At 38.7% G+C, this 72,089-nt stretch overlaps 2 protein-coding genes across 2 annotated transcripts; both read left to right on the top strand.

Annotated features, from left to right (window-relative positions):
* The first annotated feature begins 21,035 nt into the window (after positions 1–21,035).
* Positions 21,036–31,958, top strand: CA3 (carbonic anhydrase 3). The gene is made up of 7 exons (XM_028110551.2): positions 21,036–21,107; positions 21,920–22,117; positions 24,479–24,597; positions 26,572–26,664; positions 27,698–27,760; positions 29,217–29,372; positions 30,991–31,958. The coding sequence occupies exons 1-7, from the start codon at positions 21,074–21,076 to the stop codon at positions 31,108–31,110; spliced, it is 783 nt and encodes a 260-aa protein (XP_027966352.1). The 5' UTR covers positions 21,036–21,073; the 3' UTR covers positions 31,111–31,958.
* A 13,446-nt stretch (positions 31,959–45,404) lies between these two features.
* CA2 (carbonic anhydrase 2) lies at positions 45,405–60,920 on the top strand. Its single transcript, XM_028110483.2, has 7 exons — positions 45,405–45,566; positions 46,692–46,889; positions 54,792–54,910; positions 55,413–55,505; positions 56,558–56,620; positions 58,758–58,913; positions 60,338–60,920. Exons 1-7 carry the CDS (start codon positions 45,533–45,535, stop codon positions 60,455–60,457), a joined length of 783 nt encoding a protein of 260 aa, XP_027966284.1. The 5' UTR covers positions 45,405–45,532; the 3' UTR covers positions 60,458–60,920.
* The last annotated feature ends 11,169 nt before the right edge of the window (positions 60,921–72,089 follow it).

Genomic DNA, 72,089 nt, shown 5'->3' with positions numbered 1-72,089 from the left:
GTGGGGTGTTTTCCATGGGATAGAAAGGTAGGGCTCCATGTCAAAGAGAGGCTTTGAAGGAAGACATATGTGATGATAGCAATTTGAACAGGGAAACTATATCATGAAAATATCTTCTAGTTGTTTGTGCACATCACCCTTGCAGGGAAGAAAATGAGCACCTGTTGTGAAATCATATTCTCACACCTCTGTATGGTTAGCCTCGCACCTTTGTCATTTTTCTCCAAAGTACTTATTGCATTTTAAAATGCTATACAATTTGAGTAATTTTGTGTATTATCTATCTCCCCTTGCTAAAAAGAATGAGGGCAGATATATCTGTCTATGTAAAGAACAACATATTAACTATTCTGCCTGACATATCAAATGCAATTATAATAAGCCATGTTTCTTTATGATTTTTACTAATCTAGGTATTTTGCAAAGACTTTGACAATTTCTTAGAGTAGATGTTAAAGTTTTAAGGGGATAAAAGGAAAATGATCAGCTTCTGTTTTCCAGCAAGGAGAGTAATCTTCAAAACATAGAGGGTAGAATAAAGAAAAGGATTATGAAGGAATACAATGAACAATAGAATGCCAACCAATTAAATAACCTAGATGAAATGGACACATTCTTAGAAAGAAAGAAACTACCAAAACTAACTAAAAAAGAAATATAAAATCTGAATAAATTCATAACAAATGAATAGATTAAATCAGTACTTGGTAAAATTCCAACAAAGAAAAGTTCAGGATCAGTTGGCTTCACTGGTGAATTCTACCATTTGAAGAATAATTAACACTAATCTTTTTCAAATTCTTCAAAAAGTGAAATCCTTTTCAAACTCTTCCAAGAACTTCCAAACTCATTCCATAAGACTGGCATTACCATGATACCAAAGCCACAAAAACAAATCGCAAGAAAACTTCAGACCAATATCCCTCGTGAATAAAGATGCACACCAGAACCAAAATGAGATACTGCTTCACACCCACTAGGGTGGTTATAATAATTTTAAAAGAGGGGAGGTGGTGTGGCTGTTCCTTAAAAAGTTAAAGATAGAATTACCATATGACCCAGCAATCCTACTTCTAGGTGTACACCCAAGAAAACTGAGAAGAGACTCAAACAGATAGTTGTACACCAAAGTTATTTATTTATTTATTTATTTATTTATTTATTTATTTATATAAAATTTCTTTACACCAATGTGGTTTTTTTTAAGTATTTTATTTATTTATTAGAGAGAGAGAGAGAGAGAACACAAGCAGGGAGAGAGGCAGAGGGAAAGGGAGAAGCAGACTCCCCTCTGAGCAGGAAGCCTGATGCAGGGTTCAGTCCCAGGACCCTGGGATCATGACCTGAGTTGAAGGCAGATGCTTAATTGACTGAGCCACCCAGGTGCCCCAACACCAATGTTTTTTAAAGCATTGTTCATGATAGTCAAAAATGGAAACAACCCAAATGTCAATCAACTAATAGACAATAATGGCTAAATGAAATGTCATATATTCATACAATGAAATATTATTCTGTCATAAAAAGGAATGGAGTACTGACACATGCTACAACATGGATGAACCTGAAAACATCATGTTAAGTGAAAGAAGCTGGACACAAAAGGCCACATACAATTGTAAAATTGTACAATTCTACTTATATGAAATATTCAGAATAAGCATATCCAGAGAAAGCAGATTAGTGATGACCAATGTTGGTAGGGAAGAAGAACAGGAAGTGACTTCTTAATAGGTATGGGGTTTCTTTTGGGGATGTTGAGAACGTTCTGGAATTAGATAGTAATTCTAATTACTATCTAACAATGGTTCCACATGTTGTGAATGTACTAAAAGCCACTAGATTGTGCACTTTGAAATGGTTACAATGGTGAATTTTATGTTAAGTGAACTTTACCTCAATAAAAAATCCCAAAAGGCTGATAGGGAAATTGAATTAGGGATACAACACTCATAAACTTCTCAGTGACACATAAAAACAAGTAGGGATATAATTTTAAAAAACAGAAAATAATCCAACAGAATTGGCTTTACAGCTTTACACATGTTAAATGATTAAGAAATGAATAAATACCATATGGTACTTTACCTTGATGAATATCTGAAGTTTGCTTGTAGGAATGAGTGCTTACACTCCCACTAGGCTTGCCTTCTTTGGCTCCATACCCATTACCATATATCTACCAGAGGAAGTAAACAAAAGAATAAGAGACAAAAAAGATGAAAAGAGAAAAGAAAAAGGATGAAAAAATACAAAACAAGCCGAGAGAAATGGTTATATTAAAGGAAGTTTAGGGCAGGAGTCCATCAGAAGGCCTATAGCTTGAGAGTTTTTGTGTATTGGTGACAGGGGAATCATTTGAAATAAAAAGAACCTTATGACACCAGATGTGGATGGATGGATGTGGTGGCCCAATATACTTATGAGTTGTGTGCCTGGATACATTTTACATATTCCTACACAGCTCCATTCAGCTGGGTGCGGTTTTCTGCATTCACCTAATGGTTCCAGTTGGAACAAATTTAGATTTTCAAAACATGCACTAAAGTAGAACTGACTACATTATAATAGCCTTTTCATATAATTATGAGGTTTTTAAAAATATTTTCCTAAAACTCAACAAATTCTTAAAGATTAGCCTCAGTGTAGAATCTTAAACTATATTAATAAGCTTTTCATACTCTGTTACATTAAAATTCAAGGCCTATCTTTGTATTTTGAATAGATTGTTTACCCATGCATGATTTTGTAATATCATCCTTTGGCCACTTGGAAAGTATTGGTTCATTGAGTTACTAGCAAACCAAATCCAACCACATTTTTTTTTAAAGGATTATATTCCATGACTAAGTGGAATTTATCCTAGGATGTAAGGTTGTTTCAACATAATGAAAATCAATCAATGTAACATACCATATTAAAAGAATAAAGGACAAAAACTACATGATCATTTCAATAGATGCAGAAAAGCATTTGACAAAATCTGATACCCTTTCATGATAAAATAACATTCAACAACAAATCAGAAATAGAAGGGTGCTTTTGCAACTTGATAGAGGACATCTACAAAAACCCACAGCTAATATTATACTCACTGGTAAAAAACTGAAAACTTTACCCCAAATCAGGAAAAAAGCAAATCTGTTTACTCTCACCACTTCAGCATTCAACATACAACTCAACATTATACTGGAGATTTAGCTACCATAATTAAGCAAGAAAGGGAAATAAAGGGTATCCAAAATGGAAGGCCACAGTAAAACTATCTGTATTTGTAGAGGACATCATTTTACATATGGAAATCCTAGGAAAATACAAAAGAAAAAAACTATTAGAGCTAATAAACAAGTTCAACAAGGTTCCAGGATACAAGATAATTATGCAAAAATTAGTTATATTTCTATACACTAGCAATGAACAATCTGAAATAAAATTTTTAAAAATTCCATTTACAATATTATCAAAAAGAATAAAATTGTTACAAAGAAAATCAACCAAAGGAGTTCAAGATTTGTACTCTGATAACTACAAAACATCATCAAAAGAATTAAAGATTTAATAAATGGAAAGACATCCTATGTTCATGTATTGAAAGACTTGATATTGTTAATTTAAAAGGCAATAGTCCCCAAATTGATCTTCATAGTCAATGCAATTTCAGCTACCTTTTTTTTTCATAAATGGACAAGCTGATTCAAAAATTTGCATAGAAATGGAAGAGACCCAGATAACCTAAACAACCTTAAAAAGAACAAAGATGGAGGACTTACCAAATTTCAAAACTTACTACAAAGCTATAATATGCAAAACAATGTAGTAGTGGTATAAGGACAGTATAGAGCACAGGAAGAGAATTGAAAGTGCAAGAATAAACCTCACATTTGCAGTCAATTGATTTTCAACAAGGGTTCCAAGAATATCCAATCCAGAGAAGAATAGCCTTTTTAACAAATCATGCTGGTACTATAAGCTATCCATATGCAAAAGAATGAAGTTGAAACCCTACCTCACACCATACACAAAAATTAACTCCAGATGGATAAAAGATTTAAGTTTAAGGGCAAAACTGTAAAACTCTTAAAAGAAAATATAGGCATAAGCCTTTGTAATCTTGGATTAGGCAACAGTTTCTTACATATGACACCAAAAGCATAAGAACAACAAAAATAAATAAATAGATAAATAAATAAATAGAAATTCATCCAGTGTAAAAATTTTGTGTTTCAGAAGAAACTATCAAAAAAGTTAAAAGACAATCCACAGAACAGGAGAAAATATTTGCAAATCATACATGTGATAAAGGACTAGTATCCAGAATATAAAAGACCTCTTGTGATTCAACAATAAAAACACCAATAATGCAATTGAAAAATGGGCAAATACTTTGGATAGTCGTTCTTCAAAGAGATATAAATGGCTAATAAGCACATGAAAAGAGGCTCAACAGCATTAGTCGTTACTGAAATGCAAATCAGAACCACAATGAGATACCACTACACACCAATAAAAGGGCTATAATCAAAAAGTTGAAAAATAACAAGTGTTGGCTAAAATGTGGAGAAATTGGAACCTTCTTCCACTGCTGGTGAGAATGTAAAATGGTGCTACAGCCTTTGAAAACAACTCTTCAAAATATTAAACAGAGTAACCCTGTGACCCATCAATTCTACTCATATATATACATCCAAGAAAAATGAAAACGTATGTCCATACAAAAACTTGCATGCAAATGCTCATAGCAGCATTATTTATAATGGCCAAAAAGTGGAAACAACCCAAATGTCTGTCAACTGATGAGTGGATAAACAATACATGGTACCTCTATACAATATTATTTGGCACTAGAAAAGAACGAAGTAATGATACATGCTACAACCTGGATGAGCATTGAAAAGATTATGCTAAGTAAAAGAATATAATCACAGAAGACAAACTATTATATGATTCTGTTTATACAAAATGTTCAGAATAGGCAAATCTGTAGAAATAGAAAGTAGATTAATAGTTGTCTAGAATTGAAGGTTTAAGAGGAAATGGGGAGTGAATGTTAATTGGTACAGGATTTCATTTCTGGGTGATGAAAATGTTCTGAAATTAGAGTCTGAGTTTTGCACAACTCTGTAAATATACTAAAAGCCACCAGATTGTACACTTTAAAAGAGTGAATTTTATAATACTTAAATCATATCTCAATAAACAATAAAGACTATAGCGATTTAGGAGTTAGCAATGGGTCACTTAAGAATAAATAGTACTTTACTAATCTCATTTATTATCACGTTTTCATAGGTGGACTAGACAAACAGATCAGAGAAATAACATAGACATAAACAATGTACCTTGATTTAAATATGTAATTTGACTTCATCATTGTTCATTTATTTATTCAGTAATTTATTTTTTGCTGCAAATTTACTAAGAATGTGCCTGAATTATGCTAGCTATTCAAGACCTGTTGATCAATATGACACAATTCATTGTGGAATGAGCCTATTACAAAAAAACCATTTTGTAAATTAGGAAAGAGAAGCACAGAGAGGTTAAATAACTGGCCCAATATTACACTGGTAGTAAGTAACAAAGCAAGGATTTGAACCCAGGTATATTGTTCCATACATTACACTTCCAACAGCAGAATGCTTATAGGTAAGAATAGTTAACACTGTAATTAGGGAGATTCACAAAGGGTTGAATTAACTGTATGCAAAGAATATTAATCCATAGACTGATCTCAACCTGGAGGAACATCCCCAGAGCGGTGAAAGGGTTCTTTCCATGGCCAAATTCCATTTGATAGCCTTATCAACAACATAAATGAAGACACAAAAGGCAAGCTGACTACAATTGCCTTTGACATAAAGCTGGAAGTGATAGTTGATATGCTCAAAGAAAGAATCAGGATTCAAAAAGGTTTCATCAGACTGGAACTGTGGGCTGATATTAATACAGGATGCAGAGAGAACTGGCTTAACAGGAATTCACATGAAAAAGACTTGGATATTTAATTGAGAGCAAGCTCACTATGATCCAAAGGGGTGAGCCAAAAAAGCTAAGGCATTCTTATGCTGCATTAAAAGAAATGTAGTGTCCGGGAAAAGGAATGGAATTGTACTTCTGGTCACTGCTCTTGTCAGATGAATTCTGAAGTATTTTCTTCAGCTGTTGTTAAGGAGAATATTGACAAAGTGGAGTATGTTCAGAGGAGAGAGATCAGGAGAGTGACACTGGGTCATGAGAAGAACTGGAGATGTTTAGCTTAATCTGAAGACTTGGACAGTGCAGTGGAGGTGAGAGAAGAAAAGTGAAATAGCTATTTTCAAAGATTTGAAGGGATATCTTCGGGCTGATGGTTTAATCTAATGCTCTTTACTCTAACAGAATTAGGACTCCATGAAGCAAGAAAATTTCATTAACTATTTGCAAATAATTGGAGTTGAGGAAAATAAAATAATCTACTTTGTAATTTAGTGAGCAGTTGCTCATGGGACTCATTCAAGAAGAGTCTGGATGACCACTTGTAAATTAGAGATTCTTGGAATTTCACTGAAGTTTGGACTCAAGGACCCATAAGATCCATTTGAACTCAAAAAGCCAATAATATGTATTAAGAAAGCTACTATAGTAAATATTCTACATGCATTATCATATTTAGCCCTAATAAGATCTTAATGAAATATTTTATTATTCCCATTTTATCACCAAGGAAACTGGGGCCTTAGACATGTAAAGTCATTTCACCAAAGATAAATGGCTTGTAAGTTCAAGAGCTTGCACTCAAACTAAGAGTGCAGTGATTTCAGAGCCTCAGATCTTAAATGCTCTCCTAAAAACTCTTAATCTCTATGTTATTTAATGAATTATAATCAATTGTGATTGTGAGATAGTTTGTTTCACATTCTATTCGTTCAGAGTGACTACATATTGAAGGGTGTTGTATTGTTAGACATTTGAATATTTCAAGGTCAATAGGAACTCTTACCTTTGTGGAGAGTAAATGCTTGTCCAGTGGAATTTCAGGATTGACACATTCAATGTTTAAAAAAGCAAACAGCTTAGCTCATATTTTCATTCTTGGATTATTTTAAATAACGCAGAGCCAGAGTACACAGAAGCAGATAGCTTGGTTTCAGATTTTCATTCCTGAATTGGGCCTCCAATATGCATGCCATGTTGGCAGATGCCTACCAAAGAATGGAAGGAGTAAGGGATGGAAATTACCGTATTTACTCTTGTGCAGATGACTTTCCTGCAACTTGCATAACAGGTGCTCTCTAACATGCTGTTTGGAAAAATATGTGCTTAACTTCAACTTATAGGTCCCACCACAAAGTTTAAGTTTTTAGAAGGGAGAAAGGTCAGTAGTGGTTTGCTTCAATAAATTATTGTCTAGTTCAGAGTAACTGTGGGACAGTCAAGTCAGAAATAAATTCATTCATTCATTCTTTTTTTAAAAAAGATTTTATTTATTTATTTGAGAGAGAGAAGGTGCACAAGTGGGGAGAGGGGCAGAAGGAGAGGGAGAAGCAGACTCCCCACTGAGCAGGGAGCCAGATGCTGGGCTCGATCCCAGGACCCTGAGATCATGACCTGAGCTGAAGGCAGCCACTTAACCAACTGGGTCCCATTCATTCATTCTTCATTCGTTTAGGAAACAGACAGATGAATGAAATTATTATAGATTTTGATAAGTAGAAGTAAGAACACACATCTGGTGCTCTCATAAAAATTAAGGGGAATCTGCTTAGATGGGGTGGCCCAAGAAAGGGCACTCTGAATTGGTGACCTTTCTGCTGAAGCCTGAATGATGAGAAAGAGCCCAGGGGAAGAGTACTCTCTCTAGAAGACACAGAAGCTGAAAGGCCCTGTGGCTGGAAGGAGTTTAGCATATTCCAGGTACACACAGAAGAGAGCAGTAGTTCAGATGAGAGATGTCTATGGTGGAAATGGATAAAGTGGAGGCATATTTTGGAAGTTGAAATCAAACACTAGAATGAACTCTATACGTATATGCAATATCCTCGGTGCATTACACACAGACACATATCACACACACACACATACACACACATCACACACACATACACACACAGCTCTAGTTCTATATAATCTCAAGAAATCTTCAACATGTTTCAGTCTTGTGTCAAATAGTTTTGAATAAAAGCAATTCCTTTTTCTTAATGGGAAAGACAGACAATTCACTTTCTATTAGAAACTCCCTCTCTCTCTCCTTCCTCCTTCCCTTTTTCCCTCCCTGAATTCCTTCCTTTTTGCCTGCCTGCCTTCCTTCAGTGGTATTTATTATATGGCTACTTGATGTTAAGCACTGAGCTTGGTATTGGGCCTATTATAAGCCCAATATATATGTAAAACAGTCCTGGTTTCCGCCTTCATGAAGTTTCAGTTAATTGGAAGCGAATTAACCTAGGACAAAATTTTAGCTACTTTAGGTTTCTATGTTTTTTAAGTTAGTTACTGAATGCTTATTAACACCAGCCAGTATTTCTAAGTACTCTACATGTGTAATCTTAATTAATCTGTAAAACAAACACATTCCCCTTCTACCAGTTCTGCTAACGAGGAAGCTGATGCTCAGGGAAGCTATTGGCTCTAAGGATGTGGCAGAGCTGGCGTTGGCGCCCAGGTCCGTGGAACTCTCATCTCCAGCTCTTAATTGCAATGCTTTGTGGTATCTTTCATTCTACTTCAAAGCTAATGAACCAAATATGTAAATAAAAGCAATCCAATGAACAAACAAACAAAAACTTGCATTAACTGTTTACTGCTACAGCTACGCTTGTGGTCTTCCTTTAGGTGAGAGCCGACTGGAGAACTTCTAGCTCCCTCCCTCAGGCTCCTCTGGGCTACTCGCATTTTAGGTATTTTTTAAGAGAAGTCATAAAATGGAGGTCACCAGGGCCAAGACTACTGATCTATTAGGTACCCTGAATCTCTAACTGGTGACCACTCCTTATCTCTTAATGTTGAGGAAAGCCCTCACTGTTCTGTATTTTCATGGTGATCCTGTTGAATTACAGAACGGAGTTTTGTGTCTTGTTTCTTCCTTCATGTGCAGCCGTACACATTTCACTAATGGTATTATGAACTCAATTTGAGATTCGTAGATTCATCACTTGAAGAAAATGTTTTACTAGAATCATAACAATGCAAATTAGTATCCCCGCTTGCTTTCTGCCTCCACTTCCACTTCAAGTCAGTGACATGCCAAGGCAAATCTGGTCATATCCCTCATCAGCATTACACTCTCCAATAACTTGCCATTGCACCAAAGGAAAAGATCCACTCTTCACTGTGTCTTCTGTGGCCTGGCCTCTACCAGCCTTTGCCACCCCACTTTGCAACATCCTCTCCTGGGTTTACTACCCTCCAGCTATCGTGTTCTTGGAGTTCCCTCCACCTGATGTGCAATTTCTTGAATTCTTCCAGTGGTTAATGCTCTTCCAGGCTTTAGTCCTTTAATTTCACCTCCTCAGGAAACTCTTCTATAATTATCATATCTACAGAAGATGCCTCTTGTCCAGTCTCTCTGGTAGATTATTCCTTAGAAGCCACGTGGTTATTGTCTCCTTGCTTTTTGCCAGGACCACCAACAAGATTGTAAATTCAATGAGGGCACTCTTTCTCTCTGATTCCTTAATATATCTCCAGTGCCTACACCACATAGAAGGCATTAAATATCTGTGTTGAATACATGAATAAGTGACATTTTTTTCAATTACATTCTTTTGATATATTTAAAAAACCTATTGGATTTTGATAAAATATTGTTCTATTTGGAATTTATTTGATTTGGTATCAAATGTACTAATAGGAACTTCAGAAGTAATATGATTAGTCACCTGTATCACAGGCTGGAGAAAGAGTTGGACCAGTCACTGAATGAAATAAATATACTTCTGCAGTGCAATGACTTAGAAATTATGGCGTGGAATGTAGTAACCTCAGAGTTTCTGTCTGGTGGTTGGCAAAGAAACCATTTCTGAGAGATAGGAGTTATGTTAAGATTTGTGACATGTCACTTATCTATACCTGTAGTAAAATCTAAATTGAAGATATACGCTCAAGTCAGAGTATATTAAATTTATGAAATACATTATTATAATTTGTATTTTCCATGCAGTTCTACACTTCTATTTAGTAACTTTTATTACTCTATCCTTGTTAAAAGAACAATAAAATTTTTTACAGGGCAAGTAATAATGGACAACTCTTTCTAGTTTACCACTGCCAAAGAGAGGTCTGTCTTTATTTCCTTAAATAATATACCTTTAAAAAGCCAACAGATTTTAGTAACACAACAATGCAAAAATGTGCAAGTGTGAAGAAATGATTTTTCCTGATTCAGAACTGAGGAATTCATTTTTTTTAAGTTCAGTTTTGAGCTCATGCCATTGTTTAATTATGGCAAGGGGAGAGCTTGTGTAATACCAGACATGTTAGGCTGCCATTTGTTTTTCTCATCACCCTGTACCAGACTAGGCAGTGTTGCTGGTTGCAATCTGAGTACCGATCCCAGGCAACAATGCACATTACTCATCCTCTCAATCAAATATCGATGTGGGAAGTTTGTGACTTAGGCCAAAGATGAAAAGATCTGACCAGCTGTTCCTCTCAGGCTCAGTTCTGATCCCTGTGTGAAAAAAGAATACCTTAGAAAAGTAATTGTGAGTCTGAATACAATGGTTGCCAAACAAAGACTCTAGCTCTGTTTATTTTGGAAGAGTCTTGTGCATCAGTCTGACTGTGAGCAAGGTATTCATGTGTGTGCTTCTGCCCAAGAGTGACAGCAAGATTCATCCATCTCCCTTGAATGGAGATTTCTCTGCGTGAATTGTTTGTCTTCTCTACCCCTTTCTTGGTATTTTCTGAAAAGAAGAACGTGTTTAAGGTCAACAATAAACGATTCCTAACTGTGAAACAGAAAACCAAAAATCTGGTCAGAATGGTCACCCTTGAGGATTCAAGCTCTGATAGTACAGAAGGATAAACTGTCCTAAGAGTTAATGTCAGTAGAACATCAGAGTTTAATGAGGGATTAACTGCGGAGGTGGCAGGAGGGATCTTCCCCAAGCAGGAGCAGGGCACTCCTCATCTCTGATCATGGTATTCCCCATCCAACCCATTGTTTTCCCACTGGTTTTTTCTGTCCTTCTTATGTGTCAAGTTTAGATTGAAACTGTCTTGGTCCTGAAGTCTGGATATGTTTTGCAATTTTTCCATGTTCTTGATATTCATAAATATTACCTGGCAATAATTAGGTTCTCTTTCTAAAGAGTGAGACATGAAATGCCTTCATCGCCCTAAGAAAGAAGCTCTGGCTCTTCCATACACTGCAATTCACTTGTACATGTCATACAAATACTTTTCATTCAGTTATATTCCGTTTTCAATAGGACAGCCTGAAAAACTAAAATTATGAAGACTAGTTCTGGTTTCTGTTAAGTAATATTTTGTTTCAAGGTTAAAATATATTGGATCTTACAGAAGAATTTATTTTAGGAATATAAATAAAGAATATAAATTCCTTAAAGTCTTTTTACTTCACATGATACTTCTGATGTATGAAGAAAAGCACATTTTACCACAGCTAATTCTGACAGGAAACTAGAATTCCAAAATTTTCAATTCTAGTTACACACTCAGTTGGTTTAGAATAAAGAGAAATATTTATTCTAGCATGGAACAAAATGCATTTGTTTTAGACATCAATATTTATATCGATTCTTTTCAACACTTTTTGGCTTATGGGATTTCATATGATTAGCTATTCATATTGCATTATGCTTCAAGGCCACATACTTTTTTCTTGGGGAGATGTTGAGCTTGCATTTCAAAGAAGACCTATTAAAAATTTTTTTTATAAATGTAGCTCTACTAAAACAAGATAGATAGTTGATGTACCAGAGCACACAAAAACAATAGCTCAGTGCAACTTCTTGCTCTCCAGGTGGAATTTCCCTCTTCCTAATTTTCTGCTTCATACCAATGAGTATGTGTTATAATCACCTTGAAGAATGTGTGGTTTACCCTATTGTGTTTCACACGTGCATTTTTCTCTACAGTGATAATTGTCAACTAAGAAAGTTTCTGTTTTGAAAAAATTTGTGTCAAAATTTCATACTAGTTTTAATTTATTCAAATGCCAAAGACCAAAATATACAGGAATTTCAGTTGACTGTAACTGATAAGCTAAAATAGTATTATATCATTAAATAACTATTTTTTCCCAAAACATCACAAATCAAGAGGACCTATTGGATTGTGTAAAACAAAGTAACAATATTATAAAGCCGTATCTCAAACAGAAATTACATCTCTTTTACAATGACAAGATAGTCCTTATCATTTAGAAGCAAAATGAGAAGGGTTGAAATAACTTTTTCTAAAGACAACAGATAAGAATTAGTCACATCTTAGTCTAGGGTATGAGGCATGCTAAGACACTATTAATAGGATTTAAAAAAAAATTGTGTGTGATGGTTTAATTGATAGCATTTTTTTTTAGTGGAACATAAAATAATAGTTCATCCTAGGGCCAATAGTATCTACATTGGAGGAAATGAAGATAGCCGGTAGCCTGAGGAAAGGCTTAAGTAGCCTTTTCTACAGAAGGAAATTTACTTTTAAAATACCGGAAATTGGAAATACAGAGAAGTTGGTAAAGGATACAAATTTTTAACTATAAAATGAATAAAGCCCGAGGATCTAATGTATAACATGGTACTGTAGCTGATAATACTATATTGAATAATTGAAATTTGCTAAGAGAGTAGACTTAAATGTTCTCTTACACACACAGAAGCTAAATAGGTGGGGTGATAGATACGTTAATTAACTAGGGGGGAGGAATCCTGGGTCATGATGTATATATATATCAAATCATCATGATGTACACTTTAAATAACTTACAATTTTACTTGTCGATTATAGATGAAAAATACTGAAAATTGTGCAATTATGTCAACATAAAATATTTTAAGAGTAGATTATTTAAATTTCATTATTTATTTGGAATAAATATAATAAAAGAGCTATGTGGTATATACTGCTCATTCAAAGATTCTTATTAGTCTTGATTACTTAATTTTGGAAAAATAAATAATGACATTAAAAGTTCAAACAATTGATGTAGGTATTTTTTGGTTCTGTTATTCAGAAATTTGATGAAAAGCAATCTATCTCTAATGTCTTTAAGATGTCATGATTTAGGTTTATCAAATTTGTGCCTTACATTTCTTTAAATGATGCTTGAATTTCTTCTTGCATGAAAACTCCCCAGCTCTTTTATTTTTAAAGATTTTATTTATTTGTTTACTTGAGAGAGAAAGAGAGAGCTTGCAAAAGAGTGAATGGGGGGAATGGCAGAGGGGAGGGAGAGGGAAAGGGAGAGAATCCCAAGCAGACTCCCCACTGATGGGAGTGGGGGTGTGTGGGGGTGGGGGGGTGGGCTGGGCGGCTGAGGCAGGGGCTCAATCTCACCACCCTGAGATCCTGGCCTGAGCTGAAACTAAGAGTCAGTCGCTTAACTGACTGAGCCATCCAAACACCCCCAAAACTCCACTTTACTGGACACTTTCAATTAAATTTGTAAAGTGAGAATAATGACAAATGTGAAATGTTAGTTTCAAGTGCTTGCACATCTATTACTTTGTTTGCTGCTAATAACCCAGTAAAATGTCCAGGCCAGTTATTATTATTCTGAGAAGTTACCTGACCAGCCTAGGGGAGCAAAGCTTTACAGGAAGAGCCATAAGTGGGATTGGGTTTTTCTAGCTCCTATAGAGGTGAGGCTGATGTTTGATTTTTCCCAGCAAAATATAATTTACATCCCACTGGAAACAATATCCCGAACCTCCCCCTGAAAAAATTAAAATAATACAACAAAACAAAACAACACAACTCTAACAGTGGTGTGGTCTTGAATTGGAGGGTGGATAAACCTGGAAGGAAAGCCTAAGATAGAGCTAAAAAGTAGGGAGGGTGGACTTCTGAAGATCCTTGAATGTCATATAGAGGAGTTTGAATTTCATTTTTAAAAATATGTTTATCAAAAAATAAGATACAAATCAAAACCACAATGAGATACCACCTCACTCTGGTCAGAATGGCTAAAATTAACAAGTCAGGGAACAACAGATGGTGAGGATTTGAAGAAAAGGGAACCTTCCTACACTGTTGGTGGGAATGCAAGCTGGTGCAGCCACTTCTGGAAAACAGTATGGAGGTTCCTCAAAAAGTTGAAAATAGAGCTAACCTACAACCCAGCAATTGCAGTACTAGGTATTTACTCCAAAGATACAAATGTAGTGATCCGAAGGGATACATGCACCCTGATGTTTATAGCAGCAATGCCCACAATAGCCAAACTATGGAAAGAGCCCAGATGTCAATCGACAGAAGAATGGATAAAGATGTGGTATATATATATATATATATATATATATATATATATATATATATACACAATGGAATACTACTCAGCCATCAAAAAAATGAAATTTTACCATTTGCAATGATGTGGATGGAACTAGAGTGTATTATAATAAGCAAAATAAGTCAGAGAAAGACAATTATCATATGGTCTCACTCATATGTAGAACTTAAGAAACAAAACAGGATCATAGAGGAAGGGAGGGAAAAATAAGATGAAATCAGAGAGGGAGACAAAGAGGCTCTTAATCATAGGGAACAAACTGAAGGTTGCTGGAGGGGAGGTGAGTGGGGGGAATGGGGTAACTGGGTGATGGACATTAAGGAGAGCACATGATGTAATGAGCACTGGGTGTTGTATGCAACTGATGAATCACTGACCTCTACCTCTGAAACTAATAATATACTATTTGTTAATTAATTGAATTTAAATTAAAAAAATAAGAATAAATAAAAAGAGGGGCACCTGGGTGGCTCAGTCGTTAAGCATCTACCTTCAGCTCAGGTCATGATCCCAGGGTCCTGGGATCGAGCCCCGCATGGGGCTCCCTGCTCAGCGGGAAGCCTGCTTCTCCCACTCTCACTCCCCCTGCTTGTGTTCCCTCTCTCGTTGTGTCTCTCTCTGTCAAATACATAAGTAAAATCTTAATAAATAAATAAATAAATAAAAAGAATTCACATTTAAAAAAATAAAAAGAAAAGCATATGTTTTATTCTAATGCAAGGCATATATATATATATATATATATATATATATATAATAAACAGCACTTAAAAATGTAAAAAAAAAATACCAAAGAAGTGTTAAGCCTTATAGGAATTATATTATTTTTAGTTCTTATCACAGTATTTAGAGTTTCAGTTAATTTTGTTACATTAGATTAATACATTTTGCACATAATTGGTCACATATGGTTAAGAAGGTTTACTTTGACTCCCACTCTTGGAAGGGTCAACTGGGCATTAAACTGAGCAGCTCAAAGTAATTCAAGGAGAAGGTGAATGCTGTGGGTATCAACTTTGACACAAGTTCATCCAGATGATGTCTGTGGTTTAGCACCTGTGCTCTACAACATGCACAGAACGCACTGTTTATGACCAACAAGAAACAAGGGTTACTTAGAGTAAGTGCTTGCCCAAAGAGAAACTGGACAAATGAAAAAGGCCAGAGAAGGGTATTAACTTTGCTGAGTACAAAATACACTGGCTTACACTGTAATAAGTACTTTACCATATTATCTCATTTAAGCCTCATAAGACTCCTGTAAGGCAGGCATTATTCTCTCTGTTTCATACATGATGAGGTGCCTGAGGCAAAAAAAAAAAAAAAAAAAAGGGAAATGGCCACCTAAGTGTTATGAAATGGCAAAACAAAATACAGTTCCACTTGTTAATTTTATAAGCAAATAGTATCATTAAGTTATTGAAAACTGGATTTGACAATCTAAATTTGATCCTAAGAAAGATATCATAAGGTTTAATGAGTTTTCCTCTGCTTAAGGTGTTATTACTGCATTTTAAAAGAAGAATTTGAATTTAAAAGAAAATAGTTTAAATTTATAAACACTGATGATCAAATCTCAGTGCATAGATTTTTGAGGGTCCTCACTTTTGAATTCATGCTTCTCCCTCTCAAAGTAACTATCTCAGATTGATGTATTTTAGTAAGGGACACCAGTTGGGATAAGGCCTCTTACAAACTTACCATGAACAGGATTAAAATTTAGGATCAAATCCAAGAGGTTCAGTTGTTACTGGTGACAAACTCAGGAACTAGGTCTATCATGTTCTTCTATAATGTGGTGAGTCAAGCTTCCTGATAGCTTTTTGGGAAAAAAAGAAAACCAAAAAGCATTCTCAGGGAAGAAGGTAAAAGTTATGTTATGTATTATGGCATATCTATGTATGTTAAATAGATTAATTTAAAGTTTTGATTTTTATTAGCCATTTGGCTTAGTTGAAACTTCCACATTCAGACATTCCACCCCCCAAAAACTTTTGTTTACCTGAATTATCTTTCTTGGTTGCTCTGTCTGTCTGTCTCTCTCTGTTTCTCTTTTACTCTCTTTCTCTGACCTCCCTCTTCTTTTCTTTGTATAAGCACACTCAACTTTTTGGGAAAAATCCTACAAATTGCTCACTCCATCAACTTTCCAATAATAGTGCTGGGAGCAATGCTGTCATTATGCTAGGAAGATAATTTGTAGTTAATCATTCCTACCTCTTTTTCTGGCATTATTTATCTCAGTGTATACCTAACAGTTTTCTTTTTAAAGCCGTCTCCAGAAATCTCAACGTCTTCAACATAATTTAAATTATTTCTTTGCACTGTTGACAGGGAATTTTGAAATTTAAAAGCAAACATGCTGGAGTAAATTAATTAAGGTGCAGATGATTAATTTGTGGTTTCTGAAAAATATATTACAGTCAAAATGACATGATTTGATATTAACTGTTTTGAAATTCTAATTTTTATTAACTTTCTCATAGAAAAATACATTGAAAACACCAGCCATCATTTTTTGAGACCATACACCTAAAACTATTAAATATTTCACTTTGCAAATTCTACCTAGTGTTTATGTGAAATTATATGGCCTTGTGTACAGTCTTTATTATTTACTCACTGTGGAGAGGATTTTATTTATTTTAATTAATGGCAACCCATTCTTAAAATTCCTTCATTACAACATACAAATGGCCAACCGACACATGAAAAAATGTTCCACATCACTCGGCATCGGGGAAATACAAATCAAAACCACAATTAAATACCACCTCATACCAGTCAGAATGGCTAAAATTAACAAATCAGGAAACAGCAGATGTTGGTGAGGATGCAGAGAAAGGGGAACCCTCCTACACTGTTGGTGGGAATGCAAGCTGGTGCAGCCACTCTGGAACCAGTATGGAGGGAGGTTCCTCAAAAAGTTGAAAATAGAGCTACCATACGATCCAGCAATTGCACTACTGGGTATTTACCCAAAGGATATAAACATAGTGATCTGAAGGGGCACCTGCACCCCAGTGTTTATAGCAGCAATGTCCACAATAGCCAAACTATGGAAAAGCCAAGATGTCCATCAACAGATGAATGGATAAAGAAGATGTGGTATATATATACAATGGAATACTACTCAGCCGTCAGAAAAAATTATATCTTACCATTTGCAAGGATGTAGATGGAAATAGAGGGTATTATGCTAAGCAAAATAAGTCAGAGAAAGACAATTATCACATGATCTCACTCATATGTGGAATTTAAGAAACAAAACAAAGGATCATAGGGGAAGGGAGGGAAAAATAAAATAAGACAAAATCAGAGAGGGAGACAAACCATAAGAGACTCTAAATTGTAGGGAACAAACTGAGGGTTGCTGGAGGGGAGGTGAGTGGGGGGATGTGGTAACTGGGTGGTGGGCATTAAGAAGGGCACATGATATAATGAGCACTGGGTGTTAAATACAACTGATGAATCCCTGACCTCTACCTCTGAAACTAATAATATACTATATGTTAATTAATTGAATTTAAATTAAAAAAAATAAAATAAAATTCCCTCATTACAGGGGTACCTGGTTGGCTCAGTCAGGTGTCTGCTGGTTCAGGTTGTGATCTCAGGTTCCTGGGATCAAGCCTACTTCAGGCTCCCTGCTCAGCAAGGAGTCTGCTTCTCCCTCTCCCTCTGCCCCTCCTCGTGCTCATGCTCTCTCACTCTCTCTCTCTCTCAAATAAGTAAATAAATTCTTTAAAAAAATAAAATAAAATTTCTTCTATACATAAACAATAACAATATGATGAATCCCCAGATTGTTGGCTTGCTTGGTATAAAGATTTTATTAAACACTTCATCTGGACCAGAATAGACATTTTTTCCAAAGAAGATGTACAAATGGCCAACAGATGCATGAAAAGATGCTCAATATCACTAATCGTCAGGGAAATGCAAAGCAAAAATGAGATACAACTTTGCACCATTTAGAATGGTTAATATTAAAAAGACAAGAAGTAATAAGTGCTATTGAGGATGTGGAGAAAAAGAAGCTCTTGTGTACTGTTGGTGGGAATGTGAATTAGGGCATCCACTATGGGAAACGGTACGGAGGTTCCTCAAAAAATTTATGATCCAGCAATTCCACTTCGGGTATTTACCTGAAGAAAGCAAAAGCATTAGTTCGAAAAGATACATATACTCCTATTTTACTGCAGCATTATTTACAATAGCCAAGACACAAAAACATTCTAAGTGTCCATCAATAGATGAATGGATAAAGAAAATATGGGAGATATATGTAATGAAATATTATGCAGCCATAAAAAAGAATGAAATCTTGCCATTTGTGACAGCATGGTAGACCTAAAGGGTATATACTAAGTGAATTAAGTCAGACAAAGAAAGACAAATACTGTATGATTTCATTTATTGTGGAATTTAAAAAACAAAACAAATGAACAAACAAAAACAAACAGAAACAGTTCATAAATACAGAGAACAAACCAGTGGTTACTGGTGTCGAGGGATAAGGGAATGGATGGCTGAAATAGGCTAAGGGATTAAGAGGTATGCACTTCCAGTTATGAAATAACTAAATCATTGGCACGAACAGTACAGCATAGGGGATGTAGTCACTAATATTGTAATAGCTTTGTATGGGGACAGATGGTAGCTAGACTTACATGGTGATCATTTCATAATGTCTATAAATGTCCAATCACTATGCTGTACACCCAAAACTAATATTATATTGTATGCCAACTCTACTCCAGTAAAAAGTCACTTCACCTGTATTACTACTATACCAATAACATGAAATGTAGTTACCAACATTTACATTCCAGAAAAAGAGATTATAATGATTTGATGTATTGAAACAAAGATCATAGTTTACTGATATAAATAATTATGCATTCAATAAGAAATAGAAAACACTTCCATTAACCACAAACTATAGCACCACACTATCACAATAAAGCAGAAAATTGACTCCAGACGTCCCAAATCTGCAGACTTTCTGATCCTGAATATTTGAGCTCAGAGTCTAAGGTCATTTGCTCTTTGCTTGGATTTTCCGAACTATCTCAGTTCTTGACTCCACATTGCTATTGTGTGGATCAAATGATCTCTGCTCACAAAAATACGCTGGGGAGTGACTCCCCTGGCGTCCAGGTTATGAGTGTGGTCAGTCATTCCACATGCCTTGGGGATGAGCTATCTTTACCATGATGAGAGATTTCCTTTTCAAGTTTAGTAATCCCCAAATACAAAATACCTGCATCAATAAAAGTCAAAGTAATTAAGGAAATATATATTGCAACCTTGTTCAGGATAACACTGAAATTAGGCTTATGTCTCTTTGCTGTCTTTTTTATAAATAAAATTATTACTAACCTAGAATAAAGAAGAAATTTACAACATAGTCTTCGAGTTATAAATATCTTCTACACGGACTTCTTCAATTTAAACCATAACCAGGCCTTTAAAAATATATCTCTTGACATGTGCGCATTGGCTATGCCCGTTCTATTCTCCTTTTGCATTGGTCATCATATTATAAAACAACTTGGGAGGGGGAGAAAAAATACAAAGTATTTTGGAAGACTTTCCTTTTCCTTTTCTTCTAATCTCTCATTATGCCTTGAGGAATGAGGCCCTACGTTTTAAACAATATGACTCACTTTATGTTTGTGGCCTTCCAAGACTCCAGAATATTCTCGACTTTTCGTGAGTAGACGTACAGCTCACACAACACGGGTAAGTCAGTCCAGGCTCCTGCTCTCGGTTAACCTGGGAGGCAGACCTGTGCCGGATTCCCCGAGCTCCCCGAGATATCTAGCCCTCAGCGTCCTGCAGACCAAAGGAACCCGCTAGGTTGGGAAATGCTGCCTGGTGCGGTTCCAAGACCAGGGTATTGTCAATCTCTTTAAGGGTAGCGGAGTTATAGAACTTGCCCTCCCGGCTTCTTTCTTCCCATCCTCCGCTCCTAAGATTTTACAAGTTGCCTGCCAGGGAGTCAAACACGGGTCAGGCAAAGAGACGTGTTCTTTCCAGCTACCGTAATCGGATCGCTGGAGCGAAATAAACTCGCAGAAGCGTCCAGAGACCGCAGCCACACAACCAGCCTGCGCTAAAAGCAACTTCGAAGTGAGGCTGCAAGTGCCGCCGGGCTGCAGATTTTCGTTGGTGGCTAAGCACAGTTAAGATCCCCCATCTCCCGCAAAAACAACAGCGAAAAGCCTGGAAGAGGGAGGGAGGTTGAGGCAAAAGTGGCGCCGCTCGTTAGAAAGACAGGCAGCTTTGCTAGGCGGGAGGGAGAGGTAGGAGAGCCAGGAGCCGAGGTTTCAGTGATAGGGTAGGGAGGGGGTGGGGGCCTCCTTCCGCCCATCTCCCCCGCCACCCCCCCCCCCCCCCGCGGGACAGCTGTCTAGCTCTTGGAATTCATTGGCTTTCCCCACCCCGCCTCCCAAATACCACCCCAATCCAGTTTAGCCCCCCTGCCCCACCCTCGCTGACCTAATAAGGCCATGCAGTGTGTGGGGGACCTATATAAAAGGCGGGGGCTCGCAGGGACGCTGCACGACCCCGGGGAGAGAAGTCAGCTGCGGTCCAGTAACTACAAAGACTACCATGGCCAAGGAGTGGGGCTACGCCAGCCACAACGGTGAGTCTGAGCAGCCGCCCACCCGCCCCCGCCCCCGCCCCCCCCACTCTGGTCCGGGATGGAGCCAGAGGATCCCCTGGCATTGCACAGAAAGTGGGCAACTCTAGGGAGTGCGTGGGGAAATATGGGCGGAGGAGTCGATGGAAACTAACATTTACTGAGCACTTACCAAGTGCCAAAAGCTGCTGACCCTTTTACCTTTATCTCATTTAGTTCTCTCTGGTATGGAGCCGTTATTACTTGCGCTGGAGGAAACTGAAGTGCAGAGAGAGGCTGGGTAACTTGCCCAAGATCACACTGCCTCTGACTGAGAAGTCAGACCACCCAGGTCCAGTTCTGATTGTCCCTTACTCCAAGATCCTGGGCAAGTGCTTAACCTCTCTGAGTCCAGTGTTGGTTTAAGAATCCTTGCTCTGCCTGCTGGCTTCTGCCTAACCCATAGTAAACAAACAAACAAACAAATAGGGGTGTGCTTTGAAAACCTCATGTGGTCAGTGTTATTTATTCCAGTGATATGGTGGAAGATAGCATTGGTAAAACGTGTGATGAAGTGCATTTCAAAAATTAGCTTTTGAGGCTATATTCTTGAGCAAGCAGGGGGGAATACACTGAGTTAAATATAATTTCTAGGTACACTATTAACGAAACTATGAAAAGGTCTTAAATGCTAAGCCTTGTGCTGCCCAAACTGATATCCAAGACCTTTTCATAATCACTGACTAGCCTCCATGTATTTTGCTGATTTAGTCGATTAGAAAGAGGGCTTGGAATGTGCCACCAAATAAATAAATCCCCTCAACTTGATTTCCTAGGTCCTGACCATTGGCATGAACTTTATCCCATTGCCAAGGGAGACAACCAGTCGCCCATTGAACTGCATACTAAAGACATCAAGCACGACCCTTCTCTGCTGCCATGGTCAGCATCTTATGATCCTGCCTCTTGCAAGACCATCCTGAACAATGGGAAGACCTGCAGGGTTGTGTTTGATGATACCTATGATAGGTCAAGTAAGTATGACACTTAGGTAGAGGCACATGGACATTTTCAATGCCCATATTGGCAAAAATGAGGTTGATGGCCCAGTAACAGAATTAGTGGTAAGATGGGTCACTTCATCTCTGAAAATGGAGACGACATTCTGTTTTGCTCTTGTCATGAAGAATTATATTTATGCATGGAATAGGAAATACCTCACTCTCAAACCTTAGTCAACTTTGCTGCTGCAAAATGGGCCCATGGCCAAGCCAATAGTTGGCATTGCGTTCTTTTTTTTTTCTCTTTATTTGAGAGAGAGAGACAGCGAGAGAGAGCACAAGTGGGGAGGAGAAGGAGAAGCAGGGTCCCCGCCCAACAGGGAGCCCCATGTGGGGCTCGATCCCAGGACCCCAAGACCACGACCCGAGCCGAAGGCAACCGCCCAACCAACTGAGCCACCCAGGCACCCAGGCAATGCGTTCTTGAAATGCAGCTTGATAGGGAGGTGATGGCAATGAGTCCAAATGAGTGTCCTTTTGGATGGCCTACACCTGAGGTCACTGACCACAGTCTGGAGAGCAAGGCTCCCATTCCCATGGGTGGCAGAGATTCCATTCTACAAAGCAAGGAACATGGCAAAGAAACAAAGTAGGCACTTTCTCCCTGTGGTGTGTGGGTGGGGCCCAGTCCAGGGGAGAGGATAAGGTCATTATGTGAGTCAGGAACATTGCCTTCAATGCTTTAGTGGGGTTCATCTGATTAATCCTTTTGGTGAGTGTTTTTGAAGTTCCTGACAATTTTGTGAGTAGTGATTTGTGTGCCATGAAAATGAAAAATCACATGTTCCAAAAACTCTATTTTACTACACTATTAAGCAAATCAATGAAATAAAAACAGGCTACTTAGAAATACTTTATTTCAAAGTAAATGAAGTAAGAAAGAATCTACCTTTTAATATTTTGGTGCTTGATGTACAATAATACTTTTTCTTATAACCACATTTGTAAAAAGGGTTAAAATTATCCTTACTGATGTACATAAATAAATATCCTCAATGATGTTAGAGGAAAGAGCAATAGTGTCATGATTCCTACCTACTAGGAGGCTCCAAATAATGGGTATCAGAAGTTTATATTTTCTTAAACCATTATTTCATACTGCTATTACTTTTTTCCCCTTCTCCATTTAAATCAAGTTCCATTCTGAAGGATAAACAACAAAATTAAACAGTACCTATTATGTGGAACCACATGAAAACACCATTTCTGTAAGCAAAAGTGGTGAAATATTGACTATTCCATATGAGTTATCCTAATCAATTGGACTCCTATGTCCAGAGAGTAACTGTTCTAGTGCTTGGACAGGAAAAATGCTATGAATCAAACCACTTATTTCTACATGACTAAGCTCATCCGAGTCTAGCTCTATTGTTTTAGATTTACATTATGTGGCTTCCAGTGTGCCATTTCAGCTCCAAGAATTGGTCAATCCTTTCTAGAATAGCTACTTTGAATTCTATTTTGATCTTTCTTATGTTGCTAGATCTTGATTTGGGTTTTTTTGCATAATTTCCAGTGTCTTGCAGAAAATATTTGAACCTCTAAATCATTCCTCAGGTGAATGAAGTGAGATCAAAGTAATGTGTTGTGGTGAGGTATTTGGGCAAAAAAACTCAAAAATTAATGCCACTGAGAATTACGTAGTTTGGCTGTCCACATTGATTGATTCCCTGGGAAATTTCTGAATTTTCCTTTTTGTCTTATTCAGATAGACACAGTTTATGTTAAATGTGAATGAGAGTAGTCTTAAAGAAGAGTGGAGCTGGAAGCAAGACATGGAGAAGGAATTCACATTTGCTCAGTGATTGGTGTGCTGGGCAGTGTGATGAACACTTTAAAGTCCTTAATCTCATTTAATCCTCACGGCAGCTCTGAAAGGTTGATATTATTATCACCTTCATTGAGATGCAAAAACAGGTTCAGAGAAGTTTAGCAACTTGCCTGAGATCACACAATTAGCTAGGATTTGAACCTACATCAGTCTGGCTCTCAACCGTCCTGTTCTTCCCACCGCACCACACAACAGACTCATTTGTTGACTGTCTACATCCTTATTGCCCATCTTTTGTTTTAACTTTATTGTCATAAATGTTAAATTGACATTTTACACATAATAAAACAAGCAAACAAAACAAGACAGAAAAGAGAATTCATTTATTTTGATATATCCCAAGACTTTGTGGGAAAGAGACCAGTGTGCTTGAGAGCAGTATATCCACCCAGCAGACTGACTACCTTTGCCCATCGAACTTTGGCTGTAAGAGCACTTGTTTAAGGTAGGACTCTGTAAGTGAAGCATGAGTTCACTGTTGACCCAGCTTCTCTGAATCACAGTGCTGAGGGGTGGTCCTCTCACTGGACCCTATCGACTTCGCCAGTTTCATCTCCACTGGGGCGCCTCTGATGATCATGGCTCTGAGCACACCGTGGATGGAGTCAAGTATGCAGCAGAGGTAGGAGCAACTGTCTCCCAAAGTGAAAACTGAAAAGTGAAAAATAACAACAAAATAGCATCCACTGCCCTTCCTTCAAGCCTGAGGTTGTGAAAAGACCTGGAGTAGTTTTAGCATAAGCTGAAGCTGCCAAACAGTCTAGGCTGGATGGTTAAGAGAGTGTAGATGAGTTGGTGTCACGCATGAAAATTTTCAAGGTTATATTAAGAAATTGGAGAGCCATTTAATAATGAAAAAAAAAAAAGGCCAAGTTCCTGAATGGAACAGAAAAAGATAAGGATAGCTAGCATTCATGAGGTGCTTACAAATATTAACTCATCTGATCCTCTCAGCAACTCTATGAGATAGTTTACAGATGAGGAAACTGAGGCACAGGAAAGTTACATGACAAAGTTACAGAGCTGAAGAGTGCTAAGCCTGGTGCTCTACCTTATGTAGATGGGCTTTAGAATCTACCATCCCTTTTTAAAAGTTTATTTATTTATTTGAGGGGGGGGCGGCAGAGGGAGAGAATCCTGAAGCGGACTCCCCGCTGAGCGGGGAGCCCAACAAGGGACAAGGGGCTCCATCCCAGGACCCTGAGATCATAACCTGAGCCAAACCAAAAGCTAGCTGGCTGCCTAACTGACTGATCCACCCAGGCGCCCCCAGAATCTATCATCTTGTCCAGTGCCCTCAACTGCCTCTTTTATAAGAATGTAAGGCTCTAAAAATAGCCTTTAGTAATTCTGGCTAATGCTTGTGTTCTAGTCTCTTAATGAAGGGTGTGTATATGTATGTGTGCATGATTATATATATATGTATATATTTACACACACACACACACACACACACACACACACATAGATGAATAGGTAAATACGGATACATCTACAATTTAATATGAGCAAATACTACTGTCTCAGTTAACCCATTAAAGAAAGGCATGGTTTGTAGCTCCGATCAAGGCAGCAAATTACAAGGAAATAAGACAAGCCTTCCACATATTGTTTTTGTAAGGCTATAAGGGGTGACAAATGCCCGAGAGGTGAGGATCATTCCATTTTTACGGGCACAGTCTTCCATGGGTAAGCTCTGGCCAACACAGGAGCCAACACGGGAGCTGGGATGGAAACTTGGAGGCACTGCGGACACTCTCTTGGGCAGAATCCTTAGGCAGCTTAATTGTTGGTTAAACTGAACTCTGGGAGACCCAAAGTACTTCACTATGATCATTCCATTTCTCCACAGCCCATCAGAAGGTCAGTGACAGGATAAGTAAATTATTGAGAATGCCTTCTAGACAACTTCCCCCTGAAAATGGGGAAAGTTTAGTGTATTTCTTACAACTGTGGGCACGGCTTGTCATTTGGCCTTTACACATGGGATGATCTCAACACTTTTGGTCTTGAATACAATATTTTTAACTGCTCTGAACTCTTGTATTCCCTTACCATTCTGTGTAACTCGATATGGGAAATTTGACTAATTTAACTGGTGCCTATGTTTTAAATTAAGATAAGGTTCCCACCAGGTTGTTGAACACTGCCTGGACTAAAAGGAGGTAGATATGAAAATATGAAAATGCCCAAGAAATTTCCTATTTTTTGTTCCCCCCACTTCCTAATTAATTGTAACTTTAGAATGTTATCAGCTTCTTGCTTATAGCTCTGTGTTTCACTCTTTGATTTGTTAGAAAAGGGAGTGATGTTGCACAAAACTAAAATAAATATTTTGAATTAGTTTAACCAAAGTTCAACTTCTACTCATTGCTTATTATAAATTTCTAAACCTACTTATAATAATTTTATACACTTTTTATTTAAACCATTAAAAATTTTACCAAAATATTGCATGTTGATATTTAGAACTCTATCGACTTCCTATGAGAGTGTTCAGCAACTTTAGTAAAATTATTGGATTTATTGTGAATAATTTTATACTTATTTTCTTACTCTAGAAATGTACCTCATAACCTGTATTCTATGGTTTCAGCTTCATTTGGTTCACTGGAATCCAAAGTATAACACTTTCGGAGAAGCTCTCAAGCAACCTGACGGGATAGCTGTGGTTGGCATTTTTCTGAAGGTGAGGTAAAAATTGGCCATCTTCTTTCAAAATTTAGTTCCTTGTCAATGGTTAGAATGGCATGTGTCTCCCTCCTTCCTTTTATTTAAAGGGGAGAGAGGAATGAATTTCATTATTCATTCAACTGATCAAGACATTTCTGGGAAGATCAGCTCAAAATATTTAGCTCTCCCTCAAAAGTGTACCTTTTGCCATACTTCAGTCCCCCTAACACTTCTAAATTCTCTCAAGAATGAATGTGTGGGCCTGTGGAGGGGCCATAGAGACAAAGCCTTGGAAGGAGCTTATTGTGGTGGTGGGGAGGGCAAAAGCAGCCTTGTTTCATTATCCTTTCCTGTTACTCTACCTCAGTTGCACTGGAAACCAGAAAAGCTGATGTTGGAAACAGCTGGGATGCCAAGTCCCTGGCTGGACATCCCTTCAGCTCAGAGTGGCTACCACTCACATGATCTCAGGCTAAGACAGCACATGGAATGTGTGTGTTGTTGGGCCAGCTTCGGTTTAAAGTGGACTTAGTGTCATTAACACATGAATTTAGTGGTAACATAATCTAGATTTTTAAGCCAGAGGTGAAAATCTAGCTTCTTTCTTTTTGAATGACCTAATTTGTTTTATGTCCTGAGTTCATTGGGTCGTTTTTAGTGATTGAATGCAATGCAACAGGAAGTGGAGTGGGTCTATGCCGGGAAGACAGTAGATATAGCTTTGCATACATTGAATCCATCCTAGCTTGAGTTCTATAAAAAAGAAAAAAAAAAAAAGTAGACTGCCGAGAAGGTCGAGGACATAGAAATAAATCAACGTATAATTTTGTGGTTTTGTACTTCAGAGGCCTGGAGTCTAAATTTAGTTCAGAAAATATATACCCTAAAATCTTGAAGGAGAAATAAACTTATGTTTTTGCTTAGTACCAGATAGTCTGGCAGATTTATAAACACTAGTTGCGGATGGATGGATCAAAGTTAGTTTTCAAGACAATCGTAGATTATGGAGAAGGGAAAAATGTAACCATCGGTTTTCGATTTTCTGACAGATAGGACGTGAGAAAGGCGAGTTCCAGCTGCTTCTTGACAACCTGGACAAAATTAAGACAAAGGTAAAAATAAATCACGTTCCTGCCTAGAACATAAAGCAGGGTATGGCAGTTTTTTATTATTACATTTTCTTTCTTTCTTTTTTTTAAAGACTTTATTTATTTATTTGTCAGAGAGAGAGAGGGCACAAGCAGGGGGAGGGGCAGAGGGAGAAGCAGGCTCCCCGCCGAGCAGGAGCCCAATGCGGGGCTCGATCCCAGGACCCTGGGATCACACCCTGAGCGGAAGGCAGACGCTTAACTGACTGAGCCACCCAGGTGCCCCAAGCTAGGCAATTCTGGGGAATAATTATTTTTTTAAGATTTTATTTATTTATTTGACAGAGAGAGAGACACAGGGAGAGAGGGAAAACAAGCAGGGGGAGTGGGAGAGGGAGAAGCAGACTCCTCGCTGAACAGGGAGCGTGATGCGGGGCTTGATGCGGGGCTCGATCCCAGGACCCTGGGATCATGACCTGAGCCGAAGGCAGACGCTTAATGACTGAGCCACCCAGGCGCCCCTATTATTACATTTTCAAGTGCATTTGTTCCACCCAAAGTCTGTTACTAAGTCTGATGAATATGCTAAGCATATGTATACAAACAAATGTTATTATATTCGTATGGCTTATAATTTTTAGTGCAATTTTACATACATCACCTTATTAAATTCTCAGTCTGTCAGATAATGACTTTCTTAGTGAAGTGGATGTAAGAGAAGTTGAATGGTCACCCCCTGCCCCCCAACAGACACACACACACACACACACACACACACACGCATACATGCATGCACACACTTGCAGAAGTACTAAATATTTGGGTCCTGGTGTTGCCCTTTCTCTCCTGGGTGACACCTACATATTTTAAATCTTAACAGTAGAATCTTCTAATTAACAGACTCATTTTCATTGCCTTTGGAACTGTTCTAATCAAATGCTATTAAGTTTTACCATCAGAGAAAGTATTCCAAATATAATATTCAAGCGAGCCTGTTTTTTTTTTTTATCATTGAGAACGTAAGCATTAACTTAATATGAAATATTTCTGTTACAGTTAAGTGTGAGTTTTCTTCTTTTTCTTGAGAAGTGAGGAATTATAGTTCTACTGACAGATAATAGGGAATAAAATGTTACAACAACTGTGCCAAAGTCATAATATAAACCGGCTTCCCCTCTTTGACCTTTATTTCTGAAAGGCATGAACTTTGTTTAAAAGTTCCATTTTCCTGGGGCGCCTGGGTGGCTCAGTCAGTGAAGCGTCCCACTCGTGATGTCAGCTCAGGTCTTGATCTCAGGGTCTTGAGTTCAAGCCCCAAGCTGGGCTCCACACTGGGCGTGGAGGCTACCAAATAATAATAATAATAATAATGCTGTTTTCTTTATTGCATTTGAAATCCATTCTTGCAAAATGGTGAGACCCTTGGGGTGGGCAGTGTGAGTGCGTCTGTTGATTGGGCCTGTGCCCTGCTCTCTCCCAGGGCAAGGAGGCGCCCTTCACACATTTCGACCCATCCTGTCTGTTCCCCACCTGCCGGGACTACTGGACCTACCACGGCTCCTTCACCACACCGCCCTGTGAGGAGTGCATCGTGTGGCTCCTGCTGAAGGAGCCCATCACCGTGAGCTCCGACCAGGTAAATGGCAGCTCCAGGCAGAGCCTTGAGAACATGCTAACTTCCATCGCTGAGTGGCTGTATAAGATACAGATGCTAAATGGAAAATGTACAGCAGCTACAAGGATGCTTACAGACCAGCTCTATGACTAGGCATTTCCGAGTTTGCTCAGGTTAATTATAGTCAGTTTGTTCAACTTTCTAAAACTTGGCTCCCAAAAGTACCAGGATAAACACAGATCATTTAATGGTGGTTGTGACACTGAACAAGGACAGAGTTTATGCTCTAAAAACACTTAAGGGTTTAGATTATTAATATGAGTTTGCCCTTGTTAATTTGGAGCTCCCTCAACTACTAAGTACCGGTTAGGAGATTGTAAATACAGGCCTGGGGAGAAGGATACTAATGGAAGGGATTTAACATCCTTGTGAGCTGTATGCAATTTTTCCAGTTCTACAGAAATGTAAGTTGTGGCTCCGAAAGGTTAGTAGTTTGTCCATGATCACCCAGCCAAATGCAGGAGCTGAGATTTCAATGTCTGTCTGCTTCCAACACCTCTTCACTCCTTTGCTCAGGCTTTTGTTCTTAGTGTTCATCTAAAGAATGTCCTTGCAACATTTATCAAAGAGACTTTCAAGGAAAGACTGGGAAAAAATAAGTAGGCAGTGATATGGAGAAGAACAAATTAAAGCAAGCAGACAACACAGAAACTCACACAATAGATCATGGATGTCTACTTTAATAGTAAAGTAGTTTATCAGTACATTTCCCTTACTTAAGACAAAAGTTTTCATATTTCTGCCAGTTACAGACTCAAGTATATACGATCTCTTTTGTCAAAAGATCAGATTTAATGGTCAGGTTCACTCATATACATATTCTGAAAGAGGAATGAAATTTTCTTCTTAAGGAGAAAGCTAAAAACATTTTCATGTAGAAATACAGTACTGACGACAGTTTCCTAAATTCTTCTCCCTTAAGAAAAAAAAAATCTTTAAAAATGTTCTTGAAATTTTAAATATAGCATGACTAATTTCTTTGCGTTCTTTAAAAAAGAAAAGACTCCATAAACGTATACAACGAAGAGCCAATTATGCTTATTATTTGCGCTGATATTGTCATCCCCTCCTACATAAAGTATATGCTTCATACTGACCCGTCAAATTAAAATAATTGCTTCAGAATTCAGGAGGAAACACTTGGACCAGAGGGCATGGTGATCCTATATAAAATGAAGAAAAGAAAAGTGTTTTTACAAATACAGAAAAGGCTTCTATTATGCAGGAGCTGGTAGCCAGATAACTCTGGACCAACAGGTTTTGTGGTTTGTCTTGTTTTAAAAGCCAGAAATTTCTGGGCGCCTGGGTGGCTCAGTTGGTTGGGCGACTGCCTTCGGCTCGGGTCATGATCCTGGAGTCCCGGGATCGAGTCCCACGTCGGGCTCCCTGCTCGGCGGGGAGTCTGCTTCTCCCTCTGACTCTCCTCCCTCTCATGCTCTCTGTCTCTCATTCTCTCTCTCTCTCAAATAAATAAATAGAATCTTTAAAAAAAATATTAAAAGCCAGAAATTTCTGTCACGTACAAATATGTGCACTTGGTCTGAATGTCACGCTGACAGTCTTCCCTTGCCCCTTGCAGATGGCAAAGCTGCGGAGCCTCTTCTCCAGCGCTGAGAACGAGCCCCCAGTGCCCCTTGTGGGGAACTGGCGTCCTCCGCAGCCGATCAAGGGCAGGGTGGTGAAAGCCTCCTTCAAATGAGGCCGCTGGAGCTTGCCCTCTTCAGGAAAGGAAACCTGCCATTGGAGAGCTTGGTTCCTTGTCTCCTTTTGGTGCTCCTTACTCCAAGTATATTTCAGCTTTCCACACTGAGCAACGAATGCAAGAGTGCAATAATCGACAAACCAAAGTTACTTTTGACAAGATGTAATATGAAAGCTTTTGGCCTTTGTAATAACCATCCTCCCTAAAAAAAGTAGCATTGTTAGTAAGGTTTCAAAGAAGAAACAAGTGGGAGAGTAAAGATATAGAAAAATGGGTATTGGGCACCATTTTTCTGTCTTCTTAAATTTCACAGAACTTCAGTTTTACTATTTTCATATTTTGAGTTGTCCATTTTAAATAATGAGTAATTCTATATGTAGGAGTAGATGCTTATGAAGATCATAGAGCAATTAAACATAAGCCAGAAATTAAAATGACTATGCACACCAAGCAATGAAATGATGCGTTTTAACCCTTAAATAAAACCAATAAGAGGTCCATTATTTATTACAATTCTAGTTACTGTAGAGATTACCTGGTTTTGATTATCGATGAAAGGAAAACACATTCAACCAGGAGCTTAAAAAATGTGATCCGGTATTTGAAATTCTTCTTCATAAAGATCGCTAACTTTATCCTAACATTTTTCTTTACCTGAAGGAGGGCCATTTATTTTTAATTTTACTACTTTTCTCTTTGCATGCTTATTAAATAAAAATTGCCTCTGATATCTTTCTAATTTGAGGGTAGAATAATTCCTAGAACATAAAGGATTTAATGACTGCACTTGAAGTAAAAGCAGTTGTATTGATCGTCAAAACTAATAAAGACATGAATGAGAAAAATCGTGTTGTGTTTTTTAGGGAAGAAAACGGTCATAAATGACAAACATGGACTAAAACTAAGAATGACAAAATTTGTTTTCATAACTGAAGGGTGATGATGACAAACTCAGGTTCTGATTTTAATTGGATGTTACATTCCTCACGGAATGGCTAAGAGTCAGTGAGGGCCCTCAGAGAAAATCAGACAAGAAGAGGAATGTATGGCCATATATTTGAGAGTGTGGACTAGTTTCCAGAAGCCTCGAAGTTGGTTTAGGATTCTGGGGTCCATACCGGTACCATACCATGATTGCTACTTAGGGGCATGGAATCAAGTCAAACTGTAGCTTTTACATCTTTATTTTTTTAAATGTGCATTGGGATAATCCTAGTCTAACACTACAAAAGCCCATACATTGAGACCTTCAAAACATTTAATATGTTTAGACATAAAGACTAATTTTGTAGTTAGTGGCTTTGATATGTCTTTCATCACATCACTGGTTAATATACTAACTTACCTTAGAAAATGACAGCAATAATTTCATCACCCTAAGGAATGAAAATGGTATTGGGTCAGGAGACTCCTGTGATGCTGGAAGTCAAGTCAGGCGACAAAGCCCTAGGACACTCAAGTTATTTAATAGATTACCACTTGGGCGAAGTAAAACCAGGTTGGTCAGTGCCAAGTGGATGTGTTAATTAAATCCCTTGAAATTAGGAGGTGTGGAGCTTTCATCAATTAGTGGTAATACACAAGCTGATTCTCTCAGGGTACTTACTTAGTAATGCTTAAAGCACTGTAAAAATGCATCCAACATACACTCTGTGTAGGAGAGGAACATATAACTTAACACCAGCTACAGTGGTCCTTACTCAAGAACACAGGCTACACAAGGCTGGAACTGTTTTAAGGGAAAAAGTTCCAATCAAGAACGGCTATCTCCCTCGACCATGAGTTCCATGAGGGCACAGATGTGAATCTTATAAACTGAAATTCCCCTTATTGCCCTAGTAGTGTGTCTGGCACTTAATAAGCACTCAATAAATATCTGGTGAATAAATGATGTGATGAACACAGATGACCCCAGGACAAATACTCATCTTCTTGAACAAACAATTACTCTACATAATTAAGACTAATACTGGCTTTTTTGCTCATCTTACTTAGTTTAGACTTCCTTGGGAAATGTTCTCTTTAGCTTCAGATGACTGCTTCCCTGTTGGAACATATTTTCCCCTCCAATCCGAGTTATTGTCAAAGCTCACAATTATCACCCAACTTAAAACTTCCAATTTCTCCCTGCACTCAAAATGCTGAGTTATTATACATGCTCATTAGAATATTGAAACCACACATATGTCCTTATTCAGTGGAGGGATCATTTTCACGATCACGCATAAGACTCCAAACAATTGCACTTCCGACACACGCAGCCTACACGGGAGACATGGCTAGGAGCTGTGCTGAACGTGTTTCGGCACCTGCCAACTTTTGTTCTTTAGGATGTAACCATCATAGATATTTTTAAACTTCAACACAGAACAGAAACTAATTCGAATTAAGTGTGTCAGTATTCAGATAATTCTATCCTTAAAAGTCTATGAATGGCATATAATCAATAAGAATTTACTGAATATAAGGTACTGTTAGATTTGAGAGTGCAAATATATTATAATCCTACCCCTTTAACGGGGAGACAATATACTTATGAAAAGGTAAATATTCATGACCACTGATCCAAAACTCTTTATATGCAATCAGTGAATATTTACATAGGTGAACGGGAAGTGTTCCACATAGGACATGTAGGTTTCAGCATCTAACTGTACTCATTTATGTAATCAAATAAATATGGGTGAAATTGATCAGCTATTATCTGGCTTGTATACATGTAAAAAGTTGCCACAAATAAAATTGTTCTAAAACAAATACCTGTAGTCCAAAACCACATCAGAGACCGCACATAAATAAATTAGATTTTAGTTTCTCTTCTAACACCTTCTTATTTGATATTAAAGAGGAATTCTGGATATGAGTAAAAATATTATCTTAGTAGAGGAAGAGCAAGTGAGAAGAGGTAAGAATGAAAACTGGGGCATTTAGGGCGCAGTTGGTTAGACGTCGGACTCTTGGTTTCGGCTCAGGTCCTGATCAGTGTGATGGGATAATCTGGCTCACACTTGGGATTCTCTCCCTCTTCCCTCGGCCCCTCCTCCCACTCACTCTCTCTCGAATAAAGAGATAAATCTTACAAATAATGAAAACTGTAAAAAAAAAAGAGAGAACTGTAAAAATTTTCAGATTTAATGTATGAAAATTTAATGATTTTTAAAAACTATCCCTAAACTAGCGCTTACAGATTTAAAATGAAAACGAGAAGGCAAAATTATGTTCGTATTTAATTTTCATTTGGGTCACTAGATGGCAGCAAAACAATTACAAAAATGACGATGAAATGAAAAGCCAGGCTGTTAGGTGCGGAGCAATGAGAGGTTTTGTTTGTTTGCTTGTTTTTTAAAACCCAGAACACTCCTTTTCCTTTTCTCAATGTTTAATGTTAACCATTAATATCTATCTACAAAAGAAAAGATGGTGAGGGATTCTTATTTTTGAGCATTTTCATAGCCAAAAGTGAGGCCTTAGAGATTAGAGTTTAGTAGTTGTTGAACCAAAATTTAAATAAATGAGAGGCAAGCATTTTATAGCCCTGTTCAGTCTTCTGGAGGCCTGGGGGCAAGTCACACAACTCTTGCTGTATATGTACTCTCGGGCAAGTTATTTTCTCTGGCCTCAATCTCCTCATCTGTGAATAGGAATGATAATGATACTTGCTCAGAGGGTTGTTTTTTGTTTTTTGTTTTTTAAGAATTAGATGAGTTAGTACATGTAACTTCTTAGAATAGTTATTGTAGCATGTAATAAAACTCTCAATAGGAATTAATTCTCTCCTGAAAACTAATTTTACTTTAACCAGGAAAAACTCTAATGGCTTATTTGATACCTAAAATCATGTTTTTTTCTTTATGTATCTATTAGTAATATCATGAATTCACATCTTAATTCAGATGATGGTAAAGGAGGTACTGTAAGGGCTCCCCTAGTGGATTTCTGTCTGTGCTTGGCATTGACAATGACAATAACTCTTACCCTATACTAGGCAGCAGAAAATCAAGAGGTGGTCACGTTAGAAACCAGCATGATGGTAGAAGGGGTGATTTGAAGGAGGACCAAAGAATTTTTCCTGAGGAAGATTCTGTTCCAGAAGCTCTGTACCTTACCTGAGGAAGTGTATTGGTTAGCAAAACATCCAGAAAATAAACCAAAGAGGAGAGGTGGGAAAACCATCGCATTCATTCTGCTTTACTGACTTTCAAATGTGGGCAGGATAGAGTCCCTTGGAGTGCTGCATGAAACGGAAAATCTATCCTAATTGTAAATACAGAAAGTCTCCTGCCATGAAATTAATTTTGGTCTTGTCTGGGCATGTCATAAAGTCAGGATCCTGAATGAGGTGCTTAAGTTAACCTGGGAGAAGAGTTTATCCATTTGGGGGTGACTCAACTCCAATTATACAAAAAGAAATAAAACAGGGTAGGCATAAAATCTAGGATCAAGGGAATGAATGACCAGAGAGCTGATGAACTACTTTAGATTCAAAGGTGTTTAATGGCAGCCATCTGACAACTTGAGCAGGTAGATAATCACAGGTAATCAGCAGGAGTGAGAGCGAGTCTAACTGTGCAGTCACAGGGGACCAAGTGCGCTGCAGAGGCATAAAACCCAGTGATTTGAAAGCTAATTTTAGCCCGGTGAGAATCAACTCTGTGCAGTAAACAGAGAATCAGGTTCTCCCTTGTAGTTAAGTCATTACCAGGCAGAGAAGGCCGGAAACTCAGGGAAAACATTTAGACCATTAAATGCGCATATTCTCTGTTTCAAACATGTCCATAAATTTCTATCATACTCACTCAACTCATCTGAAATTTGGATGGTTCCAAACACATTTGTTCGAGGGAAGTCATTCCCCCAAGGACACCTGACTCCCATGAAAGTATATTACAAATGGAAGTGTTTGAAAATGCTATGCAACTTTGGCTTGTAAAATTCACACTTCTGCTCCTCTGTGTGATTGGTTTAATGGAGGGCCTAAGGCATTCGCTGGAGACCCCAAACAGTGGGCCTGAAAAGGGTAGGAAGATGAAACAAGCCAAGAAGAGCAGGCATAAGTCAGGGCCCAGCCAGGGGGAAGAACTGAGAACAAAGTGGGAAAAGGAGCAAGCAGAAAGTTAGCAATAAGGAGCCTGCTGCTCATTGAACATGGAGGGGTCTGGTTCTTGCACTAGGAGCCAATCTTAGGAGTAACAAGAATATTTTTACATTCTACCTGTAGTGTAGGCCTCGTGCGTGTGTACGTGTGTGTGTACGTGTGTGTGTGAGAGATGAGCAATGGGGGTGGGGAGGTTTTAAAAGGATAAGGACTTTATCCATCTTGTTATACAATTGAGACCCCTGCACTAACACAGTATCTGGAGCCTAGTCAGTGCTCAAAAAGCATTTGCTGATTAGGGAGGAATGGACAGATGGATGGATGGGGCAATAAGAATCTTAAAATACTGAATGTCAGTTTAAGACCTTGAGTTGATGGGACCTATGCTCTCATCCTAGGAATGTCAGAGACTGGCATCTCAAAGACTTCTTGGAGGAATGCAGAAGTTCCTTTGCTGTAACCCAGGCTTGTCTATAAAGAGAGTAACAATGGAGACGCCTGGGTGGCTCAGTTGTTAAGCGTCTGCCTTCGGCTCAGGTCATGATCCCGGGGTCCTGGGATGGAGCCCCGCATCGGGCTCCCTGCTCAGTGGGGAGTCTGCCTCTCCCTCTCCCTCTGCCTGCAGCTCCCCCTGCTTGTGCTCTCTCTCTCTCTCTGTGAAATAAATAAATAAAACCTTAAGAGAGAGGGAGAAACGATGGGGGAAGAGAAGCAGTTTCACATCACATATATTCAGAACTCTTATCATTTGAAAATTTAAATTTTAAAAATGAACTTAATGTAGAGGAGACATGTTTTAAGAGATATAAAAGGAGATCCTCTACCCGGATATTTATCTCTTTTAGCACTTGTGCTTCTAATGTGCAAATCGAAGAGGTAGGTTGGCAATGAGCCTGTGGCACTGGCCTCTGGTGATACTGATTGGCATGATTCATACTAGTATTTGAACTTTTATGAGCTTGCCTTCATTTTCTCACTAGTGACTTCAGTTCTCCATTTCATTCAGCTTTGTGTGAAGATGCTCATAGTAATTGTACATACATAATAAAGATAACTCTGTCTGACTCAAATCTTTGTGGCCTGGCCAGAGATAAGCAAAGTGTGATACTTTTAAAAATTCAATAAACATTTTCAACTGACACATTCTGCCCCACCTTAATCAGTAGATGGTCAACTCAGGTAAATTTCCTGCCCTATACAAACACACAGATCTATACACCACATATGTACTCATGTACTTGTAATTACTTCCCAGAACTTACTTCATAGTATAGTTGAGAATTCTTTCAGAAAAACATTTACTCAGACAGTGAATTTACCAGAAATCAGACTCAGGTTGTTGGTTGTGGTTGGGGTGGTTGGTATATTGTGGCTCAACTCATAATTTGATATGTAAATTTCTGGCTGCCTATTATAAATTTTTTTATTTAAAGTTATTTTCATGATATTTTATCGGAGAAGGTCTCATTTCTTCCTTCTGATTTCGTTTCTCTAAAAATTAAGGTCCTGTTGTCAAGACTGCAAGGTGTACTAAAGCCTCTTGTCCTTAGCAGCTTACTTGGTAGGAAGCATTGATTAGGCCCTCAGAGGGGTAGAGGAGTTTCAGAGGAATTATGAAATAACCACAAGGAGTAAAGAACAAAGTTTGCAACTTGCTAAGAGGGTAGCGCTTTTAGCCGGGCAAAAACATTCAGTATCTAATATATCATTTTACAAGTATATGCAAGTGACTAAAGAAACCTTCTTTTTGAAAGGATTTCATGCTTTTCAAAAGTGTGTCCAGTTAGAACTAAAGAAAAGTAAGTCAAGGAACCACCGAGAAGCATCAAGGAGAAGAAAAAAATAGAAATGGGCAATGTCTCAACATTACTGAAAAGAAATTGTATTAAACATGGCTGTGACCACGGAAGGGAAGGGCTTATCAGGCATGACCACGGTACCCAGCACACTGGGCACGAAATATATGTTCAATAGTGATATCGGTGCCATTCGAAAGAAGGAGCAGATAGCAGAACCAAGGGTACGGGCCACCCACAAAACAAGGCTCTGGGTCACCTGGGCCTCTAGGCCAACAATGGACTCCATACGCCTTTTGTTTGTTTGTCTGTTTTTAAAGATTTTATTTATTTATTTGAGAGAGACAGCAAGAGTGAGCATGGGCAGGGGGAGGGGCAGAGGGAGAGGGAGAAGCAGACTCCCTGCTGAGCAGGGGGCCTGATGTGGGACTCGATCCCAGGACCCTGGGATCATGACCTGAGCTGAAGGCTTAACTGACTGAGCCACCCAGGTGCCCCTCCATACTTCTTTTGGATGATATAGGCCACTAGGGCATAGTTTTAGGGCATGAAGCCCCAATATAGGATTTCTAAAAATATATTATATACACACAGTATTGCACTATTATATATATTATAAAATCTAAGCAAAGTAGACATTCTTAGAGGGTGAAAAAATAACTATAAATTGTAGTGCTCACACTTTCCTCCTGCCATGGAGTGGCCTCACCTGTGCACCCCCGGGGGTAGATGCATTACGCCGTAGAGAGAGCTGGTTTGGAAACTTCTGCTGACAAGATCAGGTTATACAGTCTCTGGCTAGCTGGCAACTTTCTTCTGTTCTATGGTTCCACACTGAGCTGGGCCACTGTTGTACCCACTGTCTCACTGAGTGGGGATTAGCTGAGGGTGGAGGAACAAGAGGATAATTTGGGGAGGGAAAGTATGTTTTGCCTTTAGTTTATGACATTGGTGAATCCTGATGCTTGCCCTTGATCAGGAGGAAAAACTTACTTGTAATGCCTACAATTCCCCTTGCATGGAAAATGTTCAATTGTTCTTGTTTCTAGAAGGAAGTAAAAACTTCCACATACAACATGGTTATATATAAGCAAAAGAGAAGTTCAATCTTGTGATGAAGCTACTATTAACAAAATCAAGCTATCACGATTTTGGTAGGAAAGGCATCTTTGGAAATATGCTGAAGCAAAGTGAATAAACAATGATCTTAAGGTACAGAGGTGGGATTTTATTCTTTTCTGTCTAGTTTAACCAACAAAAAAATCAGTGAGGACATATTATGGGCAAGGCACTGTCCCAGGGCTCCTGTGTGGCTGGACACATATATAACTCTTTTTTCAGACCTCCACAAAAGCATAACTTTATAGATACTCTTAAGGCAGGGCTTCATGATCTTGGTACTATTAACATTTTAGGTAGAATAATTCTTTGTTTTATAAGGGGCTGTCCTGTGCACTGTAAGATGTTTAGCAGCTTTCCTGAAGCTAGTACACACCCTTGTTGTGACAATCAAAATGTCTCCAGACATTGTCCATATCCTCTGTGGGGCAAAATTGCCCCCCAGCTAAGAACCAATGCTCTAAGATGAGATAGACTTTTATTCTTATTAAACTCAGTATTTCTTGGTACTGCATGTGGTAGCTATCATGGAACATAAAATATTTAAAATGCAGAATTTACATTTTTTTCATGTAATTGTCCCACTTATTATTTCCATTCTAGTTCTGGTTAAAACTGAAACTCGGTAGGAATGTTTGAATGTCCCAACGACTCTTAAAACCTAAATGAATTTAATTACTTATAGGAAAGTTTAAATGCTACTAGTTGTCATGAAAAAACAAAGACACATTGAGGAACTAAATTTTTTAAGTCTGAAAAGCAGTTTACTCAGGGAATTGAACTCATCTGTTTATTCGATGTAGAGTTAATGCTCTTTCCTGCCACTTTAATGGTTAGAGGGGGTTTGGTAGGAACCCTTGAAAATGAGCAGTATGTTGATATAACTTTTCTGTTTTACAGAGTAGTATTGCAGACATAATCCTAAGGCATTTTTACTACAACAGCAGGAGAAGGAGCCTTTATACACTCCTTAAAGGCACGTAGCCAGCCCTCAGTGAGGCTCATTGCTAAGAGCTCAAAGTCTGAAGTAGGACCACATGGCTCCATCGCTTCCTAGTGGATACCTGGGGTAAACTGACTTTCATCTATGCCTCAGCATCCCTGGCTATAAAGTCGGCCTATGTGAGGCATTTAGAGCCATGCTTGAAGCATAATCAGTTTTCAGTAAGTGCTGTTTTTGTAAGAGTAGGAACTCCAAAAATGTTCACAAAGTAAATGTGATTTTTTTTCATGTGAGTTAGAGAAACAGAAAAGCCAATCTATTATTTTACAGTGGAAAGTACTATAATGATAATTATGTTATTTATTCAATTTTTTAAAAAAGTGCCAGAACCATAAGTGGTATCTTCCAGACATTAGTTCTCATCATAATGATCCAGAGCTTGAATTTGCCCCCAAATTTACAAATAAGGAAGTGAAGTTCAGCAAGACTACTTAGCTTGCCTAAGGTGATGCAAGTGAGTTGCTGAAGTAGAATCTGAACTCAGGTCTCTCTTCTTGCAAAGTTGATTCCCATCACACAATTCTATGTCTCTGCTGCAAGAACAAGAATCCTAATGGAGCACCTAGTAGTATACCAGACATCAGGCTAATTTACATGACAAAATCACATGAATTAGTCCATTTAACATTTCAACAGCCCAGGGTACCTTTTTTGCATTTCAGATGTGGAAACTGAGGCTTGGGGAGCTTCTGAAGTAAATCATCCAAGGTTATATAAAAGATAAGTCCTAGAAACTGAATCCGAACTCACAAAACCTTAGCCCTTGGCGACTGTGTGATATTGCCTCCCATCCCATGGCAGACGAATGTCAAGAAACTCAGAGGCTGAGAGGAAAGCCAGAGCCTGGATTAAAGTGGCTTTATATGTCAGGAAGAGGAGTTTGGATCTTTTTGTGAAAGGTCATTGTCAGATGATCAAAGGCATTCTGGCAACTTCTAATTTCCTCATCTGCTTTTCCTTCTGAAATGCTATATTGTTGCAGTTTGTATCATTCCTTTTCTTACAGCCTCCTGGTGGCTCCCCTATGTAATTGGTATAAAATCCTTCTGGTATCACGGTCTGCAAGGCTTTGCAGCCTGCAGCCCCTGCTTGCTTCCACCTACACCTACTTGTTTCTTCTTCATTCACAACAGCTCCAGGCACAAGCTTTTCTGTTCTAGAAATGTCTTCAGTCAGGGCCTTTACACTTGCTGTTTCCCCTGCCAGAAATGTCTTTCCCTAGATCTTTCCTGAAATGGCACTTCCTTCACCAGAGTTTCCATAACCACTGACTGTGTCTACAGTAACATCTCCCTTTCATAATTTTCTGCGTCATTCCTCCTTTATTTTCTTTGTAGTAATTACCAGTGTTGGAAATTAACTTTTTTGTTGCTTATTTATTTATTGTATACTACCCCCATCCATCCCCACCTAAGCTCTACCAGGGCAAGGATCCTGTTGATCTGGTTCATGGCTATACTCCCTGGGCTGATGCCTGGCACATTATAGTACTTCATAGACTTGCTGAATGAACGAATGGATAGATGACTAAAGCTTTTACAGCTTCTGTAGTACCTAAAAACGTTAAGCACGTAATTGGAGCTCAAAAACGTATAATAGTAAAAATGATAACTAACGTTTATCAAGCTCTAATTATTGGCACTGTGCTAAATCCTTTATATGAATTATCTCCTATAGTCTTCACCACACCTTTATGAGGTAGACATTATTAATATCCTAGCTTTACACATGAGGAAACTGAATCTTTGCAAGAGCAAGCAATTGGCCTGAGGTCAGAGGACCAGTGAATTAGCCCAGATTCAAAAGCAAGTATAATTTCAGCACGTTATTCGTTAAGTGACTGATTTCTGCAAAGAGAAAACTGAAATTACCTCCATTTGGATTAACGACTACATAATTTCAAAGAGAATTCTTGGGTAGTTACTACTTGTGTCCTGGGGCTCAGTTTACAAAAATATGGTAGGTACCTAGGATCCAGAGGTGAATAATGGGATACAGTTCCCAACCTCAGGGCGCTCAGTTTAATTAAAAAAAAAAAAAAATGCAAGTGTGCTAGCGTGGACATCTCCATGACCCGAGCAGTCTTCCATCCCCCCAACAAAAAATACCTGTATCTCTGGAAGATCATTCTCCTTAGTTATTCCCTTGGACCTTGCCCAGGTATTTAATTCTACATTCATTACATTATATTCTAACAGTTTAGCACTGTCTGGGAGGAACTGAATAGCCACTAGTTAGTTACTGAATGCCTTCATGTAGCAGGTAATTTATAGTAGTCACTAACTGAATCCTCACAACAACTCTGAGCTGGGTGGGTGTCATCATTTCTGCCTTACAAATGAGCAGCCAACAGCTCTTTGGGGTGGTGGATTACAACTTGATGATTACGATAAGGTGTCTGATTAGAATGCTGTGTCACAAATACTAAGATAGAGGGATGTGTGTGTAAAGACCTATAAAAGCCCCAAGAAGGGAGTGGCTCTTAGCCTCCATATTCACTTTGATACTATAATTGTAACAAACATGAGACTATCTGGCTCTTTATTATCTTATTGGTTTTATGGTTAAACATTAATAAACCATGTATATCTCACTTTGTAGAATATATTAACAATATCTTTACTTTTGGGGGGAAAAGCACTTTTCCATTTTATTTTATATTTTTACCAAGATTAATATGTTAGAAACTTTTTTATTATAATAATTAGAACCAGTCTTCAAGATTTTTGTATTATATTTTCCTGATATACAGCCTGCCATTTTTTCTCCTCCTGGGGTAGAAAAAAAGCACTTTTATTCAAGTACTTACACAGTTTACTTAGAATTATTCTGAACCAGTCCTTCCCTCTAGTAGAAACGTGGGTGTATGATAACTATTCATTTTGTTTTAAAAAATCCAGTATTAGAGTAGTCTTTTTCCATGTAACTAAATCACAACTGTCCGCTAAGAATGCTCAGTAAAATAAAGTTAGATTCTGAATGATCTACATGAAGGCATAAAGCCATCATCATCATAAAATAAAGAAATACAAATAAAGAAAGATATTAAAAAACTGGATAGAAATAATGCTAACACAATCACTGTAACATAAAAAATGTTAAAAAACATTTTTTAGATCTCTGCTGAGTATACAAAGGTGAGCCACTTTCTGCCCTGCAGTGAGCACATGACATTCTCCCCAGTAGCAGCTCTGTGGCGAGGGCCTGCTCCATTGAGAAGTAGTTCATTCTCTACAAGTGAAAGAGAAAGGGGAAACTTGAATACTAAAACTCTACTTGGTTAACTGCAATTTGGTCATGTTTGAAGTTTTGGAGATATTAAAAATCAAAATATGCTCCTATTACCTCTATGTTAGTAAAGCCACAATCCCCTGGTATCCTGAGAGGCAAGGATACCAGCCTAATAGCCTGTTTACCTTCACAGAATCTTTAGAACTCACTTTACTCAACTCTCAACTCCTGGTACTTTTCAATTTTACATCACCAGGGCCTAGAGAAGAGTCTCATAGCAACTGCAAAGCCCTCTCCTTTTGAGTTAAATAAATATCCTGAAATTGTGCAAAGAATCAAAATTATTTCACTGAGCCCCATGAGAGACTATGTAGTTAGCGAGGCACAAATAAAAAGTTTTTCTTAATTACAAACTACATTTTGTGATGGTCCTAGAAACCAAAAATAGTTCATTGTTCCTCTTGCCTAAGAATTCACTGTGACATAACGAAAAGACTTCTCTTCCTCCGAAAACCAAAGGTAAACACTTTTCTAGAATCTTAGGACAAAAACAAATAAATCTAAACATGAATCATATTTGTGACTGAAATATGTAGTAAATAAAGATTTTGAGATCAACATTACAGAAACTTATACTAGTGTTATAATTTATTCCTTTATCTGTAAAAGTAATATGAAGTCAAGGCTGATAGAATTGTATAAAACTGTTCCTGCTTCTTCAATTTTAACTTTAATACGATCACTCAAAGATCACAGAGATCCACAAGACAGAAAATCATCCTCCCATTTTTGTGGCAAAGTCCCTTGAAGGACAAAATGAATTCTGTCCCCACCTAAAAACAGTCTTGACTTATCTATTAGGTACAGTAAGGACATTGCTTCAAGCCCACAACACTTTAGGATGTCAATAAAATGTTTTCTTTTCAAGTCAGAAGGTAAAAACAAAAATACATCAAAGAAAATGTTGAAATATATAATATTAAAATATGAATCTTCATTTCAGTACAACCATAAATACATGTGTGTATGTATAAGAAGAAGGTGGCCCATTTTGCCCCACAAAGTCCTCTCAGTTTTTTTTGGGGGGGGGGGAATTATTTCTTACGTATCCCAGATACTAAGTTTCCTTTTTCAGCCAGGGAAAGTTCTCACCTCTTTGCAAGAAATTCTTTTACTTAATTTCTCTGAGAAAAGTGATTTATTTTAGAAGTTTTGGGGAACAAATTTTAAATTAATATGTATTCAGCGAAGAAGTCTTTCCCCCAAAGTTAATTTTTTAAAGAGAAGGAGGAAGGTAGGAAGAGATTAGCACTTCATACGATACCCTGACAGCATGCAAGGAAATGCAATCTCCCATGCTTGCCTCAGTGTGGACTAAGGGCAGAACAGACTCTCGCTCCTCTTGCTCGCTTTATTCCACGGCCGTCCAGCAGGGGGCGCGTGGCTCTCAGTACCCGAAGCTGCTGGCTCCCCAGAGCCTCAGGGACCGTATCCCTATTTGCCCCAAGGTCATAGCTCCTAACCTAGCTTGCCAGTCCCGGGCCGGGGACACCAAGGAGTAAACCCGCGGGGCTGGAGACCCCGGCGCGGGTGGGGCCAATAGAGTGGGGCGGGAGGGCTCTGAGGCCAGCGATGCGGTCACAATGCGGACGACGGATGAAAGGCACCAGGGGCCCGGGTCCCGAGCAGTCAGCGCGGCCGCCAGACTCCGCGCCCAGGAGGGGGATGGGGTGCTCCTAGACGCTTGCCAGCCCCAGTCCCACCCAGGAACCCGGGAGCCGCCGCCGCCGCCACCACGCGCGCCGAGAGCTTGGAGCCTCGTTGCCAGCCCAGGGACTCGCGGCCCGGGCCGCGGGCCGAGGGGAGCCGCGGGGCAGGAGAGGAGGTCCTGAGCCCAGCTGAGCGCCCGCCGAGAGGGCGTTCTCCCCGCCCCCGGTGCCTCGCCCTCCTGACCCGCCCCAAGCACTGGGAGATCACCTCCGCCGTCACCTCCTCCTCCCCTCATCCAGGTCCACCCGAGGCTCCCTCCCCCAAGCCGCCCCTGAACACGAAGTTGGCGGGAGCCTATAAAAGCCGGTGACGGCGCGACCCGCGGACACACGGTGCAGGCGCCCGAGCCGCCGCCGCTACAACGGCGCCAACTCCTGACCTGCCTCGACCAGCGGCGCCGCGACCATGGCCCATCACTGGGGATACAGCAAGCACAACGGTGAGTGCAGGCGGAGGGCGGCGCGGCGGCGGCGCCCGGGGCCCCAATCTCGGCCCCGGCCCCGCACGGCTCGCACCTGCTGTTTACCGCGGCTAGTCGGAGCACGCGAGGCAAGGTGTGCGCCGGAGTCTGCGCCGCCCGCTGCTCCCCGGCCCTGGGATGCCCGCGTTGCCCCAGCCCCCGAGGTCACTGTCGAGGAATCGCTGCGTCCAGCTGTGGCGCGCAGGGCCCGAGGGAGGAGGAGCGCAGCCTCAGCGTCGGGACTGGAGGACAGTTGCCCCCGGGTCCCGAGCCGGAGACTATCCTAACCCGACCTAGGAGGAAGCGAGGAAGGCTTGTAATGGGAAAATTTTAGTTATTGCTTGCAGAAAAATTAGGGGACCCCCCTCCCCCCCTACACACTTCATTCTCAGCACCACCTGTGGCTAAGGCGCTCAACACGAACTGTCCCGGGGCATTTTTGTGGGCTGGTTTGAATCCACTGGGGTGATTTCTGAGTTTCCCCATCATCTCTTATCTCCTAATGTTAGGGGGTCACCAGAAACCCGGTTTTATCATGGCTACCGATCTGGGTTCTTCAGAGTCAACCGACATAAGAGAAAGATGCGTTTGGAGCACCTTGCGCATCTGGGGGTGGTGTGGGGCTTCCCAGGTAGTAGGGATCCTGATGATTACAAGAGAGGTGCCCGGGCCTGAGCAGTGACTCGGCCTTTACATTCAGTAGGACACTAGGGAGAAATCCCAACCTGCTCCAATCTTAAATGAGCTTGAATATCCTAAATGCTATCCACAAGCCCTAACAGTAGTGTCTGCGCAATTTCAGTTGCTGAATTCAATAAAATGAGGGTAAACATAGGTAATATTCACATGGCACTCACTCTTTGTTCAATGACCTTTCATGTATTGATTCCAATTCTCACAACTTCTACGATGCAGATGTTATTACCCTATAATGCAAATGACGAAACTGAGGCACGAATTAAGGGTTTTGCCAGAGGTATTCAGCTAAGTGGTGCCACCAAAATAAGAACGGAGCAGATTGGCTCCAGAATCACTGCCCCTTTCTAGGGGCTGGGTGTGCCCTTCCCAACACTGGGGGATTCACAGGTCTCTTCTGAACGCTAGGACCGGAGAACTGGCATAAGGACTTCCCCATTGCCAAGGGAGAGCGCCAGTCCCCTGTTGACATTGACACCAAAGCAGCCCTTCATGACCCTGCCCTGAAGTCTTTGTGTCCTTCCTACGAGCAAGCGGTTTCTCGGAGGATCCTCAACAACGGTCACTCTTTCAACGTGGAATTTGATGACTCACAGGACAAAGCAGGTCAGTATTTAAAAAATAACTTGTGCCTTTTACCCAGTGACTATTTTCCCAGCTTAATGGGAGGAATCAGGAGCAGTGGCTTAATACTACTGTTTGTCTCAGTCTCAGTACTCTAAGATGCAACTTTGCTAATCTTCATTAGGTCCCAGGCTCTGAGAAGTAGGCTAATTACTTTGAAGTGGCCTGGGACTGTTGTTCCCCTATAAAATTCCTGGTTTCTATATAGGGCATTGAATAACTGTGACCTGCTTGTGAAAAGTCACAGAAATCAAGGTCGCCAGGAGGAGAAGATCAGCAAGGATGAGATTTGCAAAAACTGAACTTTTAAGATTCTTTCTAAAATATTTGGTTTCCGGAATTGGTTTTAGCCAATAAAAGTACACCTTAGTGCTCTCTTCAAGGCAGCAATGAGGGGAGTGATGAAAACCTCACTATTTAAAATAGTGAAATTTTTTGAAACATTGCATTTATGGATACAAATGTGATAAGAGGTGGCAGTATATTTTGATATGCACCCAGAAAGACATTCCACAAATGAAGATGTTTTAGAGTTGGTGGGCATTGGCCCACCTGGCCCATTGCTGACTAAACCAATTACCGTAATTTATCTGTATTGGAGCTGTTTACAGAATGCCCATTGAATGCTTCTTTCTTCTTATTTAGAAACAGGAGAACAATCCCATTCAGACATGGTAGCAGCTTTCTTTGCCCACTGGTTGGTTTAATTGCCAATGCCCTATTTTCCTGAGTGCTTTCCTCTGAAGGTCATTGCAAACACATAATGAGTGGTGTTGGTATGGGAGGGGGGTGAGCATGGGGCAAAAAGGGAACACAAACAGGGACGCATTCAATAATGCTGTCAAAATTTTGGAGTAATGACCGATAGTACTAATATATAATGTGTAATTATAACCACTATAGCGAAGTTGACCATTCTTTTTTAGTAGCTATCCAATGTATTTGGTCCAGTTTGGAAAAAATCCCTCCTCTCCCCTTTAAAATTTTTCTTTTTGATACTTGGATTTCTGAGATAGTGATTCTGGAAGACAGTTTGATGGAGGATGATGTGGAGATCATCTAAGAAATGTTTTCAACCTACTTGTGCCCTGTGTGCACCTCCCCCCAGTACACACACATGCACACACATTCTGGCATAGTGTAATGACTAATTAGACTTTGATTAGATTTAGTAGAGGATGTCCACTGAAGACACTCCTGCAATCATTCTGCTACACTGTCTTCCCAAGTAAGCCTCCCACTCCGAAGAAACAATGCTCATGTGATTAGGCTAAAAATAAGGGAAACAAATATTTTTCTTCCCTGTTAAGGATACTGTATATTTTGATTATAATAGGACAAGACCATAGGTCTTGGTGGTATTGTATGTATAAAAAGGATGCTATAAAATTTCACGTTTAGTTATTTAAAGACCAAAAAAGTGAGCTATTTTAGTCTTTAGCTATCAACTTCTACAAAAAGAGACGCAGTGAATGTATGTTTCAATGTTGCCAGTGAGATCACTGTTTTCAGTGAATGTTATGTCCATCAGTTATATATCTCATTGGATGCTACATAGAAATTGAGTACTTTTTTGGAACAAGGAGGAAACAAATGTCTAACAAATAGAACCGGATGAGATAATTCCCTATGTTCTTTACAAATCTGATCATGAAATAATTGTTCCAGTAGTATATTATTCCTGGAAAGTGGATTTCAGCATTTAGTAAAGCAACTGTAAGCTTAGAATGGGGTCAGACAATCATGGGATCAAGTTCCAGCCCTGCCACTAACTAGCTCAGTGGCCCTGGGAACAATAGCAACTTAATCTCTCTAATTTTTAATTTCCTTAACTGTAAAATTGGGGTAACAGTAATATCTACCACAGAGGAAGGATTAAATGGGACAGTAGATATAAAGCACCTAGCCCAGCACCTGGCACATAATAACTCCACACTAAGTGACCATTGCTGTTTCCATGTCTTCATATCATTTGACTGCTTTTATTAAGCAATTGCCCTAGCAATCGCACCTGTGATAAGATTTCTGAAGAAAGTTTCTAATGAGCTGTGAGATTACCTGCTATCCCTTGATGGGATTTAAAAATTTTATTTTTATATGTTCCTGAACATCCCATTTATCATATTAAAGTGTGTACTGATGTTATATGTGATGTTATTATATAGTTATGTTTTGGCATGAATATGTCAAGTTCTGATGGATTTCTACACAAGCAGTAACTGATTAGAGCTAGCCACACTTTTCTAACTACTTCTCCTGGTGAGTAACACATATCTTATTAAAGCCATGTTTAGACTGTGAAAAAAGTGGTTCCAATTGGGTCTCAAACCCATGTCTTTAAAGACACATGTGTTATTCTCTCAGTCCTTATAAAACAATAACAACCACAAGAAAACCCTTCCTAACACCAATTAAATGCAAGGTCAGCTAGGTACCATGAAGGCAGGATAGAGGCCTGGTCTCTTTCCTGTGTTCCTAGAACTCGTGCTGGGGAAACATCCAGTAGAAAGACACAGGAATTACAGATGTGGAGAGTGACTTTGGCAAGCGCCACAAAGACATACATTGTTCCATTCCAAGGAATAATGGAAACCTGAAAGAGACTTAGGAGTCATCCTGTGTAAGTCAGCAGAGACCTTCCAGGGTCAATAAAACTGGAAGGATTTTGGTGTCTTGGAGGAGACTCCAGGCAAAGAGAATTTGGAAAGACCCGGGGATTTGAGAGAGTGCAGGATTTACTCTGTCAAACAAGGAAGAGTTAATGTTAGAATGACCTGCTCTCTTTTATGTAAGAAAGATCCCTTTGTAACTTTGCCCAAACCTCTTCAACATTGTCAGTTGTTTTGGTTAAACAAGGAAGCATTTTTTTTCCTAGGATGCAGACTATGTTAAAATGTTGGCATTAAGGAAAAACCCATCTATAGAATAAAACAATCATATCATGCAGAGAAACACCCTTTAGACTTTTTTTTTAAAGAATCTTAGACTCTCAGGTTAAAACAGATGATGGAGATACTCCAGTCAAATTCATTTAAAATAAACATGAGGAAACAGAATGCTAAGGAGTTTAAATAACTTGCTAGTCATCTCCTTTCTGGTTTGTCGTTGTGAGACTCAATGCCCATCACTTAAAAAAGGAAGTTGAATGAGAATCTTTCTCGGCCTTTTGGCTAAGATCAAGTGTGGATGATAACCATAGTTAATATTTAATGTGTACATACCATGCTTTTAAAAAATTGATATGCTTTTCTATACATTTAAGTCTAAAAATAACATTCATTTTGGTCACTCGATATTTTAAATCAACAACTTTTTGTTAGGAGTTACTCCAATGGCATTAACATTTTTAGATATCTGTTATGTCTTGTTTTCTACACTTAAGTGCTTCAGTTCATTTTATTGATTTTTATTTCAGTGAGATTTCAGCCTTCTAGGACTTCTCATAGATTTGTTTTCAAATATATCCTAAATATTATCTTAGACTCGAACTTGAGTACTAAGGTATCAGGAACTGAGCTGGTTGAGTTTATTAGTATATTTACGCTTGAGAGAATTCTTTTTAAGTGCGGAGTTAATAAAAAAATGTGGGGATAATAGTCTTTAACTGGAAGCTCTCATCAATCTTCTCAATTCCTTTAAAAATAAACCACCTTTAATTAATGAAAAATTGCTAATCCCGTTAGGCTTTCAAAAAATTATTAAAAAATAACTCTGCTTGAGTTCCTTTATTACTAGCTTTATCTGGGAGAAAAGAATACTAGTCAAATTATTAACTTCTGCTAACTCATTAACTTTTAATGAGTTTAAAACTCTCCTGCTTTATGGCAATCTTAGAGGCAAATATTGAAAAACCAATGCCCGAAATTATTGAGCCCATCCATATACAAATCTCATATCATTTCTGTTCTTTAGAAATGGAAATATTTTTATCTGTTTATATTATTTCAAGAAATAAAGAAGGAAACAGACAGCTTACCTATGATCATTTCAAGCAAACCACTGCCTGTATGACATAATAGAACTTCATACATGAGTCTTGCTTGATTTTCAAGGACTTGCTTTTGAAACTTTAAAATTATCCTTCCATGAATAATTTTAAGTTAAAAGGAAACAAAATAGCAGCAAGTGAAAGGGTTTGCCATGCATACTGTTAATGGAGTAAGCAGAAACCTAAGTATTTATAAAACTGACCAAAGCATTCTAAATACTGTATTTAATTGTTTATGTCAAAAGTTTCTTTTTTCTTTTTTTACTCTCATATAATTTCCATATACCTGAAACTAAAAACTTCTGTTCTCTTGATTTTTAATTGTTGTTTACCCTAGTGAAAGTGACAGCTAAACATCTCACTATTTAAAAGAAATGGATTGTGGACATCTTTTCCTCATTCATTTTCTTGATTTTAGTATGTCAACCCTAGGAATATTGGCTACTGCTAAAAAAGCAAAACAGCAATGCATGATTTAGTAATTTTCAAATTATTCATAAAAGAAGATTGTTTACCTGCTGAAAAATACCACATTTTTAGTAGACTTAGTCCTTTACTTCATTAATAAGAAATCCCTTAAATATGAATTTTAAACTAAAGATTATTGGAAATGGCTTATTTGTATTTTGGATTTAAGAGAAATTTTTTGTATTCATTAAGGTATTTAGTTTGTTATTTGGATACATCTTATGTTAAGTAATAATAAAGTGATTAGGAAGAAAAATTTAAAAATGTTAAATTTTCAGTTTTTAATTTGTGTAGTCTTACTTATTACTGGAGTGAATGTCTTAATTTTCACAAATAATATAATTTACATAATTTCCCTAAGTAATATGTATAGGAAAACAGGATTCCTATACATGAATATGTATAGGAAAATATGTATAGGAAAACATAATTTCCCTAAGTAATATGTATAGGATAACATATAATATAGTTAGGGCTTATTTTGTGTGTTATGCATGCAGTACGTATAACTGATGGCGGACCATCGAAATTAAAATTAGCTGGAGCTCTTGGTGTTGAGATTTGGATTTAAATTAAGTTTTAGGAAACTTGAAAAAGATATCCTGGTAGAAAACCCCATTTGTATCTCTCCATCCCTGTGGAACACATTGCTGTGATATAATAATCATTGACTCTTCAGAGCCCTCACTAGCAGGGCTGGATTTTAAAGAGGAAACATATACTCAGTCTGCAGATTCTGCTATTTTTTCAAATTATTTTTGCATCAGAAAAACAGACTTCATTTTAAACTGGGACAGTTTGGACATGGCATGTAGCCATCCAAGTAAGTAAATAAATAGTTCTACAAAAAGTGCAAGCTCCCTATCTTTCAACCAAATGTTTTTTTTTTATTTCGCAAATAAAAAAAATATATGCTACCTTTATTTGAGTTTGTAGTGATTATTATAACAATGTTTTTGGGAGGACTTCATTGACTAAACTCCATGCTAAGACTTTGAGAAATAACTAACTAGCTGAAGAAGAGGAGAAATGCTTCTTTTTGTAGCAACTTATTTTTAAGAATTTAATAACCTCTCCTAGGTATGACTGGCTTCTAATCTACATAGTAACATAGTTTTATTTTAACAGGAGCTAAAACAGGTGTCTGGTAATAATAGATTGGCACTGAGCGAGTTTAATCATTGAACCTCGAGCATTTTTTAAATATTAGCAAAGCTTATTTAATAAAAACTCATATACATTCTTGCCTAATTCTAAACGTTCTCTGAAATAAGTAAATTAGGCTGGAATCTTAAGATCTACAAGGGAGTGAATAAGAATAAGAAACAGCAGATCAGCTTTATTATTTTTAAAATTTAAGATTCTGATATGATTCTTCACAAGGGAAAGGAGATACATTTAGAAAGATAAGTTATATCTTGGATGCTTAATATGGTGTTATTTCGTTTATTTTGCCACTTGGTAGAATTAATGATGTTACAGAGGATATTTGCTTTTTGGGATCAGCCAATTAGTAGCTTTAGAGTTATTATAAAGGAATTATTTCAGTACCAATTTATTTCATAAGTATATATTTTGTTTTGAGGTTATATCATCATGAAAAATGGGAATTCTCTTGTTTTTGAAAAAGCTTAGAGTTGGGGGTAGATAAGCCTAATTCTTTCCTTACAGAATAATTAGATTAAAAGAAACTTACAATAATTTGTTTTTAAGTTTCAAAAGATGTGATCTTATCAGAATATATCCAAATTGTTGTTTCTTACCAGATCTGTAACACCACTTATAATTGGTTCTTTTCCTTTTTTTTTATTCCTTCTTTTTTTCTCCTGGCCTATTGTAAGGCAGAGATGGCAACCAGAGATTGTATTAAGAGCCATAAGAAAGGCCTAAATGTCTTCCAGCCAGCTCTGTTTTTTACTTTGGTTAGATGAATGGGTATTGCTACCATCTATGTGTATTTGGGTGAAGTTAAGCAAACTTGATTTTACAGACTTTGTCACTTTGTTTTGCAAAGCCAAAGTAAGTTTAGGTTCATTATTTTATAGAATTATAACTCAAAGCTAATAAAATACACTTATAACAACAGATTGTAGAACTAAATTAAATTTTAAAATCTTTTAAATATATTGGTAAAATTTCATTAATACATATAACTTAAATAAAAAGTTTTATGGGGAGGATGGGAGAAACTGATTTCATACTATTTTAATTTTCTGTAACACACAACTCATTAATTATCTGCAAATGGACTGTGGTCTAAGAAGATGACATCTAGTCATATTCTTCTGTCTTGTGTTTTACTCTAATAAAGTCCCATTAATACCAGAATAGTAGAATCTTAAGACAGTTATTAAAGTTAGAATTTTAAGGTTTTGGAGACAATAGAGTACTGCATTTGTTAGATGATCAACAAATTCTTAGTGAAGTAATAAACAATTGAACGTATCCACTTTACAGATGAGGAAATTAGGGTCAGAAATATTCAATAAAAAATCTACTGGGAGGGGCACCTGGGTGGCTCAGTTGGTTAGGCAGCTGACTTTTGGTTTTGGCTCAGGTCATGACCTCAGGGTCCGGGGATGGAGCCCCCATCAGGCTCCAACGGAGCCTGCTTGAGATGCTTTCTCCCTCTCCCTCTGCCTCTGCCCCTCCCCCTACTTGTGCACCAGCTCTCTCTCTCTCTCTCAAATAAATAAATAAATCTTAAAAAAGATTTTTTAATGGGACAAAACTAGTTAGTACCAGTGACAATCCAAATTCTTCAGAATTTGGAAAGCCAGAGCAAGGAAAATTGGATATTCTACTAAGATCAATAGAATGCTTACAGTTTCACAAATTCTGTCACGTAAGAACAGGCCTCAGAGGTTAGCAAAGCAAGTGGTAGGACAGCCGCTGGGCCATGTAGAGCAGAGGTTCCCACGTTTGTCAGCATGTGCCACAGAACTGCATCGGCAAGCAGCTACATGGGCCCTTCCTCAGTGGTTCACAGAGGACTTAATAACTCCATCTAAAACTTCCTCTCTCTGAACCAGCACCTATGACTCCAAACCAAACCCAGAAGAGAAGTATCACTGTGCTCAGAAAACAGATGGGAGAAGCACCCATCCTTCTAGCCAACACAAGTGAGGAGAAAAGCCAGCTGAAATGACTTTGTTCAGCACTATAGACGAAACTTGAGTCTGGATTTAATTTTCACAGAGCAAAAATGTTGCTACAAGCATTAATTCAGAACTATGAAACAGGATTAAGTTAGATTGTAATATTTAGTACTGTGTGTGTTTCATGTGCATATGTATGTATATGTGTGTATACACGTGATTGTGTGTATGTATATACATTCATATGCACATATTCACTCATACACACATATGCACATGTATAATATACATATACATATATTATATATATATATATATTTTAAATTTTAGTGCTGAAAGGAGGACCCCTCACTGGCACTTACAGATTGATTCAGTTTCACTTTCACTGGGGTTCATCTGATGGGCAAGGTTCTGAGCATACTGTGGATAAAAAGAAATATGCTGCAGAGGTAAGATATGCTTTTTTGCTTTCCAGGGAAAGATATAAATTGATATTCAGCATTAATTTCAAAACCTTAATTTTGTAAATTCGACTCAATCTAAGTGAACCATTTTTTTTTACAAAGGACCTTCACATTTACTTCTTATAACTTTTATTTGTGGTATTACAATTAATAGTGCAAAACATTCTCTACTACTTCCAAGGACATCATTTGCAAAAAGTAAAATGAATTCGAATTGGAGGATTCTGTTTTAATATAAATCTAGAAATAAACTTTGTGTCTTCCCTCAAGAATATGTAACTCTTTGTCTTAGAGTTGATGAAGTCACTTGCTGTTATGCCAAATAGTGGATAATTAGAATTAAAATGAAAGAAAAGTTTATATTTTAAATTATCCACATGTTCACTTTCTTTAATAACCTCTAGCTGTGAAGAAAAGATCACTGGATAAAATCTGTAAGATTTATTATGTGTATCATTCATTGTGGTTTTGTCTCCCACTGCTTTAGCTTCACTTGGTTCACTGGAACACCAAATATGGGGAGTTTGGAAAAGCTGTGCAGCAACCTGATGGACTTGCTGTTTTAGGTATTTTTTTGAAGGTTAGTTGATGGCCCAAATTCTTTTTTTCCCTGTTTTTGAGAAAGATTAACCAAACAGAACATTCATAATAGGACATTCTACAAAGAGCCGAGGAAATGCCTTTGGCTCCAAAGTATTTTGAGGCTTCTGTCCCCCTCCATACCTGCTAGATTGAGGAGATGGAAGACAAAGAAACAATCTGAGAGGTATTCATTAGGTGCTATTTATATGTAAATGTGAAGGGTGTATACATGGGAAATGTGAAAGGAAGAAGAGGTATACTTCAGATGACTACTGGTTTTTGTTTTAAAATTCATCCTTAACTGGATAGTACTGTTTCTTGATAGACTGCGAAATTAAGATCAAGTTTTGGAGGGCTCAGGGGCAGTAACTCAATATTGGAGAATTTCAGGCAACAGTGGGACATATAGGTTGAGCTGCCCTCCAGACAGTTGTAAAGCAAGTGAAGAAAGGCTGGAGATGCATGGGGCCTGACATCATATGTCAAGGTGGGAGCTACATGTGAATATGAAATCATCCAAGGAAAGCATGAAGAGGGAGATGATAAAGCTGCTGAGCATGCAGTCCTGAGAAGCTGCAAAATATAAGACATTTAAGGCAGTGGGAAGGATGCTAATGAAAAGACTAAAAAGGAATACAAGAGTTAAGGGAGAGTGCTGAGGCTGGAGGGCAGAAGGAAAGCCAAAGGACAGAGAATTTCAAAAAGGAGAGAAGTCAATAGTATAAAATCCTGCAAGATTAAGGTAAGCACTTGAACAGCATTCTTTGTTTTGGCAGCTGGAAGTCAGTTAGAGGTCACTGGTGATTTTGAGAGGGTAGATCAGGGGAACCATGGGGTGGGGTCAGGGGGGACTTGGAGGAAAGTGGTCAGCGAAAGTGGGGAAGTTCATGGTGCCAATGTAATCAAAGTAGGATGGCTAGCTGGGTGGCAGGTAGCAAGTGGGAGACTTTGGTGCACTACTTGGAAACATTTTATGGTAGAGCTGCTCAAATCATCACTGATGTAGCACCAACCGGATTACAGTACCTTATATGTTGTGTCTTCCTATAGATTGGTGATGCCAGACCAGGCCTACAAAAAGTCCTTGATGCACTGGGTTCTATAAAAACAAAGGTACAGTTGAATTTTTTGCCACCTCGATAGAGTACCTATTTTTTTTTTTTTTATTCCACTGGTTTTAGGAAATTTTTTGGATCAAAATGAATAGTCTTGGTTTGACATGTGGTGTTTCGATGAGGAGTTAATAGAAGTAAAATGTTGCTTATATATTCATTTAACTTTTCTATATCCAAAAGTTGATCCTAATGTTAGCATAATTTTAAGACTTACATTTATTTAATCTTGCTTCCCCATCATTTGAACATTCATATTATAAGAGTCAAAGAATTCTCATGACTGCAAGGAAATTGAAAGATCATCTGGTCAAATTATTTACTTATTCACGCAGCAGATATTTGTTGAGTACTTACGCTGTGCCAGTCACTTTGTTAACGTAGGAGATGCAATGGTGAGTATGAAGAATAATCCATCCCCATGTTTAAATTCTCACTACGGCAGAGCCACATTTAGGTCATTGAACATCTGCTAAATACAATCACCAAGGTCAGCCCTGGCTTTATAATGCTCATTTTCAAACTGAAGTCACATTTATCTTCTGAAAGTCTCACTCATTACTCCTAGCTGAACCCTTTGAATCATGTGGAATAAACCTGATTCAAAAACACTAATTTAAAAAGATATATGTACCTTCATGTTCATTGTAGCATTATTTACAATAGCCGAGATACAGAAATAGTCTAACTGTCCAAAAATGGATGAATGGATAAAGAAATGTGCGCTATATATATATATACACATATATATGTACAATGGAATATTGTCCAGTCATAAAAAAGAAGGAAATCTTGCCATTTATGACAATGTGGATGGACCTTGAGGGCATTAGGATAAATGACATAAGTCAGACAGAAAAAGACAAATACCATATGATCCCACTTATCTGTGGAATCTAAAAAACAGACAACAAAAACAAAAACACAAAAAAGTGAGCTCCTAGATACAGAAAACAGATTGGTGGTTATCAGAGGTGGGGGGAGGTGGCTGAGGGGGGTCAAAAGGTACAAGCCTCCAGTTACAAAATAAATAAATCAGGCACCTGGGTGGCTCAGTCAGTTAAGCGACTGCCTTCGGCTCAGGTCATGATCCTGGAGTCCCGGGATCGAGTCCCGCATCGGGCTCCCTGCTCAGTGGGGAGTCTGCTTCCCCCTCTGACCCTCCCCCCTCTCGTGCTTTCTCTCTCTCACTCTCTTTAAATAAATAAATAAATAAAATCTTTAAAAATAATAATAATAAATAAGTCATGGGGATATAATGTACAGCATCGTGACTATTAATAATATTGCATTGCATATTTGAAAGTTGCTATGAGTAGATTTTCAAAGTTCTCATCATAAGAGAAAAAATATTAGTAACTAAGCATGGTAACAGACTGTTATGTGTTAACAAGTACACTTAATTGTGGTGAACATTTTGCAATATATGCAAATATCAAATCATTATGTTGGGCGCCTGAAGGTAATATAATGTTATGTGTTAATTATACCTCAGTAAAACAAAACAAAATAAAGTAAAAAATGTGATCCCTCTTTCTTTTGACCCCATTCTCTAACGGCATTTTACCTACCCTCAGGCTAGTTATCGTTAGTGCCCTTTAACTATTCCCATACAACGATTTTCTCCTTTGTAACAACCTTGTCCCTCTACTTGTAACTCTTACCGTGTGCATCTATGGCTTTAAGTGTAGTGTCCAGAAAGGAAGGTGGTTCTTTAGTCCTGACCTAGTCATCAGATAGAATAGCAAGACAATTATCTCCTCATTAAGATACCATATTTTTGTTACTGTGGCCTAAAATTATATTATTTGAGAGGCAGCAGTTTCATTTTAAATACTGGATCTGATCAGTTAGTAACAATGGAAATGATAAGGGATGATTTCAGAGGACAAGATGAGAATTTGACCTGTGAAAATTATAGTCAGGCTCTCTTGCCCATATCTGCTCATCTGTATTTCCAAGTCAGATATCTCTGTTAATTTCTTTTTTACTTTGTCTCCTGATAAACATGGGACCTCTGTTTAAAAGAAAAAAAAAAAGTTCTAGCAACCAAAGAGGAATATGTCTTTCCCACTCCCCTGCCTTCCTCCCGCTCTGATCACGTGGCATTTGTAACCCGTGTGTTTGCCTTGTTCCAGGGTAAGAGTGCTGACTTCACTAACTTTGACCCTTGTGGCCTCCTTCCCGAAAGTTTGGACTACTGGACCTACCCAGGCTCACTGACCACTCCTCCCCTTCTGGAATGCGTGACCTGGATTGTGCTCAAGGAGCCCATCAGCGTTAGCAGTGAGCAGGTTGGTTTTCTAAAGTGAGGTAGAGCATTTCTCCAGGCAGTGGAGCTTGGCTTTTGGATTCGCACAGACCTGGTGTTGAATCCTCCTGCTGCTTCTAGCTGTGGAACTAGCGTCCATAACAGTGCTTCGCAGATAAACAGCATTCAAGAAATATTTGCTGTGATTAGCCGTAACTTTAGGCAGTTTGTTTGCCCTGTAAAGGATTAAGTGAGAAAGGTGTCTGTCACCTTTTATGTAAGCTACAAGGAAACTGAGACCCTGGACAATGAGATTTCACATTCAAGGTTACATAAATATCAGTGGTAACTCACAGCCAACGGCTCACTCACATGAGAACTTACGGCAGTTTTATTTCTATCAGAATATATTTCTGAGTTCTGACAAAAGTAAAAGCCATCCCTTGGAGAAAAAGTATCTATCAAAACTCACTCCAAATTGCTTTAACAGCCCAGACCACAGACTCTTACCTTTCCCATACAATATAGTTTATGAGGTTCAAGTTATTAATTTTCACTGTCAGTGACTGAGAAGCTGCCCACCGACTGTCTCTATTCCCCCCACAGTTGAAATGCAGAAAATGGACAGTCCTCAATAGGATCCACAAGAACTTGGATCCTGGATAATTTAACTAATGTTACAGTAGCTGACTGACATTGAAATTGACTTTGAGGATTGAGACTGAGGGAATATTACTGGACCAAAGAGATCATTAAAAGCTATTGATTTGTGGATTGCTTTATTACTGCCCAAACCACCCTTCTTCATTTAGATCAAGATTTTTGAAGGGAAAGGGAAGGACCACTTTGCAAAAAGAACCTCAAAGCAGTAGGAGACTGATTGAAGGCTGTCTGTGTCACATCATTGGCCCAGAGAACTAAAACGAGGTTAAAAGGGAATAAAAATCAGCCAGTGTCAAGGATTTGAAATCCCAGTTTGGGCAGATTCATTTATGTGTTTCTATACATTGAAGCAGAGATGCCCTCCAATCACTTATCCCTTAGTGGATCTGGGACCACTTTATCCAATAGTATAGATGCAGTAGTTTATCTTCCTGGGGCAGAAAACAAAACTCTATAATTTGGATCTAGAATTTTTATTATTATTTTATATCTCAGAAGCATTTTATAGGCTTTTGACGTTTGATTTTAAAATTAAAAGGGAAAAAAACAAGCTCACTGACAATTTCCTTCCAGATGACACCAACAATCTTGTCTGTATTTTCCAGAAATTGATTTGTTATCTAAAAGCATACATATATTATGTTTATGTGATTGTATATTTCTTGGGAACCAAAGTGAACTTTGAACGTTGATACATACATAGTATGGTGAATATTGGTGAATATTGGAGAATAAGCACATAAATGAATACTATTGGGAAACTTGTATTTTTAAATTTTTTAACCTTTTATTTTTGCCTTTTAGATGCTGAAATTCCGTAGGCTTAATTTCAATAAGGAGGGCGAGCCTGAGGAACTGATGGTGGACAATTGGCGCCCGGCTCAGCCCCTGCACAACAGACAGATTAAAGCATCCTTCAAATAAGATGGCCCCAGAGCCCACAGCCAAAGAGTGGATCTTTGGGCTTCCCCTTAGCTAAGCACAAATCTACCTTGGTAAATTGGACCTTGGCTGCTTTGCATCTGGTTTTCTAGATCCTTTATCTCTCACCTGTTGTGCTTATTAGTAAAATGTGAAGAACTTGACCAGTTGTCGTGCTTGACCGAATTGCTGTGACTAGAGCTTTGCTTATGGTAATAGCCTTTCTGTACTAGAGAACATAATATAAGGAGTAGGCAAAAAAAACATCTTGACTTTGTTCATAGCACATGGGGTGATGAGCACTGACCTTTGTTCACAAAAATGCTAACTTTAAAACATAGGAAAGTAGGATGATTGAGTGCAAATCCATACCATGAGATAAATTGAGCTCTGTAATGTAAATCAGGTGAAATAGTCATGATTCTATGTAATGTAAATCAGATGAAATAAATGTTCATGATTCTGAGATGTTATATTAAAGAAAAAAATTTTAAATTCTTATATATTTGTAGCAATGTTATCTTGAAAATGAATTATGTTGTAATTTAGTGTCTTTTGAATTACAGAGATGTATATGAAGTATTATCTGTAAAAATTGTTATAGTTGTGATACAGAGTATATTTCCATTCCAATAATATATCATAACTTAATAAATATTGTATTTTAGATATATTCTTTAATAAAATTTAGACTTCTATTTTGGCTTATTTTATCCTATGCTGGGCATTGGGTAATAATGGAAGAGCAAAATGTGTACTTTTATAACTCCTATTAATTCATTATTAATAATAAGCCATCATAATTGGGTATTCATAATTGTAGGAGTTTCCATAAAAGGAAAAACCTTGGAGGTCACGTACTATTTGCCAAGAGCTGTTTTAAGTGCCTTCTGAGCACTCACTCATATGACCTTCATGAGAACCCTACAAGAATGAATCCTGCAAGGGAGAGAGGAACTGGTTAGACTCAAAGCAGCAAGGTAGAGAAAGGTATGTATGCGGAATCAATATATACTCCTTGGAAATAAAACAAATAAAAGTTCATTTTATTTAAAGAAGGGAATTCAAGTGGTACCCACAAGTAAAAGAATAATTTGAGTTTTAGAAAGGTAAATTATACCCTTTACAGATAGGAAGAAAAAAGAATACATGAAATCAATATCTCCCACTATTATGACTGTTCTGGATTTAGCTGTGTGCCTGGACCATAGAATGAATTTTTGGCTGATGAGTTATTCTGGAAAGCCAAGTTTAACACATAACTCAAGTTCTACCTTCAGAGAATAAAACCTCTTTGTTACTTGAGATTAAAAAAAAAAAGGTCTCTAAACTCATGGTGCCTAGGTGGCTCGGTCGATTAAATGTCTGACTCTTGATTTTGGCTCAGGTCATAATCTCAGGGTCATGAGACTGAGTCCTGCATCGGGCTCTGTGCTGAATGTGGAGCCTACTTAAGATTCTCTCTCCCTCTGCCCTACTCACTTTATCTCTCTCTCAAAAAGAAAAAAAAAGTCTCTAAGCTCATTTACACCCCTCACTTGCTTTACTAAAGAACTATGCTGAGTTTTGTGTAAGAGAAAGATCACAAGCTTTGGAGCTCGATTTGTTTTGAATCCCAGCTCTTCTCAACCTCTCTGATCCTAGCTATAAAAAGAGGATAACACCCAGGATTGTGATAATTATATGAAGTAATGTCTGGTGTATTGGAGGTGGTCAAAAATACTTTTTAAACTTTGTGTGTGTGTGTGTGTTATTCTGTTAACTGTACCATCAATTTTTCTTAGTTTCCCGGAATGAGGCTTCTCCTCTAATTCACTTTTTATTGCCCTACTTCAGGTGAATTGCTGAGGACCTCTTCCAAACATAAAATGAAGAGTTTAATTTGTGCATATTTTTACATATTGGCTTTCAGTTATATACTGAACCAGAAACTTATCAACAACTGAGTTCTATATATAGATGAATTATTATGTGCTTGGCACATAACAGATGATCTCCAAATACTGCAATGAAAACATTTATTTCACTCTTAGTTAAAATTAATTTTAACCAGGAGATACTATTTTCTGAGTTTTTTGAGAAAGTTTTTTGTCATATTTGTAATGTGCCACAAACTATTCTAATTTATGTAAGTGCTTTTCAAATGTTCCATCAAAATATTCCTTAAAGCAGAGAAGTATAGTCTTAGTACTCAGGCACAGTTTGAAACAAACCATTGCTTCTTTAAAGTCTCATTTTTTTTTTTTTTACTAAATGTTTTCAAATTTTACATTCTACTCTATATTATAACCACATTCATCTTTATTATAAAATGTTTCAACTGGCTTATTATAGTTACTGAAATTGGCACTCTGGGAATGTTTATCCTGCAACTTATTACTTCTGGTCACCAGGTGTACCTGCTGAGACCCTGAAAGTCCCAGTTTGAGAAGTGTAACCTAATAATAAATATTGAGGATTTTGATTATGTTTGTTCTTCAAGGACAATCGTTCGCTTTAAATAAAGTGTGTACCACCTTAATGGATATCATAACTGGTATTAGCATGTTTAGAAAATGTATTTGAGGGACACCTGGGTGGCTCGTTGGTTAAGTGTCTGCCTTCGGTTCAGGTCATGATCCCGGGGTCCCGGGGTTGGGCTCCCTGCTTCTCCCTCTCCCTCTGCTCCTCCCCCTGCTTGTGCTCTCTGTCTCTGTCTCTGACAAATAAATAAATAAAATCTTTTAAGAAATGTATTTGAATTCCTCTTTTGACTTTCACTGAAAGGGTCCCATGTCACTTACTCACACTCAGTTAGAAGGGAGGGGGCATAAAGGATACTGTCGTAGGCAGAATGATGGCCTTCCAGAGATGCCTATATCCTTGTCCTCAGAACTTGGGACTACATTACCTTAGCTGGTAAAAGGGACTTTCCAGGTGTGATTCAGTTAAAGATCTTGAGATAAGGAGATTATCCTGTGGGCCCAAATTAATTACAATGGTTCTTAGAAGAGGGAGGAAGAAGGTCAAAAGCAGAAGGAGATGGGATGAGAGAAGCAGAGACCGGAGTGATGTGGCCACGAGCAAGGAATGCTGGCAGCTTCTAGAAAACCAGACTCCCCTCTGGAGCTTCTAGAAAGAACCAGCCCCACTGACATCTTAATTTTAGTCTCAGAAGACTCCTTTTGGACTTCTGACCTCTTGAAAGGTAGCACAATAAACCTGTATTATTTTAAGCCCCAAAGTTCGTGGCTAACTCGTTACAGCAACAATGGGATAGTCGTAGATACCCTGGGTTAACATGGGAAATCCATATGAGAATAAGCTGTGGGTAGCCTGAAGTTTACCAGCCCAGCCTCTGGGCCCTGGTGGTGATTATTCCCTTTGCCCAGAATGTCCTTTCTCTCCATCCCTAATTGTGAAATCTTAACCATTCCTGGATGCCAAGCTCAAATATCAGCTCTTACCACTGACCCCTATCTCTCATTTGGGAGAGCTTGTGCTTTTGTGGCTTCTGACATCCATGACCTCCTCGACTTGGTGCTATAATTGTGATGGCGGCCATTTCCCTATTGGTCCTGGGAGCTCCTGGAAGGCAGCTTGTCTTTCACCCCAGGGTGCTGTGTATGTAGCTGGTGTTTGGTATGTGTGCATTGGGTGGCATTAGGAAAAGCCTTCTGAGGGGAGTAAACTTTGTCTTAGATCTGAAATAAGTGGAGTGGGTGAAGGGGGAGGAGAAACCTTGTCTCCTACATGCACTCCATGCTTCGTGGGCATAGACAATGTAGTTCTATTTACACTATTTACTACAGTTCATTTCCTCTTCCCTAGGATCACTCTCATCTCTAATTCTACATGTAGTGGGGCAGGGTAGTTGAAAACTCAAATCTGTCACTAAACGTCATCTCAATATACTCTGGTTTAAGCAGGTTTTTTAGATTTTTTTTTCCAAGATTTTATTTATTTGAGTGAGAGAGAGAGAGAGCATGAGTGGGGTGGAAGGAAGGGACAGAGGGAGAGGGAGAAGCAGACTCCCCGACTGAGCCACCCAGGCACCCCCTAAGATTTCTTATCTCTACTCCCATCCCAGCCCACACAGATGGTGCCTCGGTGACAGGTGAGCAGGCCTGGATGGGTAAGTTGTCCCCTAGATTCTTGTTGGCCTCTGCCATGGAGGGCTTGGCCTAGGCTGGCCCTGTACCAATCTGTGTCTGCTGACATGTTTCATCAGGTCTTTGGAGATGCCTCTAGCTGAACTGCTCCCTACCATTGTCTCGGGTTGCACAGTCCTGAACTTGCCGAGGACACAGGGACAACTTACCTCTTCTGATCCTAGGTCCTGGAGTTCTAGATTTCCCTCACCACTCAGATTTGGCCCTGAAAGACTGCATGTGTGGAGGAGGAAGGGAATGACAGCCTCAGTACCTGACATCTTTGCTTCGGCTCCCCTTGACACTTTACGCTGCTCAGAAAAGGCAGCTGTCCCTTCTTCCTGTGTGACAGGAGCTTCCCTTATACTCCGCTTCCTTCTGGACGCCGCGTGCTCTAGGGTCACAACAGCTGACAAACTGCCCAGAAAGAAAATTGGTTTCATGATAGGGGAAGGTCCATTGGAAAATATTTTTAAATTCCTATATACATTACACCTGGCAATAGGTCGCCCCTGAAGGCTTCAGACGGTTTCTTTAGTCTGTTTGGTAAAATCTAATAGAAAGGAAGAAATTTAATTTGTGTTTCTTCCCCTTTTCTCCTCATCTTCTCTCTGCCCCTGATCCCTACCTTCATTACGAGGGAATATAGAGCTGAAATATGTTAAAAAAAAAAAAATAGTATCATTACCTCTCATCTAGTATTTTTACCAGTTTGGTGGAATGAACCAAAGAGAACCCTGAAGGCTCTGATACTGAAAAATTCATGTTCCACAAAAAGAGAATTATTCAATATCCTTTAGGATGGGTCAGGATGGGGCTTCTATGGGATTTGGGGGGGAGAACCACACCATATTGGCTTGAGACCACATCCAGCACCTCTGATGGAATTATATTATGCAGAGCTTCATGATGGCCTCATTATCAAGGACTTTTTTTATAAGTAGAGATGCTTGGAAAAGGTTTAGGAACAAACTTTCAGCCCTCAGCTGACAGGGGTCTGTGGTTGCCTTAGGAGAGAGTGGGTCCAGTGCACACTGGGCCCCCTGCCCACCCACCTTTATGGTGGCCGGAACCGCCCGCTTCTGCTGTCCAAACCTGTGGCCCCAGGCGTCTGAAGGTTTTCTCCACACACCTTGTCTTTGGAAAGAGAAATGTCCCTGATGTTTTTAGAGAAGGTATTGTTCCTGGTCCTCCTCCTAGAAGGATGTTTCTGGCTTGTTTGGCAGGGGTCAACATGCTCGCCCAGGGCAGGTCTCCCCAGTGCTCATTCACCAGTCCATTCTCTCCCTCCCTTCACTCCACCTAGGTTTCCACTTTCTAAAAGGTTTCAAGTCTGCAGGCTTTGTCTGGAGTCTATTCTTAGAGAGTTCTGGCAGGAAGAATGATGCCTTTCAGCCTTGAGATCTCTGCATGCAACCCATATGTAGAACTCCAAAACAATTTTCTGTTTTACACACACACACACACACACACACACACACACACACACACTGGCTGGCTGGCAATATGTGTGTTTATGATAGTAAGTATAAGATACTTTATTTATAGCTCTTTTAGTGAGCTATAGAGCTAAAGAGCCACCTGGTTCTTTCAGGACCCAATAATGCAGTAGAATTTAGTGCTACATCTTTTCCATGTCACTCCCCTGGTCTATAACCTCAAAAGTAAAGAGGAAATTCAAGTATTGCTGAGCAATGTGGACTGACATTATCACAGAGAGAACAGAAGTGAAGTTTTTAGCATATAGTGCATAGCAAGAAAAAAGGGACTCATCAATTCTATTCTCTTTCCCCTCAAGGACTCTATCTCCCTGGACTGCGGTCCCTTGTCCAGAGCCTCATTTTCTCTTCTCTTTCTAACTGAGTAATTTAGTTTCCATCTTCCCCTCCTCCCTCCTAATACACACATGTGCACACTCTCATGTGTATGCACACACACGAACACGTGAACATGAACACACACTTGCAAACATACGCACACATATCCATCCCTTGATACTATATTAAAGGCCAGCAAAGGAAAATGCCTCCAGTTTTAAGAGCTCCTTTTCATAAAAGTAGCAGGAGAATTATAAATATTTATTTATGTATTTATTCAATTATTTTTAAAGATTTATTTATTTTAGAAAGAGAGAGAGAGTGCCTGTCTGTGTGCAAGCAGGGGGAGGGGCAGAGGGAGAAAGAATCTCATGCAGACTCCCTCCTGAGCGTGGAGCCTGATGCAGGGCTCTACGTCGCAACCCTGAGATCATGACCTGAGCTGCAACCAAGTTGGACACTCAATCAACTGAGCCACCCAGGTGCCCCTATAAATATTTATTTTTCTTTTTAAATTTTTTATTAACATATAATGTATTATTTGTCTCAGGGGTACAGGTCTGTGATTCATCAGTCTCTTACACAATTCACAGCACTCACCATAGCATATACCCTCCCCAGTGTCCATCACCCAGCCACCCCCCCACCACTCCAGCCACCCTCAGTTTGTTTCCTGAGATTAAGAGCTTGTCACTAGTATTTTTAATTCTTCTACCATACCTGTATTTTCTTTCATGTTCTCAACAGAATAAAGTAAAAATTATTTCTATTTTACAGATGAAGCCTTGGGGAATCAGGGGGACTAGGAAACATATCTAAGTCCCCCAGCAAATGTGGCAAAAAGAGAATGCAGATACAAGTTTTGTGTTCCTGCCATCCACTGTGCAATGTAAAGGGTGATCCTTGATGGTGCTGCTCTCCAACTGTATCAACTCCCCAGCCCCAGCCCTGCGCTTTCTCTAAACTGCTTGGCTCATTCCACAAGGAATAGGGCTCACCAGGCTCAGCTGGTTAGACTTGGGGATGAATTTGAGAATGCAAAGTGAGCCAGGCTTTGTCCAGCACAGTGCCTGGCTCAGGACAGAAGCTCTGCTACACTTTGAATAGATATTACTGAACGAATGAATAAATATATTTTAATGTCCAATGTAATGAAAAGTTCTAGAGATGTATAACTGGTGACAGTTATACAACGACGTGAGTGTGCTTAATAGCACCTAAGGGTAAATTTAAAAATGATTAAAATGGTAAATTTTGTCACAGCTTTTTTAAAAAGTCAAATGTAAATTACTTTTACATTATCCACTGCTGTGTTATTAACTTCTTCCCTGTCAGTTGAATAGAGGTATGGTTTGCACACAATAGATACTTACAAATCCCACTTAAAAGTTGGATAGGGCCTTATACAAGCCTGTGGCACCAGCATGAGCCAAATAGAAAGGGGTAGCAAACACTGAAGCTGATCATAAGGGGGTGTGGAATTAGGTTGTCTATATTCAATGCCTGGCTTCTTGTCTCTTAGCTGCATGAACTGGGGCATTTAATCTCGTTTAATCTTTTTATATCCCCATTTCCTCCTCTCTAAAATGAGGATTATAATGCCAGCCATCACAGAAGATTCTTGCGAGCTAATCCATGTCAAACAAATACTACCATGCTTAGAGAGCACCCCAAAAATATCAGCTACAACGAGTAGGAAGAGCTGTGGACCCCAAAAGAGACTAAAAATGCAAAGTCTTCTGTATAAGTCCAATTCAGATCAGGCCGCTGCTTTCAAACAGCTGTGGTTGACTTCATCTATCATTTTTCCTCTCTTTCTGATCCCTGGTGCCTAGGTAGCATCTATATTTCTATATTGCATTCTTGGATAATGCCCCCCAAGAATTTATGCTGTGATCCTTCTGTGAAGTCGTTTTATGTACAGAAACCAATAAAGACTAGCTGGATGAAGAACAAGCATTTTTCCCCATTTGCTTCAAAGTCTAGAAAACCTTTATGTAACCAGAGAATAAAATCCAGTTGCTTTCTTATTGCAGTGCCTTCTGCAAAATACCTTGAAGGGTATATTTTAAAAGTGGTTCTTGGTCAAGTAAGTCCCACTTGAGTTTCTCCCATTGGAACCAGCAGAATGATTCCACGGTTCCTAGGCAAGGTGGTATCAGAGACAAGCTCCAAGCATTCAGGATTTCGTCTCCTTTTCTCTCATTTTTGCTTTCATTTTTATTTTTTTGAAAGGGAGATGATGTATTTGTTTCAGACTGACAATTTTTACTTGTTTTACTTAATGGACCATTCTGCGGGAAATTACTACCGAGAGCACGTTCTTAGGTTAGTTTAGTCTTGATGTGACGTGAAAATGTAATTATCAGCTGTGAGAAAAGTGGTATTTCATATACATCATTACTACCAGCAGGGATTAACAGGTAACGTATCAAACAAATAAAAATAAATTTTTTTGGTATCAAAGAAGGACATTTAGAGCAGGAAATACAGCCTTCAGAGTTGGGCTGAAAGACTTATGGTCCAACTGTGTGACTCTGAAAAAATTGCTTAGGTCATGCTGCAAGCCCAGTGGAATGTCTGATTCTTCTAGGTGTAACTTCTAGGTGCAACTGGGGCTGGGAACCCACTCACATAACTGGAGTATTAACCTTGCCAGGGCTTTCAGCTTAAGCTCTGATACTTGCATGGCCTTAGCGTGGGCCTTCTTCCACTCACACAGGTTGTGATACTGTTGGGAAAAAGAGGTGGGGTGATCACTTTTTCTTACATATTACACTTCCTTGGGGTGTCCCACCCACCCAAGAGCTTTCAGTGCTCCAAAATGCTGAGAGGCACAGTTTGTTTGTTTTTTTTAACCACACACACACACACACAGACACACACACACACACACACACGTACACATACACACACATTTCTAGAATGCTTCCTCAGCACTGGGGCCATTTGGCCCTCAAACTATGGGCAGCTCAGGGTCCAGACTCTGTGTTACTTTGTGGTACCTTCGCTTTCATGGTTCAGTCTGGTTTTAGTCATGTGCCATTCACTTTACAAGCTTTTATAGACTTGAATCCCAATGGAGTCAGTGTTCCTGTGTCTTCTTCAACAGCAGATTTTCAGCTCTTATATAAACTAATTCATTTTAACAGACATGTTGGGTATTGTCCAACTCTGCTCCTCCAGAGCATGCAAGCTTAGCATTCTTACCGATTCTTTGAATGTAACACAGTACCACAAACTGAGTGGCTTAAACAACACTTTGTTGCCTCACAGTTCAGCAGTTGGAGGTCCAAGATCAGGATGTTGTTGTCTGGGCCTCTAAAGGAGCTAGCGAAGGATCTATTCCAGGACCGCTCCTAGATTCTGGTAGTTCCTTGATTTGTGCTGGTATAACTCCAATCTCCACAGGAGTTCTTCCTGTGTGTCTGTCCAAATTTCCCCTTTTTATGAGGACATTAGTCATATCGGATTAGGGGCCCACACTACTCCAGGATGACCTCATCTTAACTAATTATATCTGTACCTGCCCTATTTCCAAATAAGGTCACATTCTGAGGAATGGAAGGTTAAGACTCCAACATATCTTTTTTTGAGGGGGAGGGACACAATTCAACCCATAATGCCATTCAAATATCCTTTTATATAAGATTTGTGTTATGTGGCAAAGCAAAATTATATTCTTCAGAAATTCCTGAATGTCTTGGGTCTATACTTTATTTATTATTACTTCCTGCTAAGGGATTTTATGGAATATATATGACAAATTTTCATCACCTTAAAAGAAGGGAGAAAATACACAATCGACATTCCCCATGTGTTTATATTGTATGTAAATCTGTCTTTGACAAGAAGCAGAAATTTTTACAGCATATTTGTGTAGGTGCCAAACTGAAAGAAAAAACCCACTTATGAAGCTATACTTATGTCCCTGATGTCTTAAACTGTATTTTATTAACAGCTTCATTTTGGGGGGGAAACAATGAATTTCTTGCCCATATTCTGTGTTTTACCAGCATGTTTTGTTATTCTAGGGTCTTAAGTACAAGACATATTCTTTTTCGAGGGCAAAGCTACTTCTATACACCTCAAAATATGACCTACAACCACCAGTGTGTCAAATTTTTGTAATCTCTCTCTCTCTCTTTTTTTTTTTTCCAGAGAGAGAGAGAGAGAGAGAGAGCGCCTGCGAGTGCATGCATGGCTGGGAAGAGAGAGAGAATCTTAAGCAGGCTCCATGGCCAGCACGGAGCCCGACGTGGGGCTAGATCCCACAACCCTGAGATCATGACCTGAGCCAAAATCAAGAGTCAGAAGTTTAACCAACTGAGCCACCCTGGCACCCCTGAAATCATTAGGTAAAATAAAGCTCTAACAGCTTTGTTAGCTGTCAAAAATACTTGGGTTGTATGATATTCCTATTTTTAATTTTTTGAAAAACCAACCTTCATCTTGTTTTCCATGGTGGCTGCACCAGTTGACATTCCCACCGAGAGTGAACCAGTGTTCCTTTTCATCCTTGCCAACATTTGTAATTTCTTGACTTTTTGATATAAGCCATGCTGACTGGTGTGGTTTTGATTTGCATTTCTCTAATGACTGCTGATGCTGAACATCTTTTTATGCATCTATTGGCCATCCATATGTATTTTTTTAAAAAAAAAGTCTATTCAGGTCTTCTGCCCATTTTTAATTGGGTTATTTAATTTTTTGTTGTTGAACAAACTTCTTTATTCAGTGTCCAATATGCTGGCAATCTGGATTTCAGTTATGTTTCTTTTAAAAAGAATTCTCAATCGAGGTGTCTGGCTGGCTCAGTCAGTAGAGCATGTGACTCTTGATCTCAGGGTTGTAAGTTCAAGCCCTATATTGAGTGTAGGGATTATTTAAAAATAAAATCTTAAAAAAAAAAGAATTCTCAATCAACACTTCATATAATTTTCCTTTGTCCTTCAAGGACAAGCAGCAAAGCATTAGGCTTATCCTGAAATGACCTGGGCAGAGGCTTAGCCAAATTCCATGCTGTTGATACAAATCAAATTAGATCCTTAGGTTAAAGATCATAGGAACTAATGCATTGGTCAAAAAAGACGTTCTTGGTTGTATTCTGAGTTACCAATGAGCACTTACTGGGTGGAGGAGAGGACCCACTCAAATTTGGACCAAGAAATGCCCTGGAATAAAGATTTCTGCCCAAAAGAGATAATAGGGAGTAGATGAACCACCAGGCAGACTTCTTTACAAACTAGACTAGAGACTACAAGAGGATTGTCTGATAGAGAAAGGGGAAGAAAACAGCACACAGGGTCTAGGACACAAAGTTCTCGAAGCCCAAAAGAGAAGAGGGAGAAGCTGGTCCCCAGAGCTGGGTCTCTGTCTCTGTCCTGTTCTTAGCTTCCTATTCTTCAGACAGCCTAAGTTATCCTTTCCTTCTTATAATCCAAAGTGTCTGACATACACAGAAATTGATTTATCTGTGAATATTTATCAAGCCCCTCCTATTAGGTGCTGAGCTCTCAGTTAAAAGCTTCCAGTCTTCCAGGAGTGCACAGGAGAAACCTTTTATGGATTGATCTTTTTTCAAAATCTAAACAAGAGACCACTTAAATGTGTTTCTTCCATGAATATAGGAGCAAAACTATGTAGTTTTGATTTTTGTATTCCTAAAAGACTTTGTAAATGGATTAC

This window comes from Eumetopias jubatus, unplaced genomic scaffold, assembly GCF_037043125.1.
Source record: "Eumetopias jubatus isolate StellerSeaLion01/CBP00866 unplaced genomic scaffold, mEumJub1_p1.0 scaffold_4, whole genome shotgun sequence".
Taxonomy (NCBI): Eukaryota; Metazoa; Chordata; class Mammalia; order Carnivora; family Otariidae; genus Eumetopias; species Eumetopias jubatus.
Note: the sequence above shows the minus strand (reverse complement) of the source record. Positions and strands in the feature narration are given on the sequence as shown.

Bases quoted from the DNA above. Each gene is read 5' to 3' on its own strand.
- CA3 (XM_028110551.2), top strand. From the start codon at position 21,074: ATGGCCAAGGAGTGGGGCTACGCCAGCCACAACG. The intron at 24,598-26,571 runs GTAGGAGCAACT...CTATGGTTTCAG, and splicing joins GAGTCAAGTATGCAGCAGAG to CTTCATTTGGTTCACTGGAA. The intron at 29,373-30,990 runs GTAAATGGCAGC...TGCCCCTTGCAG, and splicing joins TCACCGTGAGCTCCGACCAG to ATGGCAAAGCTGCGGAGCCT.
- CA2 (XM_028110483.2), top strand. From the start codon at position 45,533: ATGGCCCATCACTGGGGATACAGCAAGCACAACG. The intron at 54,911-55,412 runs GTAAGATATGCT...CCACTGCTTTAG, and splicing joins AAAAGAAATATGCTGCAGAG to CTTCACTTGGTTCACTGGAA. The intron at 58,914-60,337 runs GTTGGTTTTCTA...TTTGCCTTTTAG, and splicing joins TCAGCGTTAGCAGTGAGCAG to ATGCTGAAATTCCGTAGGCT.